The following is a 72,089-nucleotide window of genomic DNA, read 5'->3' on the forward strand; positions in this document are numbered from 1 at the left end:
GTGGATTGTTTAAAAAAGATGACAACTTTGGGGATCAAAATATAATAAAATGATGATGTGGCAGGGGTACTAAGAATAATGAAAATTTTAGGGGGTAAATTGATATGTTTCATGCAATTTCGGATAAAACCGGATCAAACGAAATCCGGATCGGATTCAGATCAGGTTTCATCCAGATTTGAATTCAGAAAAATGCAAAATCGGATCTGATTTCCGGTTTTGCACACCCCTAATCAAATTCTTCATGTTTTGGCTTTGGGAAATCGCTAAATTAATCATATCAATTTATTGTTTACGGGACAAAAATGTACATGCACTCTTAATGTTATACTTTAGAGATTCAAAGTGAGAACAGATGAGAAAGAAAATAACAATGGAACCAAAGAAGCCTTGAGAGGCAAGGCAAATTATGGAATCAATAATCATTTCAAAAGTGTATTCACTTTTCTTTTCTACTTGAAATGCTTTATCCTGTAACTCTGTCCTTTAATTGATTGTTCATTCATTAACCAACACAATATCTTTATTCCCATTTTCATGCATAAAGAAATTCTTAACTAGTAGTTATGGAAGAAAAGAACAACTTTTTAAGGATCGAATCAAGAAGCCTTGAGAGCAGAGGCAAAGGTTATTTTAAGAGAGCAGAAAATTTAATTATTTTATTCTCAAGCTACAACATCAAAAATGTTTAATAAATGATTGTAAAATAATTAGATTTATCAAAGAACTTGAAAAGCTGGTCTAGGTAGTTTTAAAATCAGATTATTTTTCAAAGTTTATTTTATACAGTTAGAAATTAGAATAACAAGTACACCTATACATAATTTTTCAAACCAAAATGAACTTAAATAAATCATTATAAATTAAAAAAAATATAAATTAACCATGGTTGTTGGCACCATCGATTGCCAATAATTTTTTTTTTTCAATTGCTTTATACTGTGACTCTTCTTTTTTATTATACAGCAAATTCCTTTCTTATGGTTTGCTATTTCTTTCTCTTATCATACACATTGAGAATTTCTTTATTCCCATTTTCATGCTTAAACAAATTCTTAACTCTTAGTAGTTATGGAAGAAAAGAATAACTTTTTAAAGAGGGAATCAAGGAGCCTTGAGAGCAGAGGCAAAGGATGGATGTATTCTAAGAGATGAATTACATAACATTCACTTCTCTCTCCTACATTCTATCCATCATTATTCATCCTCAATCTCTCATCAACCAGAGACACACAAAATCAAGAACATGGAAATTGTTACTTCAACTGCCGGTTCAATTGCCGAGAAATTTTTTAACTGCCTGTTCGATGCAACAGGCCGTCAGCTCGGTTACTTGTTTCACTACAACGAAAACATTGGAAAGTTGAAAAAGGAGGCTAAGAAACTCGAGGCTACTAGAGGCACCGTACAAGTGAAGATTGATGCTGCTGAAAGAAACAGAGAAATTATCTTACCTGATGTCAAAAACTGGATATCAGAAGTTGATAATGTCTCTGCATATGCTAAAAAGTTTCTGGAAGATGAAGTCAATGCGAACAAACCGTGCTTCAAAGGGTGGTGCATTGATCTCAGATCGCGCTATCGGTTCAGCAAGGCGGCAAAGCAGAAGGTAGTAGTGATCATTCTGCTCCAAGATGATGGAAAATTCCAAACTGTGTCTCAGCCTGCTCCTCCTCCTCCCAGCAATATATCTCCGACTGTGGGATTTTCTGGAATTTTCAAATCCAGAGAATCAATCAAGAATGAAATTATGGAGGCCTTGAAAGATGACAAGGTCAGCATAGTCGGAATATGTGGGATGGGGGGTGTGGGTAAAACCACATTGGTGAAAGAAATTGGCAAACATGCCGAAGAAGAAAAAATGTATGATTCAGTTGTTATGGTGGTTGTGTCCCAGACCCCGAGTATCGTGAATATTCAAAGAGAAATTACTTCCATGTTAGGTCTGACATCATTGTCGGATTATCCTGAATCAGTAAGAGCACGTTTGCTGTGGGAGAGAATTGAGAAGGAGAAACGAATCCTCATAATATTAGATGACGTGTGGGCAAGAATTCAATTGGAGGAGATTGGTATTCCTTTCGGGACGAACCATGGAGGTTGCAGGATTGTGCTCACCTCTCGAAATAGACATGTATGTGACCAAATGGATGCTCAAAAGATATTTATGGTTGAAACGTTATCAGAAGAAGAATCTTGGGTCCTTTTTAGGGAGAAAGCTGGAGCATGTGTTGACAGCAGTGATTTAAACCCACTTGCCAGAGATATAGCTGTTGAATGTTGTNAATTGGAGGAGATCGGTATTCCTTTCGGGAAGGACCATAGAGGTTGTAAGATTGTGCTTACCTCTCGAAGCAAAAATGTGTGCGACCAAATGGACTGTGACAAGACATCTATTGTTGGAACTTTGTCAAAACAGGAGTCTTGGGCGCTATTCAAGGAGCTTGTTGGGATGGATGTTGAAAATTCTATTATAAGCCCAATAGCAAGAGAGGTAGCAGCTGAATGTGATGGCCTGCCGATTGCAATTGTTACCATAGCAAGAGCGTTGAAGAACAAGGACAAGCATGTGTGGATCGACGTGGCACGACAACTCAAAACGTCTACCCCAACAGACATCCCAGGGTTGCAAGGAAGTGTGATTTCATCTTTGGAGTTGAGTATTAAATATCTAGAGAGTGAGGATGCAAAATCATTGTTCTTCTCCTGTAGCTTATTTCCAGAAGATTTCAAAATCCCAATTGAAGTTTTAGTGAGATATGGAGCTGGTTTGATGTGGTTCAAAAATGTTGAGACAATGGAGGATGTTAGACACAGAACACATGCTATTGTAAGTACCCTTAACTCTTCATTTCTCTTGATCCATGAAAAAGATGACTATGATGATGAAGAATATGTTAAAATGCATGACGTTGTACGTGATGTTGCACATATAATAGCACCTAAGTATAACCAAATATTCTTGGTGAAAGCTGGCATTGGTTTGGAAGAGTGGTCAGAAAGAGATACATTTGAAAGTCTCACATGTATCTCATTGGTGTCAAACAATATTAAAGCTGTACGTGATGGGATGGAATGCCCAAAGTTGCAGTCTTTACTATTGCAAAAGAATTTCAAATTGGTTCTCCCCAACAATTTCTTTCAAGGCATGAAAGATCTTAGAGTTCTAGACTTGAGTGAAACTCAACTATTGCCACTACCCGAGTCACTGTCTTTGCTTGCAAATCTTAGAACACTGTATCTAAATCATTGCGAATTGGGTGACTTATCTATCATTGGGCATCTAAGAAACCTAGAAATTCTTAGTCTTTGTCGTTCGAATATTAGGGAGATACCCATCTCTTTTAGCCAATTAATTCATCTGAGGCTATTAGATTTGAACAACTGTGGAGAGCTAGAGCGAATAGCATATGGCGTTATATCCGCTCTTTGTAAATTAGAGGAGCTATATGTTTTGGGAGGTGTTGAGTTTTGGGATTTTGAAGGAGATGAGGGAGATTCGAGAAGCAATGCCAAGCTTGCTGAGTTACAATACTTGTCTAGACTAACTAGCTTGCAAATTTTTGTCCCAAACCATGATCTTTTGCCTGATAATGACATGTTGTTCAAAACGTTATCAAGCTTTACAATAGTGATAGGTGGTCTAGATTTTTTCTCAGTGTGGGACTTTTTGGATATTACCATAAAATATTCAAGAAAAATTATGATCTCAGCTGGTGAGGTTATAATTTCACGATTGGTTGATTCTCTTAAGAATTTGATAATTGGAAAAACAGAGTTTCTATATATCTATGGTTTACAAGACGTCTTTCTTGATCTTGTAGATACAGGTCTCAATGAGTTGAAAAGTTTAAGAATAGAGGATCAGCAAGTGACATATCTCCTAAATACATTGGAAAGGGAATCGAACCTATCATTCCAAAACTTAAAGGAATTAGTAATCTGGAACCATCCCAATTTGGTTGCAATATGTGATGGTGAACCCCCAATCCAGTCCTTTAATAAGCTGAAATTTTTAGCTATGCGTAATTGTAGCAGCTTGCCAAACATTGTTTCAAGTCATTTGTTATATATTCGATTGTGAAGCGCTTAAGGTTGCAAATGGAGAAAAAATGCTGCTCTCGTCATTAAAGCTTATAGATTTGCAAGATCTACCAAAGATGACGCATTTATGGAAGGGTGACACTCGATTCATAAACCTCTGCAACTTGAAGACAATAAGTTTGTAAGGATGCCGAAACTTAATTAAACTTTTTTCACCAGCTTTATTGCACAATCTTGTTTGTCTGGAAAAAATGGAGATACAGTCTTGCGACAATTTAGAGGAGCTCTTCATCTTCGGGATGAAAGAAGAAGAGGAATATGAGGAAAATAGTATGGTACCACAGAGGATAGATCACACCACAACCTCCTCAAGTTTGGGAAACTTGACTGATATAGAAATAAGGGGTTGCTCTAAATTGAAAAACCTATTCACCCCGTTCATAGTCAAAAGCCTGGTGAAGCTTAAAAGGCTTAAAATAGTTAGATGCTCAACACTACATGAAATAATCACAAATGAGGAAGCATCAGCATCAGCAGCACAGAGGATTGTGTTTCCTAGTTTGTCCTCCTTGTACCTTGAAAGTCTAGATAACATTTCTTGTTTTAGCTCAAGTTCATATTCTATTGAATTCCCAACTTTGGAGTATCTTCAGATTTATAGATGTCGAAATATGAAGATCTTTAGTTATGGAGAACCAATGACACCAAAGCTCAACAAAGTCGTGATATATTATGAAGAACGATGGATGGGTGACCTTAACTCCACTGTGCAACAAATGTTCATAAAAAGGGTATGTGAATTGATTGCTCATAGTTAACAATTGAAAATATTTTCACTATTTGAAAAAAAAGAATGAAACTTTAAATGCAAAATATTATTTTTTTTATTTTACCACTGAATGATTGATGCATAATTTTGAAAACAGAGCATTGATCAGAAAATATGTTTTTAGACTATGTGAATCTGAATTGCCATTCAAAACTTCAAATTGTGTTTTAATCTTTGAAAATTATTTTGCATTAAGTTGGTCAAATACATAAATTTATCTAAAAATCTAATTTGTTTTGCAGGAGGAAAGAAGGCAAAGAAGGCAACGCTTAGTCAACAATGTAAATGGTATGAATCAATTGATTAATAAAAAAGAACTTATAATGATAAAAAAAAGGAAAATATTAGGTAAATGTCTCTTTTTGTTTAAAAAAAATTGATTGTTTGTGCTTATTATTTTGTTTGAATCACAAGAAGACAGTGATGATGATGATGATGATGATGATGATGATGATGATGATGATGATGATGATGACGACGACGACGATGACGAAGATGATGACGACGACGATGAAGAAGAAGAAGGAGAAGAAGAAGAGGGGGAGGAGGTAGGTAATTGATGATGGTATAAATCAACATTTGTCTCGTCATTATTCTATGTTGGGTTGTCTTAGTAAATATTTTATGTTGATGATGATGATGAAGCCTTAGTTTTCATATGCATAGATGCTTCCAAATTTGGAAAATTTCAGGGGAAAACAGAGCATTGATCAAAAAATAAATCTGAATTGCCATTGAAAACTTGAAATTGTGTTTTAATGCTTGAAAATGATTTGGTATCATAACACATAGTATCTTCTTAAATTATGTTTAGTTGCACAAATATTTAATAAGTTGAAACATCTTTAGTTGCTCAGATACATATATTATCTGAAAATCTGATTTGTTTTGCAGAAGGAAAGAAGAAGGCAACAGTTAGTCAACGATGTAAATGGTATGAATCATGTTTGACTAATTCAATAACTTTTCTAACTAAAATGATTTTTTAAGTAGAATATTAATCATTATATAAAATTTCATAGTAATTTGAGTTGATGTTTCAATAACCAAGTTACAGTTTTACATTGAAACAAAAAAGAGAAACAAGTTTCGCTTTCAAATAACATTAATTGTTTGTGCTTTTTATTTTGTTTGAATCACAAGTAGACAGAGATGACGACGACGACGACGACGAAGAAGAAGAAGAAGAAGAGGAGGTAGGTAATTAATGATGGTTTAAATTAAGATTTATATCTTGTCATTATTCTATTCTTTTATTTGATGGTTTAAATGTTAATGCATAATTTATAGGGACTATAAACAGATATTATTGAGGATGAGTTGTTGAGTTAAATATTTTATGTTCTCAAAACTACGGTGTTGGAATAAAAAACTATTCATGTATAAGAATGAATGCTTTCAATAACCTAAAATCATTGAGAAGAGAAATGTTTTAAATGGCTTCAATATAAAGAAATCAAATTAACCATAATTGCATGCAGGAAATGGAAAAGAATAAGAAGCAAGGTGCAGAGAAGCCAGAAGGATTACCTGAAAATACTTCAACTTAGACTTGATTCTGCAATACCTACTGGTATGAATCATATTTACCAACTGCAATATTCATCAAAATTTTGTATGATTAAAATGAAAATAACCTTTAAAAAAAGTTAATTTTTATTTATTATAATATTGTTTTGTAGAGGAAGGCTAACATTGAGAAAGTATAATGAGTAAAGCGCAAAAGGAGACGATGTTTAATTTCTTCATTTCTAAGCTATGCAAGAGCTTTGGGATGTTTATATAATAACTCAATTCTATTGTAGATAAATAAAGTAACTTTGATTGTTGTAAATAGTTATACTATTTGAACAATATTTGGATGTAAAATACTTTTTCTTTCTTCAACTGTTTGATTAATGATCATTTTATTATGATCCTCGCCATAATCACAACATATATAGTTTGCTTAGATTCATGTCAGAAAATTGTAATGGAAGATTCATGGGAAAACAGAGTATCGAATGGTTGAACAAAGAGATCAAATCCAAATGGGATTTTACCAGCTTTATACTTTATTGTGTAAATTTTATTAGATATGTCTCATCAATATCATAAACAGGTGGGGAATTTCAGTCTGGCAAGGTGGTAGCATAGGAGCTCTTACACAATTATTTGAATATGGCTAGTTCAGGGGCGACCATTACTAGAAAAGAAAATGATGAATGGAACTGACCCCTGATTGGATCAATTTTATTACATTTTTTAAGCATTTTTTATAGTACTATAAATACTTATAGTACATTGATTAATCTCAACCAGATTTAACTAAAACATTCTTCTTAACATTTGTTTGTGTGCTTTATTATTTTGCTAGAATCGCTATGTTAAAATAACATTTAGTTTTAAAATAAAATTTTAAATTAAGGTCTATACTGGTATATTAAATACATATTTTAGTTTAGAAATCATGGGGGTAAATTTAATATTAAAGACAAATTTATGGCGCAACTAGATATATCTTTGAAACCTAAAGGGTCAATAAGAAAATAGTAAGACTCGGGGGTCTTTAAATTTTCCCAACAAGCCCCTTACAAAAACTCCACTGTTTCTCAGTAATCAAACAGCTTCTCTTCTCCCTCTCGCTCTCCTTCTCAATCTTTCTTTTCCTCATTTGATCTACGATTTGTCAATTTCCGCCGTAATTCCTTGAAGATTCAACTAGAACAGCTAGAAATTTTCATCTGCAAGCGACAATCGAGGCGCTTGATATTTATTTCCCGAAAGAACTGAAGAAGAATTTCTGTAGAAGCCGCAGCAGAGGCAATGGAAGAAACCTCGAACAAAGAAGATGCTCCTGTCGCTTTTCTCGACCGCGCCTCTCGAGCAACAAGAGGAAATGCGAAACTACGGCGCTGTAACGGTAGTGTTACTGGAATCCGAGGCTTGGAAAATTTATTTTTTAAAAGATAAGTTACTGTACTGGAATGAGAAAGTTTGGGACGGTGGCTTCCCTACATTACTAGATGGTAAAGTTACCGGGAGAACGTAATGCAAGGACCATGATTTTTCAAATATTTTTATTTTTTTTATTTTTTATTTAAGATAAGAAATTGGTGCAGTTAGCATTCTTTATGTTCAGAGTTAGGATACAGTGGTAGCGTTACCGAATGAATTGTTTCATTTTTGTGGTAGTTGTTGGACTTGTAATGAAAGTATTACTATGTGATAAGAAATAAAATCTGATAATCTAAATGAAGGTACATTTACGCGTAGTTAAAACATTTAACATTGTCAATCTTGTCTTGTATAATGTATGTGATGAAAGCTGTGCTAGTATGCCTGCTGTGTAGTGTTAAAATTCACAAGTTATGATTGTATTGATGTAATAGTTGAGTGGGAATTGGAGAGACTACAATGAATGATTTTGCAGGATGACTAAGTTGCACGATGATGAAATTGAAGAGGATGAGCTGTTATGGAATCAAGATGCTCTTAAGAGGTATTGTTTTGATCAATGATTGTGAACCCCTTCAAATTGACTAGGTTCTTTTCACTGTTAACCGTGAGATAATTGTCAAGATTTTGATATACTAGAAAAGTGCTGTAATACTCATGGGAGTTAAAACATAGCATTCTCCCAGGCTAATAATTTTTTTTTTTTTTTTTTTAACTTTCTTTGTCAAATCCCAAAGTTAAATCAAATGAAAGCATTCGAGGCATTCTTTTATGAACAAATTTATTCTTTGTTCCTTTAATGGACATGCTCTATTGGGAGTTTGACACTGGCGTGTCCATATGACGTTGTTGCACGTCACAGGTAACTTTTCAATTTAAAAATTGCTAATGGTGTATAATATCTTTAATCAGGATGACGAGAGGAGGAGAAACAGTTTTGGTCGGGATGTTCTGTTTGTTCATATTTCACATCCTTTAGGGGAGGGAATTAATTCTTTCTGTAAGAAAGTGAAGGTGATACAAAGTTGCTTGAGGGTGAAGTTATCGGGAAAATTGACCCAAAATTCCGGTGTCTAATTTTGATCATCATTATTCTTTCTTATCTGTTGGCGTAGATTGATATTCTTCCATCTCTTCTCATTGTTTTGTGATTTTCTTGTCAGAAAATACTGAAGTGAACATGAATGGTTTGCAGGGCTTAAGAAATATGAGAGGTGGATCTGAGAAAAGTAAGCTAATTGGAGGTTGTTTTGTAGCTAATAAGATTGGCACTCCGAGGGAACAGAATAATAGCTGATATGAACACAAATGGATTGCAGGGAACAGAAACTGATGGATTGCAGGGAACAAAAACTGAAGTGAATGCAGATGGGGGTGAGGGAATAAGAACTGAAGTGAAATCTAATGTAGTGCAGGACGTAGAAACTGAAGTAATATCTAGAAAAAGGAATCGGAAAGGTGAGAAACAGAATCTAGGTGAAGCTGGTGCTGACCCGCACGAGGGTGTTGAGAAATTTGATGGTAGTGATCCTAGTGAACAGAATAAAGGGGATGATAGCAAAGCAGGTGCTACTGGGTTGCAGGGAACAATAACTGAAGTGAATGCAAACATGTTTGAGGGAACAAAACCTGAAGTGAATGCAAGTGTGTTGCAGGGAACACAAACTGAAGTGAATGCAGACGGGTTGCTGGGATTAAGAACTGAAGTAAATGTAAATGGAGTTCAGGACATAAAAACTGAAGTAGTATCTAGTAAAAGGAAACTGAAACCTAAGAAAAAGAAACTAGGTGAAGGTGGTGATGACTCCAAACAGGTTGTTGAGAAATTTGGGAGGAGTGCTCCTAGTGAACAGAATAAAGGGGATGGTAACCAAGCAGGTTCTACTGGGTTGCAGGGAACAATAACTGAAGGATGTACAAATGAATTGATTCTGCCTCGACTAACATTTTTGATAAAGTGGAGAGTTATGTCCCCATGCAACAGAGTGATAGTAATGGTGAACAACATGCAGGTGCAGATGAATCAAAAGCAGCAAGAAGAAATGAGTAAAGGAGACCAAAAGTGACTGTATCCCAGATACAAACTGAGAACCATACACTTCAGGAGCAGAGTGAAGGTCATGATCATCATGCAGGAAAGAAAGAAAAAGAAGTGAGGGCGTGTCCTAGTTAACATTGTTGAAAAACTGGATTGCCGTATTGTTAGTAAACAGAGTTATTGCTGGTGTGAAGGCTGCAAAAATGAGGAGAGAAGGAGATGATCATTTTTCAACATAACTGAATTCAGGTACTCTTGGACATTTTTGTTTTAGGAGCCAAATTTTGAACTCTTTGACGACATCATTTGTTCTTTGTAATTTTATTGTAACTTAAGAGTCCCAATTTTGAGCCTTTTTTAACTGGATTTCAGGAATACTTTTATTTTTCTTGTTCAATGTTGAGGTTTGCGCTCTTTATAACTTTAATTGAGATTGAGAAGAGAAAGTTATGATTTGTATAAGTTTTCATGAGCTTGTTTTCAGGTCTTCAAATTATTCATTTATACGAGGTTTTTTTAGTAAACCTTCATAGGTTTCATGATTTCATGAAAGTTCCCTACAGTATTGGAAATGCGACCCTACCCTCATTCCGTTAGAATCTCTACACTAGTGAGAAAAATATTAAGCCTGGGTTGAGAGCAAAGGCTGTTGGTACAAGTACACAACCATTTTTTTTTAGTTGTTGGAATTAGAGCAAAAAATCAGTCTGCAAAACCAGGCCCCTGCTTTCGTCTGTTTTCTATTCAGATATTTATATCCGTATTACGGGAATTTCACTGAAGTTTATGAAATTTTATCAAAATAATGTTCTTATTGAAAATGCAACGTCACTTTTGTAACATGAAACGATATTAATAATTCTTTACTTTGCATCATGGTTTTATGATCTCTTCCCTTACGATAAATAGTAATATTATGATCTTCTTTATCCCAAAATTACGAATGGTATAACCAGGGATACTTAGCAAAAGGTCCAATTAGAATTTGATGAAGAGGGGTTATTTTTAAGAGTTTAAGTGTATGTTTGGTAGCAGAAATTTTAATTATTTTATTCTCAAGCTACAACATAAAAAAATGTTTAATAAGTGATTGTAAAATAATTAATCATATCAAGTTATTGTTTCAGAGACAAGATATGGAACAATTATACTTCAGACTTTAGAGAAGAACTATGAAAGAAAAGAGAAATGAAACCAAAGAAGCCTTGAGAAGTAAGGCAAATTATGGAATGGATAATCATTTCAAAGTCTATTCACTTTTTCTACTTCAACTGCTTTCTCTTTTCTACTTGAATTGCTTTATCCTGTAACTCTTCTCTTTTATTATACAGCAAATTCTTTCTTCTTGTTGGCAATTTCTTTCTCTTATCATACACATTAAGAATAACTTTATTCCCATTTTCATGCTTGAAGAAATTCTTAACTCATAGTAGTCAAGAAAGAAAAGAACAACTTTTTTAATGATGGAATCAAGAAGCCTTGAGAGCAGGGGCAAAGCATGGAAGTATTCTAAGAGATGAATTACATACTATTCACTTCTCTTTCCTACATTCTATCCATCATTATTCATCCTTAATCTGTCTACAATCACAAACACACAAAATCAACATGGAAATTGTTTCTTCAATTGTCGGATCAATTGTAGAGAACATTTCCAGCCGCATGTTCGATGCAGGTGGCCGTTAGATTGGTTACCTGGTTAACTACAATGACAACATTGAAGCATTAAGGAAGCAAGCTCAGAAACTCAAGGCTACCAGAGGCACCATACAAGTGAGGATTGATGTTGCTGAAAGAAATAGAGAAATTATCTTACCTGATGTCAAATACTGGATATTAGAAGTTGATAATTCTCTACAGATGTTGAAAAGTTTTTGGAAGATGAAGTCAATGGAAACAAGAGGTGCTTCAAAGGGTGGTGCATCGATCTCAGATCGCGCTACTGGTTTAGCAAGGTGGCAAAGCAAAAGATATTAGCCATCTCTGAGCTCCAAGAAGGTGGCAATTTCCATACTCTTTCTCAGTCTGCTCCTCCTCCTCCTAGCATTATATCTCCGGCTGTGGGATTTTCTGGAATTTTCGAATCTAGAGAATCAATCAAGAATGAAATTATGGAGGCCTTAAAAGATGACAAGGTCAACATCTAAATTTTTATCAGCGTGGAGTTGGTAGACAATTTAGAAGGTATTCGAGGAAAAATTATGATCTCGCTAATGAGGTATGATTTCACGATTGGTGATTCCTTAAGAATTTGATAATTGGAAAAAACAGAGTTCTATATATCTGTGGTTAAAACATCTTTTTGATCTTGTAGAAGAGGGCTCAGTGAGTTGAAAAGTTTAAATAGAGGATCAGAAAATAAAATATCTCCTAAATACATTGGAAGGGATCAAACTTAATTCCAAAACTTAGGGAATAGTAATTTGGAACCATCCCAATTGGTTGAAATGTGATGGTGAACCCCAATCCAATCTTCATAAGCGAAATTTTGATGTTCGTAATGTGCAGCTTGCCAAACATTGTTCAAGTCATTGTTACAAGGTTTCAAAATTAGTAGCTTTGATGTATATGAATGTGAATCAGTGGTATATATATTCGATTGTGAAGAGCTTAAGGTTGCAAATGGAGAAAAAAAATGCTGCTCTCGTCATTAAGATTAAGATTTGCAAGATCTACCAAAGATGACGCATTTATGGAAGGGTGACACTATTCATAAACCTCTGCAACTTGAAGACAAAGTTTGTGGGATTCCAAACTTAATAAACTTTTTTCACAGCTTATTGCGCAATCTGTTTGTGGAAAAAATAGAGATAAAGTCGCGGCAATTTAGAGGAGCTCTTCATCTTCGAGATGAAAGAAGAAGAGGAATATGGGAAAAGAGTATAGTACACGGAGGATAGATCACACCACAACCTCCAAGTTTGGGAAACTTGATGATATAGAAATAGGGTTGCTCTAAATTGAAAACCTCTTCACCCGTTCATAGTCAAAAGCCTGGTGAAGCTTAGAAGGCTTAAAATAGTTGGATGCTCAACACTACATGAAATATCACAAATGGGAAGCAACAGTCAGATAGCACAGAGGATTGTGTTTCCTAGTTTGCTCCTTGTACCTGAAAGGTACATAACATTTTTGTTTTAGCTCAGGTTCATATTTATTGAATTCCCAGCTTTGGAGTATCTTCAGATTTAATGTCGAAATAGAAGATTTAGTTATGGAGAACCAATGACACCAAAGCTCAGCAAAGTCGTGATATATTATGAAGAACGATGGAGGGTGACCTAACTCCACATGTGCAACAAATGTTCATAAAAAGGGTATGTGAATTGATTGTTCATAGTTAACAATGAAAAATATTTTCACTATTGAAAAAAATGAAACTTTAAATGCAAAATATTATTTTTTTATTTTTAGCACCGAATGTTGATGCATAATTTTGAAAAAGAGCATTGATCAGAAAAATGTTTTTAGCTATGTGAATCTGAATTGCCATTCAAAACTTCAAATGTGTGTTTAATCTTTGAAAAATTTGTAAAGTTGGTCAAATACATAAATTTATCTAAAAATCTAATTTGTTTTGCAGGAGGAAAGAAGGCAAAAGAGGCAGATTAGTCAACAATCTAAAGGTATGAATCAATTGATTAATAAAAAAGAACTTACAATGATAAAAAAAAGGATAATATTAGGTAAATATCTCTTTTTGTTTAAAAAAAAAAAATTGATTGTTTGTGCTTATTATTTTGTTTGAATCACAATGACGATGCGACAACGATGATGATGATGATGACGATGACGACGATGACGATGACGACGACGACGACGACGCGATGAAGAAGAAGAAGAAGAAGAAGAGAGAGGAGGAGGTAGGTAATTGGATGGTATAAATAACATTATGTCTTGTCATTATTTATGTTGGGTTGTCTTAGTAAATTTTTATGTTGATGATGATGATGAAGCCCTGTTTTCATATGCATAGATGCTTCCAAATTTGGAATTTCGGGGAAAACAGAGCATTGACAGAAAATAAATCTGAATTGCCATTGAAAACTTGAAATTGTGTTTTAATGCTTGAAAATGATTTGGTATCATAACACATAGTATCTTCTTAAATTATGTTTAGTTGCACAAATATTTAATAAGTTGATATCTTAGTTGCTCAGATACATATATTATTGAAAAGATTGTTTGCAGAAGGAAAGAAGAGGCAACAGTTAGTCAACAATGTAAATGGTATGATCATGTTTGACTAATTCAATAACTTCTCTAACTAAAATGATTTTTTAAGTAGAATATATCATTATATAAAATTTCCTAGTAATTTGAGTTGAGTTTCAATAACCAAGTTACAGTTTTACATTGAAACAAAAAAGAGAAACAAGTTTCGCTTTCAAATATAATTAATTATTGTGCTATTATTTTGTTTGAATCACAAGAAGACACAACTGATGATGATGAGAAGAAGAAGAAAGAAGAAGAAGAAGAAGAAGAAAGAAGAAGCGAGCTGATGACAACGAGAAGAAGAAGAACAAGAGGTAGGTAATTAATGATGGTTTAAATTAAAATTAATGTCTTATTTGATGCTTTAAATATTAATGCATAATTTATGGGACTATAAACAGATATTATTGAGGATGGGTTGTTGAGTGTCTTAGTCAATATTTTATGCTCTCAAAACTAAAGGTATTAGAATAAAAAAGTATTCATATATAAGAATGAATGCTTTCAATAACCAAAAATCCTTGAGGAGAAATGTTTTAAAGGCTTAATATAAAGAAATCAAATTACCATAATTGGATGCAGGAAGGAAAAGAATAAGAAGCAAGGCGCAGAGAAGCAGAAGGATACCTGAAAATACTTCAACTTAGACTTGATTCTGCAATACTACTGGTATGAATCATATTTACCAACTGCAATATTCATCAAAATTTTGTATGATTAAAATGAAAATAACCTTAAAAAAGTTAATTTTATTTATTATAATATTGTTTGTAGAGGAATGCTAACATTGAGAAAGTATAACGAGTAAAGCGCAAAAGGAGACGATGTTTAATTTCTTCATTTCTAAGCTATGCAAGAGCTTTGGGAGTTTTATATAATACTCAATTCCATTGTAGATAAATAAAGTAGTTTGATGTGTGAATAATTATACTATTTATTTGAACAATATTTGGATGTAAAATACTTTTTTCTTCAACTGTTTGATTAATGTCATTTATTATGATCCTCGCCATAATCACAACATATATAGTTTGCTTAGATTCATGTCAGAAATTGTAATGGAAGATTTATGGGAAAACAGAGTATCGAATGGTTGAACAAAGTGATCAAATCCAAATGGGATTTTACCAGTTATACTTTATTGTGTAAATTTATTAGTATGTCTCATCAATATCATAAACAGGTGGGGAATTCAGTCTGGCAAGGTGGTAGCATAGGAGCTCTACACAATTATTTGAATATGGCTAGTTCAGGGGCGACCATTACTAGAAAAGAAAATGATGAATGGAAAATGACCCCTGATTGGATCAATTTTATTACATTTTTTAAGCATTTTTTATAGTACTATAAATACTTATAGTACATTGATTAATCTCAACCAGATTTAACTAAAACATTCTTCTTAACATTTGTTTGTGTGCTTATTATTTTGCTAGAATCGCTATGTTAAAATAACTTTGTTTTAAAATAAAATTTTAAATTAAGGTCTATACTGGTATATTAAATACATATTTTAGTTTAGAAATCATGGGGGTAAATTAATATTAAAGACAATTTATGGCGCAACTAGATATATCTTTGAAACCTAAAGGGCCAATAAGAGAATGGTAAGACCCGGGGGTCTTTAAATTTCCCAACAAGCCCCTTACAAAAGCTCACTGTTTCTCATCTGCAAGCGGCAATCGAGGCGCTTGATATTTATTTCCCGAAAGAACTGAAGAAGAAATTCTGTAGAACGCAGCGCGCAGCGGAGGCAATGGAAGAAACCTCGAACAAAGAAGATGCTGTCCTGTCGCTTTTCTCGACCGGCCTCTCGAGCAACAAGAGGAAAAGGTAAGTTTGATATATTTCTTCTTCGTTGTTATGTTTTGGTAATGCGAACTACGACGCTGTACGGTAGTGTTACCGGAATCCGAGGCTGGAAAAATTATTTTTTAAAAGATAAGTACTGTACTGGAAGAGAAAGTTTGGGACGGTGGCTTCCCTACATTGCTAGATGGTAAAGTTACCGGAGAACGTATGCAAGGACATGATTTTTCAAATATTTTTATTTTTTATTTTTTATTTAAGATAAGAAATTGGTGCGTTAGCACTTTATGTTCAGATTAGGATACAGTGGTAGCGTTACCGAATGAATTGTTTCATTTTTGTGGTTGTGTTGGACTGTAATGAAGTATACTATGCGATAAGAAATAAAATCTGATAATCTAAATGAAGGTACATTTACGCGTGTTTAAACTTTAACATTGTCAATCGTCTTGTGTAATGTATGTGATGAAAGCTTTGCTAGTAGCCTGCTGTGTAGTGTTAAAATTTACAAGTTATGATTGTATGATGTAATAGTTGAGTGGGAATTGGAGAGAATAAATGAATGATTTTGCAGGATGACTAAGTGGCACGATGATGAAATTGAAGAGGATGAGATGTTATAGAATCAGGATGCTCTTAAGAGGTATTGTTTTGCTCCATGATGTGAACCCTTCAAATTGACTAGGTTCTTTTCATGTTCCAGTGAGATAATTGTCAAGATTTTGATATACTAGAAAAGTGCTGTAATACTCATGGGAGTAAAAAATAGCATTCTCCCAGGATATAATTTTTTTTTTTTTTTAACTTTCTTTGTCAAATCCCAAAGTTAAATCAAATGAAAGCATTCGGGCATCTTTTACGAACAAATTTATTCTTTGTTCCTTTAATGGACATGCTCTATGGGAGTTGACTGGCGTGTCCATATGACGTTGTTGCACGTCACATGACTTTCAATAAAAATTGCTAATGGGTATAATATCTTAATCAGGATGACGGAGGAGAGAGAACAGTTTTGTTGGGTGTTCTATTGTCTATTTCACATCCTTAGGGAGGAATTAATTTCTGTAAGAAAGTGAGGTGATCAAGTTGTTGAGGTTAGGTTAGTGGAAAATTGACCAAATCCTGGTTGTCTATATTTTGATCTATCATTTTCTTTCTTATCTGTTGTGCGTAGATTGATATTCTTCCATCTCTTTCATTGTTTGTGTTTTTTCAGAAAATACTGAAGTGAACATGACTGGTTTGCAGGGCTTAAGAAATATGAGAGGTGGATCTGAGAAAAGGAAGCATTGGAGGTGTTTTGTAGCTAATAAGATTGGCACTCCGAGGGAACAGAATAATAGCTGATATGAACACAAAGGATTGCAGGGAACAGAAACTGATGGATTGCAGGGAACAAAAAACTGAAGTGAATGCAGAAGGGGGTGAGGGAAAGAACTGAAGTGAAATCTAAGTAGGGCAGGACGTAGAAACTGAAGTAATATCTAGAAAAAGGAATCGGAAAGGTGAGAAACAGATCTAGGTGAAGCTGGTGTGACCGCACGAGGGTGTTGAGAAATTTGATGGTGTGATCCTAGTGAACAGAATAAAGGGGATGATAGCAAGCAGGGGCTACTGGGTTGCAGGGAACAATAACTGAAGTGAATGCAAACATGTTTGAGGGAAAAAACCTGAAGTGAATGAAGTGTGTTGCGGGAACACAACTGAAGTGAATGCAGACGGGTTGCTGGGATTAAGAACTGAAGTAATGTAAATGGAGTTCAGCCATTTTCATGCTTAAAGAAATTCTTAACTCATAGTAGTTATGGAAAAAAAGAATTAACTTTTTAAGGATGGAATCAAGAAGCCTTGAGAGCAGAGGCAAAGGATGGATGTATTCTAAGAAATGAATTACATACCATTCACTTCTCTTTCCTACATTTTATCCATCATTATTCATCCCCAATCTCTCTACAATCAAAAATACACAAAATCAACAACATGGAAATTGTTTCTTCAATTGTCGGTTCAATTGCCGAGAACATTTCTAGCCGCCTGTTCGATGCAGGTGGCCGTCAGATTGGTTACCTACTTAACTCCAGTGACAACATTGAAGCATTAAGGAAGCAAGCTCAGAAACTCGAGGCTACTAGAGGCACCATACAAGTGAGGATTGATGCTGCTGAAAGAAACAGAGAAATTATCTTACCTGATGTCAAAAACTGGATATCGGAAGTTGATAATGTCTCTGTACAAGCTGAAAAATTTCTGGAAGATGAAGTCAATGCGAACAAGAGGTGCTTTAAAGGGTGGTGCATTGATCTCAGATCACGTTATCGGTTCAGCAAGGCTGCAAAGCAGAAGGTAGTGGTGATCATTCAGCTTCAAGATGATGGAAAATTCCAAACTGTGTCTCAGCCTGCTCCTCCTCCTCAGGGCATTATCTTTCCTGCTGTGGGATTTTCTGGAATTTTTGAATCTAGAGAATCAATCAAGAATGAAATTATGGAGGCCCTAAAAGATGACAAGGTCAGCATAGTGGGAATATGTGGGATGGGGAGTGTGGGTAAAACCACACTGGTGAAAAAAATTGCCAAACATGCCAAAGAAGAAAAAATGTATGATTTAGTTGTTATGGTGGTTGTGTCCCAGACCCCAAGTATCGTGAATATTCAAAAAGAAATTGCTTACAGGTTAGGTCTGACATCATTGTCAAACTCTCCTAAATCAGCAAGAGCAAGTTTGCTGTGGGAGAGAATTGAGAAGGAGAAACGAATCCTCATAATATTGGACGACCTGTGGGAAAGAATTCAATTGGAGGAGATCGGTATTCCTTTCGGGAAGGACCATGGAGGTTGTAAGATTGTGCTTACCTCTCGAAGCAAAAACGTGTGCGATCAAATGGACTGTGACAAGACATCTATTGTTGGAACTTTGTCAAAACAGGAGTCTTGGGCGCTATTCAAGGAGCTTGTTGGGATGGATGTTGAAAATTCTATTATAAGCCCAATAGCAAGAGAGGTAGCAGCTGAATGTGATGGCCTGCCGATTGCAATTGTTACCATAGCAAGAGCGTTGAAGAACAAAGACAAGCATGTGTGGATCGACGTGGCACGACAACTCAAAACGTCTACCCCAACAGACATCCCAGGGTTGCAAGGAAGTGTGATTTCATCTTTGGAGTTGAGCATCAAATATCTAGAGAATGAGGATGCGAAATCATTATTCTTCTTCTGTAGCTCATTTCCAGAGGATTTCAGAATTTCAATTGAAGTTTTAGTGAGATATGGAGCTGGTTTGAGGTGGTTAAAAAATGTTGACACAATGGACCATGTTAGACACAGAGGACATGCTATTGTAAGTTCCCTTATCTTTTCTTTTCTCTTGATTCATGAAAAAGATGACTATGATGATAAGGAGTATATTAAAATGCATGATGTTGTAGGTGATGTTGCACATATAATAGCACCTAAGTTCAACCAAATATTCTTGGTGAAAGCTGGCATTGGTTTGGAACAGTGGCCAGAAAGAGATACATTTGAAAGTCTCACATGTATCTCATTGATGTCAAATAATATTAAAGTTGTACCTAATGGGATTGAATGCCCAAAGTTGCAGTCTTTACTATTGCAAAAGAATCTCAAATTGGTTCTCCCTAACAATTTCTTTCAAGGCATGAAAGATCTTAGAGTTCTAGACTTGAGTGGAACTCTAATTCGATCACCACTACCCAGCTCACTTTCTTTGCTTGTAAATCTTAGAACACAGTATCTTAATGATTGTTATTTGGATGAGTTATCTATAATTGGGCATCTAAGAAACCTAGAAATTCTTAGCCTTTGTGGTTCTAAGATTTCGGAGATTCCCATCTCTTTTAGCCAATTAATTCATCTACGCCTATTAGATTTGAACAACTATATAGAGCTAACGCAAATAGCAGATGGCGTTATATCTGCTCTTTGTAAGTTAGAGGAGCTATATAATTTGAGACATCCTAGGTCTGCGGCTTTTGAAGATCAGTGGCATTGGACAAGAAGTGCCACCCTTACCGAGTTACAATACTTGTCTAGATTAACTAGCTTGAAAATTTTTATCCCAAACCAGGATCTTTTGCCTGACAATGACATGCCTTTCAAAAAGTTATCAAGCTTTACAATAATAATAGGTGCTGAAAACAATATGGAGGACTTTTTGCGGACTAAAAGATATTATTCAAGAAAAATTATGATCTCAGCTAATGAGGTTACGATTTTACGATTGGTTAATTGCCTTAATCATTTGGTAACTAGAAAAACAGAGTGTCTATTTATCTGTGGTTTACAAAACATCTTTCTTGACCTTGTAGATACAGGTCTCAATGAGTTGAAAAGTCTAACTGTGACTCATCAGGACGTAACATATCTCCTAAATATGTTGGAAAGGGAATCAAAGTTAACATTCCAAAACTTAGAGGAACTAGAAATCCGAGACCATCCCAACTTGGTTGAAATATGCCATGGTGAACCCCCAATCTAGTCCTTTGAAAAGCTCAAAATTTTAGTTGTGCATCAGTGCAACAAGTTGTTAAACATTGTTCCAAGTCATCTGTTACAAAGGTTTCAAAATCCAGAATCTTTTAAAGTACATAATTGTGAAGCAGTGGTATATATATTCGATTGTGAAGAGCTTAAGGTTGCAAATGGAGAAACAAAGTTGCTCTCGTCATTAAAGGATCTAGATTTGTATCATCTACCAGAGATGACACATATATGGAAGGGTGACACTCAATACATAGACCTCTGCAACTTGAATAGAATAAGTGTGCAAAGATGTCCAAAGTTAATTAAACTATTTTCTCCAGTGTTATTGCGAAGTCTTATTAGTTTGGAAGAAATAGAGATAATTTATTGCGAGAATTTAGAGGAGATCTTCATCTTTGGGATGAAAGAAGAAGAGGAATATGAGGAAAGGGGTATAGTACCATGGAGGAAAGATCACACCACAACCTCCCTAAGTTTGGGAAACTTGACTTCTATAGGAATAACGGACTGCTCTAAATTGAAAAACCTCTTCACCCCATCCATAGTCAAAAGCCTGGTGAACCTTAGACAACTTGAAATAGCTAGTTGCTCAACACTACATGAAATAATCACAAATGAGGAAGCATCAGCAGTACAGAGGATTGTGTTTCCTAGTTTGTCCTCCTTGTTGATTAGATGGCTAGATAACATTGCTTGTTTTAGCTCAGACCCATATTCTATTGAATTCCCAGTTTTGGAGACACTCAGGATATATAGATGTCCAAATATGAAGATCTTTGGTTATGGAGAACAACTGACACCAAAACTTAACAAAGTTTTGATTGATGGTTATGGTGAAGAAGAACGATGGATGGGTGACCTTAACTCCACAGTGCAACAATTGTGCCTAGAAGAGGTATGTGAATTGATTAATTGTTCATAGTTAACAATTGAAAATATTTTTACCATTTGAAAAAAATGAAACTTTAAATGCAATATATATATATATATATATATTTTTTCTTTTATTAGTAGATGATTGATGCATAATTTGGAAACAGAGCATTGATCAGAAAATTTGCACATCATAATACAAAATACATAATGTCTTCTTAAATTATGTTTAGTTGCAGAAATACTTAATAAGTTAAAACATTTTTTTTTGATTAATTCTGAATATAAGTTAAATTAAAGAAAAATATGTTTTTAGAGTATGTAAATCTGAATTGCCATTCAAAACTTGAAATTGTGTTTTAATGTTTGAAAATGATTTTGTATCACAATGTCTTCTTATATTATGTTTAGTTGCACAAATACTTAATAAGTTAAATCATGTTTAGTTGGTCAGATATATAAATTACCTAAAAATCTGATTTGTTTTGTAGGAGGAAAGAAGGAAACAGTTAGTCAACAATGTAGATGGTATGAATCATGTTTGAGTTGATTTTTCAATTAAAAGAAAAAAGGAAAATGTTTGGTAAATGTCTCTTTTTGTTTTAAAAAAATTAATTGTTTGTGCTTATTATTTTTTCTGAATCACAAGACGACGGAGATGATGATGATGATGATGATGATGATGATGATGATGATGAAGAAGAAGAAGAAGAAGAAGAAGAAGAAGATATAGAAGAAGAGGCAGCTAATCAATAGTATTTTTTTTTTTTTTTCAAATACTTATACTATTATGAACAAAAAAATTAGGTGTTTGTGCTCATTACTTTGTTCTAAAAGAATTAAATTAAATGATTAATTGTGAATATGAATTAAATTAAATTAAAGAAAATATCTTTGAAATTATGTTTTAGCCTTTGAAAATGATTTCTGTCTTCTTAAATTATGTTTAGTTAAATCACCATGTTTTGTTTTGCAGGAGGAAAGGTAGAAACGGTTCCTCAACAATGTAAATGGTATGAATAATGTTTGACTAATTCTATACCTGGGCAAGGGACCGGTCCCTTGCGGGCCCAGGCCTGGGCCCGTTTGGGACTGGTCCCTTGGGACTGGTCCCAAATGGGACCAGTCTCTCATGGGCCTGGGACCGGTCCCAGGCCCGTGAGAAAAATCAGACCGACATGCCTAGGCGTCCGGACTGACTGGTCCCAATGGGCCCAGGACCGGTCCTAGGACCGGTTCCATGGGGTTTGGCAAATTTTATTTTCCCCCTCATTTTTTTTTATATTTTGGGGCAAACGAAATTTTATAGGGGTTTGTAGTTATTTTTAGGGGTTGATTAGGATTTTCTCAAATTTAACTAGTAATATTATATAGGATTTAAAAATCACTTCACACCAAACCCTTAATAGTTACTTTTAAATTTTTGCAGACTAAATACGAGTCACTCAACCTTGTCATCTCTCCTGTCACCGCCCTTCTTTCACAATTAAGCTCAACTTCACAAATTTCATATTATTTTCTCGTTACAGCATTACCGAATTAGTCGTTCCGTGAGTCTTGCAATGACTGTCAAGACGGGCGACAAGGACCTCGTAAGCGCGACAGTGTGCACACACTGCTAGTCCCGAGAGAGAGCATGCGAGATACTTCGCCGGAGCGAGACATGGCTGCGCCGGTACGGCGGCCAGGGTCTGACTCGAGCGGAGCTAGGGCCCGTTGTGCAATCTGGTCGTGGAACCCGCGCGCCCGCCCCACCACCCATCTGCTGGACGAACCGGTCACGGCAGGGGAATCGTCGAACCTCTTCGGTCGTTCACAACATCAGCACCGACTCAGCCGGGATCTGTTGCCTGAGAAACGGTGATGACGCGAATGGGGGGAACGGGTCAAGGGTGAGAGGATCAATTTCGTCACCAGTCGCCAAGCAGGGCTGTGGTCCGGAAATCCAGTTCACACTAGAGAAGACTCGTGCGGCTCACGGGTGGGGGACGGGATCGAAAGTAAGTAGGTCATAGGGACCTTTGGACGTGTCGTAGTGTGGTTGTGTCATCAAGACTACACATGTGGTGTAATAGCCAAAACCCATCGTGTCAAGCCCTTTCACCTCTAGGGTCCAAGCGGTCATTACACATGTCGTGTGTGTCCATACGTCCACCGTGCGGAGGGACTGGTGTATCCTCTCAAGTGTGCGTAGACGGTGTTACAGAGGCTCGATGCGAGCTGGAATGCGCTAGCTACATGAGCGCCTGTCAACGTCGTTATATCCTGTTCCGCCACAGTACCCACCCGTAGGTTCAGCTCAAAACAAGAGGAGAGGAATAGGTCGGACTTGTGGCCCTAGGGAAGCCAGTAGAGTGCGTCGGGCTACAGCAATGCCCTAGCGCCGGAAGACAGTAACGGCCCCCGATGCGTGTGCCGCCTTGCCCGGCCATGGTGCCGCAACGTGCCATGGGGGCAATACTGCGGCCGGCAGAGAAACGAGAATACAGCCGCTACCCAGGGGGTAGAGGTGGTGTCATATAAAAGATCAGACAGGGCAAGTTCAAAGAAGCCTTTGTAAGGAGGGCATGCGTCCTACCAGTCATAAGCCGACCTCGTAAGGGTACGGACCGTGAACGACGATAATGTAACCGAGATCGATTAAACCCGAAGCCAGAAAGAAGGGAAGAGCGAACCAAGAGGCGCTTAGCAGTGTGCGGTCATACTGAAACAATTGTCACTGAAACATGGTATCAGGTGCTGGATGGATAGAACAAGTTTTAGCAATGAACGAAAATATCTAACACTAAATGAGAGTGGATAATAAATACCACGTAAGAAGTTGAGCAGCATAAAAAATTGTGAAGAAGATAAAAAAGGCACAAACCCCCCAATCATCATAATCGACAACTTCCCTGGGAGGTCTTCGGCGGTTGACGAAATCTGTAATTGTTGCGCGTGGCAAAGCTCCAACATCATAGTAGAGTTCCAACGGATAGGCATGTCTGTACTAACTTCAAAGGTCGAACCGTGGGTCCTCTTGCTACAATATTTGACGTACTCCTCCATCTTTTATTGCTACCGCCAACGATAAATCGAAGACTTACGCACCTCTCATCCTGAATGTATAGCATCTAAACTCTGCTTTAACTATCAAATTGATATGTGACAAGCACATCTCTGGTGAAAATTTGCCTTCACCAAGCGGATCCATTTCTTTTCAAATAAAGATATGTCGTGGTGTTAGCAGCTGCATATCAAGCGTTAGCGCTACAACTCTATCAGTTAATAAATATTCTTGCAAAACTTCAAGAATCGTAAAATAAATAGTTTGCACTATGTTTTTCATATAATGGTTTAAAACCTATCAATTTTGTTGTAAACCCCAATTATGATCTAAGAAATGTACTGTAACAGTTAAAAATCGGTTTTTGATCTACAAGCCCATATGTCGATGTAAGTGCAATAGATATATTCTTAAAATTTTGAAATTCGATTTTAAGTTTATTATTTTTTTGTTTAAAAGTTTTGTATATCTCTTCTACTTGTAGTTCTACTAAGGGGTATATGCTGGACAAAATGCAGTTTTAATAATCATTAACAAAAAAGGATTTTCAGAAAACAAATGGGAGATTCTGTAGCAACTATATATCTTGCTATTTCCCTCGTGCAACATGTGTATTGTATTGCCATGTTGGAGAGTTGAGAATTGTGGATTAAAATTAAGTTGAGTTTGAATTTGTCTACCTGATCCGCTTGAAGATGCATTATTGGGGATGCTTCTTCTCTACGTGTCGTCGCATCGTCGAAGTCCATTCTCAGCCCCAATAATGGTTCCACATAAATTACATATCCCACACGATTCTTCCCCCTCCCCATTTGTCTTTGGCCATTTTGATTTGTGAAGTATCGCCAGACACGGACAAGACCCTCTTTATGGTCGGGGGGTTGGGCTATGTCCGTGCCCGTTGACGCGCAGCTCACATGTGTTTGGCTACACCTCGTCCCGACCAAAGTAGTTGTGGAGTTACAGCTGCATCCTCTGGAGAAATGGTTGAAAATGGATTGAAGGCTTCAATTTCTTCGGTGGATGGAACGTAAAACTCATTTGGGGAAGACATTATAAATTATGATAAAATAATAATAATTAAATGAAAAGAAATTAAATAATAATATGAAATTATGATATATTGAAAATAGATAAAAAATTGAATAATATATAATTATAATATAAATTGAATGAGAATTGATTGAGATTTGGAGTAGAGAGACTGAGACTTGAGAGAATGAAAGAATGAGAGATTGGTGTGAAAAAATAAAAGGTTTTAGGGTTATTATAGTGTGGTTGTGGGGGGGAAAATGAAAAAAAAAAACTTATATTATATAAATAATAAATGTAACCGTTGGCACTTGGCAGTTACCGTTGGCTGCCAACGGTTATAAATTAAAATATAACCGTTGGCAGCCAACGGTTATTCTTTGTCTTTTTTTAATTAATTTTGTAAAATTTCATTTTAGTCCTTGAATTTATACTTATTTTAGGGGGTTTAATATAATTTTACAAAGGATTAAATTGATAAAAGAGAAAAAACTTTTGGGCCCAGGCCTGGGACCGGGCCTTGGAGGAGGGCCCGGGCCCTCCTCCTTAGGCGGACTGGTCCTCCCAAGGACCGGTCCTAGGACCGGTTTTTGGAGCTGGGCTTTTGGGCCCGGTCCCAAATGCCTAGCTCTAACTAATTCAATAACTTTTCTAACTAAAATTATTTTTCAAGTACAATATAAGTTATTTGGCATGAATCAATTGATTAACATTATATAAAGTTTCATGGTAATTTGAGTTGATGTTTCAATAACGAAATTACAGTTTTACATTGAAACAAAAAAGAGAGAAGTTTCACTTTCAAAAACTTATATTTATCATTCTGTTAAGATTTTATAGTTGTAATTGCATTTTCAAATGTTTCTTAGTTTTGAAATCTAAATTAACATTAGGTTGAATTCTACTTCGTCTCATTATAAACAATAAAAAAGAACTTATAATAATAATGATTAAAAAAAAGAAAAATATTAGGTAAATGTCTCTTTTTGTTTTTAAACAGAAATTAATTGTTTGTGCTTGTTATTTTATTTGAATCACAAGAAGACAGTGATGACGATTATCCATGACCATTATGGCAAAGAAGAAGAAGAAGAAGAATTAATGATGGTTTAAATTAACATTAATGTCTTGTCATTATTTTGTTATTTTATTTGACGGTTTAAATATTAGTATATAATTTATAGGGACTATAAAAGAGATTACTGAGGATGAGTTGTCTTAGTAAATATTTTATGTTATAAAGAACTAAAGGTTTTGGAATAAAAAACTATTCATATATAAGAATGAATGCTCACAATAACCTAAAATCCATGAGAAGAGTAAATAGCTTCAATATAAAGAAATCAAACCGTAATTGCAGGAAATGGAAAAGAATAAGAAGCAAGACGCAGAGAAGTCATCAGGACTACCTGAAAATATGGTATGAATAACGTTCACCAAAATTTATCCAAATTTTTAATCGTTACTGCCAATTTGAGTTAATTAGTTAATATTGTTTTGTAGAGGAAGGCTGACATTGAGAAAGTATAAGGAACAAAGTGCAAAAGGAGACGATGTTTAATTTCTTCATTTCTAAGCTATGCAAGGGCTTAGGGATGTCTATATAACAACTCAATTCAATTGTGGATAAATAACGGATTTTTGATTGTTGTAAATAATTATACTATTTGAACAATATTTTGATGCAAACTACTTTTTCTTTCTTCAATTGTTTGATTCATGATCGTTTTATTAGGATCCTTACCATAATCACAACATATATAGTTTGCTTAGATTCATGTCAGAAAATTGTGATGGAAGATTCATGGGAAAGCAGAGCATCGAATGGTAAAACAAAGAGATCAAATCCATTAGTCGGAAAAAGCAAACAAGCTGAACAGGAAATGAGATTTTCTTAAAAGGTATATCTACCAACTTTATATTTTTTGGTGTAATATTGGATTATTTAAGATTCTCATTGCAAGTTTTATTATTTATGTCTCATCGATATCATAAATAGGTGGGAATATCAGTCCGGCAAGGTGGCAGGTTGACGGTCAATTAGCATAGGAGCTCGACACAGTTATAGGCGAGTTTGGGCACCGAAATTTAATTCATAAACTACCTATTTAATTTATTTGAATATGGATGTTGCAGGGCCGACCATTACTAGAAAAGAAAATGATGAATGGAATCAGAAGAAAGTTGAATGCTTGATGTATGCAGGCGACCTACAATGTATAAGGTTATTTCCTAATCAGCCCTCAGTACTTTTAATTGTTTCAATTATTTAAAATATTATTATTCATAATTTTCCGGCTTTATTTTCAATGAGTACTTTTGTTAAATGTTATTCAGGTACGTCAAATATTGGAAGCAGATAACAAAGCATAGAATGTTCAAAACCTTGAGAACAGGTATGTAACACAAGTACATGTTTTAGCATTGATTAATTGCGATGTTAATTTGTTGGTAACATATTAATTAATATTATATATATGGTACAAAAGAATATCGTTGTATATAGTTTATCAGAATCTGTAATGTATCAAACACAATTCTCCTGTTCTTGGAGAGTCATCTTTAACATGAGAAGAGAATCATAAAAGAGCAGAAAACGTAATCTAACATTATTATTATTTAATTGTTTATTCTAATTTTAATGGCTTAAATTAGTGTTGAATTGGTGAAATTAAATCTTAGATTTGGTTAGATTTTGACTTTAAATCATGACAGATGAAGAATTGAGAGCTTTTGGCTACTTTAATTAATTTTTTTTCAATTGCAAACAGTTTATTTATCTTAATTCAATTACATATATATAAAATTGAGTTAATTAAAGTTTAGTGTGTATGAAATTATGTTTTGGTTTTTTTATATTTTTAAAAATATTGAAAATATTGAAAAAAGTGAAAAATAAATACGCATTCAATATGTTTATTTGAAAACGCAGAAATTTTTTTTTTTTGAATTATTTGATAAAAGTAAATTTAGTTTTAAAATAAAAATTTTAAGTTAAGGTCTATACCCTATACTGACTTATATATTAAATACATATTTTAGTTAAGAAACCATAGGGGTACACTTGATAGTAAAGACAAATTTAAGGGGAGAAATAAGTCACTGAAACCTAAAGGGTCAATATGAAAAGAGGAAGACTCGAGGGTCACTAATATTTTCCAGAGCAAACCCCTTTCAAAAACTCCACTGTTTCTCAGTAACCAAACAGCTTCTCTTGTCCCTCTCGCTTAGGGGTGAGCGGTTCTGGGTACCCTGCATTTTCTGGGGGAACCAGAACCGGAATCGCACAGTGCAGGTTCCCAAAAAAAGGAACCGGAATCGGAACCGCACAGTGCAGGTTCTTCAATTCAAGGAACCGGAACCTAAAATGCAGGTTCCGGTTCCTTTCCAGGGTACCCTATAAAAAATCAATTACCCCCCTATTAGTTTAAAAAATAACAAAAATACCTTATAAGTTTACAAATACCCTTACAAATTTCATTATTCATTCATTTGTGTCCAATGTAACTCATAACTGTAATTCTAAGACACTTGAATTCAATCATCATCACAATTCACATAAAATTCGTCAATCAAAACCAAAACACAAACAATTCTTACACAATTCACATAAAATAAATTATTATATTTATAAATTTACTAATTTATGTTATAATTGGTCAATTGGGTATTTATAATATACCAAATATAATTTAGTAAATTTAATATTAGAAACTAGTAATATATAATTAATAAGTGACATACTACAAGTAAATTATAAGTTATAATAATAAGTGATTATACTATAATGTAAATTGTACTGTTATATTAATAAGTAATATACTATTTATTATGTAATATTATAATTAATTAAATTGTTAATCTTTAATAAGTATTGTAATATTTTTATAATAGAATGTTATATTAATTAAATAATTACCATAAATTATAATATAATGGTATAATTAATAAAATTATAATAATTTGATTAAGTATGTGTAAATTAGTAAATTACTAATGTTTATATAAGTCATAATCAATAAGTAATCATATTATGTATGTTATATAATAGATGATCATACTATAATAGTATAATGTAATGTTATAATGAATTAAGTAATCATACTATAAATCTATAATTTAATATTAATTAATTAAATTTCAAATCATTTGATTAATATACTAAGTTTATAATGGAATATTATAATTGATTAAGTAATCATATAAATTATAAGGTAATGTTATAATTAATTAATTTTAATAGTTTAATTAAGTGATATATAATATAGTAAATTAGTAAATACTAATGTTTTAATGTAATGTTATAAATTCATAACTAATTATGTAATTATGTAATCATTTAACTATGTAATGTTATAATTAAGTAAGTGATCATAATATATAATGTAATATAATAATATTATATTTATTGGTAATTATTTAAATATAATGTAATGCTTAATTAATGTTTATAATGAATGTTTATAAGGTAATGTTATAATTAATTAAATTTATCATTAATTAAATATTGTGCTAATATTATGTAGTAAATGTGAATTACTAATGTTAAAAATAATATCATAACTCAAATCAATTAAGTAATATTTAATTATAATGTTTATTAATTATATGATCACTATAATAGTATAATGTAATATTATAATGAATTAAGTAATCATACAATGTTTATAATGTAATGTTATAAATTCATAACTAATTATGTAATTATGTAATCATTTAACTATGTAATGCTATAATTAAGTAAGTGATCATAATATATAATGTAATTAAATAATATTAATTTATTTGAGTAATATTAACTATAAGTAATGCTTAATTAATGTTTAAATGAAATGTTTATAAGGTAATGTTAAATTAATTAAATTTCTTATCATTTAATTAATATTGTGCTAATATTTATGTAGTAAATTAGTAATTACTAATGTTTAAAACATAATATCATAACTCATAATCAATTAAGTAATCATTTAATTATATAATGTATATAATTATATGATCATACTATAATAGTATAATGTAATGTTATAATGAATTAAGTAATCAATATAAATCTATAATTTAATATTATAATAATTAAATTTAATCATTTGATTAATATACTAATGTTTATAATGAATGTTATAATTGATAAATCATATTAAAATATATAAGGTAATGTTATAATAATTAAATTTTTAATCGTTTAATTAAGTAATGTAATATATGTAAATTACTAAATTACTAATATTATAACGTAATGTTATAAATTCATAACTAATTAAGTAATTTGTAATCATTTAACTAGTAATGCTAAATTAAGTATAGTGATCATAATATATAATGTAATATAATAATTATAATTTAATTGAATAATTATAACATAATGTAATGTTTAATTAATGTTTATAAGGTAATGTTATAATTAATTAAATTTCTTATCATTTAATTAAGTATTGTGCTAATGTTTATGAAGTAAAATTACTAATTACTAATTTAAAAAAATAAATCATAACTCATAATCAATTAAGTAATCATTTATTATGTAATGTTATAAATTATAGATCATACTATAATAGTATAATGTAATGTTATAATGAATTAAGTAATCATACTATAAATTATAATTTAATATTATAATTAATTAAATTTCAAATCATTTGATTAAATACTAATGTTTATAATGGAATGTTATAATTGATTAAGTAATCAATTATAAATATATAGGTAAGTTATAATTAATTAAATTTTAATCGTTTAATTAAGTAATGTAATAATATAGTAAATAGTAAATTACTAATGTTTATATATAATGTTATAAAATTCATAACTAATATATAATTATGTAATCATTTAATTATGTAATGCTATAATTAAGTAAGTGATCATAATATATAAGTAATATAATAATATTATAATTTATTTGAATAATTATTTAACTATAATGTATGCTTAATTAATGTTTATAAGGAATGGTATAAGGTAATGTTATAATTAATTAAATTCTTCTATATTAATTAATATTGTGCTAATATATGTAGTAAATTAGTAATTACTAAGTTTTAAAACATAATATCATAACTCATAATCAATTAAGTAATAATTTAATTATGTAATGTTATATTAATATATGATCATACTAAAAGTATATGTAATGTTATAAGAATTAAGTAATCATACTATAAAACATAATTTATATTATATTAATTAAATTCAAATATTTGATAAATTAAGTTTATAATGGAATGTTAATTGATTAAGTAATCATATTATAAATAATAGGTAATGTTATAATTAATTAAATTTTAAATACGTGTAATTAATGTAATATATAGTAAATTAGTAAATTACTAATGTTTATATGTAGTTATAAATCATAACTAATATGTAATTATATAATCTTTAACTATTTAATGCTATAATTAAGTAAGTGATCATAATATAAATGTATATATAATTTATAATTAATTGAGTAATTATTTAACTATAATGTAATGCTTAATTAATGTTATAATGAAATGTTTATAAGGTAATGTTATAATTAATTAAATTTCTTATCATTTAATTAAGTATATGCTAATGTTATGTAATAAATTGTAATTACTAATATTAAATAATGACATAATCAATTAAGTAATTATTTAATTATGTAATGATATAATTATTTATAATATACTATAATGTAATGTTATAGTGAATTAACTATTAAGTAATCATACTATAAATTTTTAATGTAAATTATAATTAATTAAATTTTTAATCATTTAATTAAATTTGTACTAATTTATAATAAAATGTTATAATTGATTAAGTAATTATACTATAAATCTATAACTAAATTAATAAATTTCAATTATAAGTCAATTAATTAACTATTTAATTATGTTATAACTTATAAGTCAATTAAAAGTAGTAATCAATTAAGTAAGCTATAATTATATACTAAAAATCAATTAAGTAGTTATAAAATTATAATAATTAAGTATCATTTAACATAATGTAATGTTATAATTGATTAAGTATGATATTAACTAGTAATTAAATTATAATATTATCAATTTATCATATATAATTAAATTACTAATTTATTATAGATATACTTAGAACTGATAATTGAAGTAAATAACATAATATATATTACTCAATCAAATATACTATTTTACAAAAATAATTCTTTTATAACATTAAAAATGTAAAACACTTTTAATTGGATCATAATTCCAACTATTCACTTAATTGATCAAAACTTTAATATTAATGTATTATAATTATTAAGCTTATATGGTGTAATATATATGTATAAGTATAATTGTATTGTATATTTATTAATAGGTTATTCTAAAATTTAAATTTTTTATTTTAAATTTTTTTATGTAAATAATAGAAACTCCCCATTATTACATTTCACAAATATTTCATTATAGTCCAGGTTCTAAAATAGGTTTTTAAACAGGTTCCAAAATAGGTTCCAAACAGATTCCAAAACAGATTCCAAATAGGTTCAAAACAGGTTCAAACAGGTTCTAAAATAGGTTCCAAACAGGTTCCAAACCGGGTACCCCCTACAAGTTCCAAACAGGGTACCCTTTTTACAGGTTCCGTTCCTCCACATGCAAGAACCGGAACCGGAACCGGAACCGGAACGCACAGTAGCAGTTCCAAAAAATTGGAACCGGAACCTACCCGTACAGTGCAGGTTCTGGGTAGGTTCTGGTTTCGGTTTCGGTTCTTATCCCCGGTTCGGTTTAACGCTACCCGTGCTCACCGTCTCGCTCTCCTTCTCGATCTTTCTTCTTCCTTAGTTGATCTACGGGTCGTCAGTTTCGCCGTAAGTCATTTAAGAGTCGGCTGGAAAACCTAGAAATTTTATCTGCAAGTGACAATCGAGGCGCTCGTATTTATTTCCCGAAAGAACTGAAAAAAGAATTTCTGTAGAAGCCGCAGCGGAGGCATGAAGAAACCTCGAGAAGAAGATGCTGGCTGTGTAGTGGTAAAATTCACAAGTTATGGTTGATGATGTGATATCTTGAGTGGGAATTGGAGAGATAAAATGAATGATTTTTCAGGATGACTAAGCTGCTCGATGATGAGATTCAAGAGGATGAGCTGTTTTGAAATCAAGATGCTCTTAAGGAGGTAGTAGATTATGCATTATTCAAAGCTTATCTTTGAATTTGAAATCTGCTCTTTTATTTTGTGGATAGAGAGTCTACCACTTAATCTTTAATATTAATAGTTTAATTGAGTGTTCCATTTGTATTTTCTTTGCATTCAGTTTTCTGTTGTGCTTTTGCAACTTTTTCATTGGTAGATCATGATGATCTGGTTCTGAAAATGAAGCAACAAAATGATATTTCTGCTAACAAGAGGACTACTTGTAATGATGTGGTTGGAGTGCTTCTCTAGAAGAAGCTTTCAAGTAAATTGTGTTTTTTTTTTTTTTTTTTTTTTTTTTTTTGGATAAAAGCAGCTAAAAGGAGATGTTTGGGAAAGCACTTACTGAGTGATTTTAACTCTTTAATTGCATTTCTAACAAAATAAGTGCAACAATTGTTTTTTCACGATGGATGGGCGGTTTTAACTCCAAAGTGCTACAAGTTTTACTATGACACACTAAAGTGCTACAAGTTTTACCATGACACACGATGTGTGTGTGTGTGTGTGTTTTTTTTTTTTTTTTAAGGAAGAGAATGATAATAATTATGTAGAGGGCTGATGAGTTTGATAGTGACTTTGATGAAGACGTGAGTGTGTTCTGTTATATTGAGACATTCATCTGTTTTTCGGTGTTGTGCTTTTCGCAGATTTTGTATTTTTTGTCCTACACTATTAGAGTATCTTTATTATCTGATTTGACTTACACTTGTTGGTGTTAGGAACCTGAATCTTTGACCTCTTAGTTGAAACTAAGGGCCTATACCACTCAGTTCAATTCATGGGCTTACATTAAGGTATTTGTATAGTTACATTATTGGGCCCTTGATTTCTTTAGTGTTTCTACAATTATGGTTCTGGTGCCACGTTTGTCTATCTACAATACCAGGAAGGGACTCTCTGTACACAATGTTACACAGTTTGTAATTTGTGATCCTATAAGTTGGCATGAATGTTTATCCAGTCTTTTATATTTTTTCTATCTTTAGCCAGTAAAAAGGAAAAAGGAAGGAGAGGAGAAGAGGATGACCCAAGAAGAGATGCTTCTGGAAGCAGCTCAGACAGGTTAGGTTATAGCAGCACATGGTATTTAATATCATCTCATGAATTTCTGGAATTATGGACCATTTCCTTATACGAGCTCAACTTTAATGGTGTGAACTGTAATTTTGTAGAGTTCATGAAATTGAGGAACTTAGAATGTAATTTAGTGGGAGAGGAGGAAGTTAAGAAAAGAGCACTAGTACACAAAGCTGTCTATGGTGGCCCACAGATACGATATTTGTCAAATGATGGTAAGCATTCTCTGATTTGTTATTGATCTGAGTTCTTCACTTTAAAAGTGATCTCCAACTATAGATTGTACACTGTTGTTAGTATTGAAAGTGTTTTATACTTATTTATAAATTTCTCGTACAGATTATTCATATCTAGAATTCAGTAAAGGCGCATCCTCTCAGTCAGAGATCTCAACCACGTCTGTTCCTTGTAAGTTCATCGTATCTAAGGTGGTTGCAAGCTAATATTTTTGGAAAAAAATGCTCGTAAGGCATCAACTGAAAATGTGTAACTGTCAACATCTCCTGCAGAGCTTGTAACTGCCAATGACTCAATTTTCTTCTAGTTATGCTTTTTAATCTCAATTATTCAATTATGTGGCCTTCTGAAGTTGCTATAAATATACAGGCCCCTGCATGAATTAATGATTCCCCTCCACAGGGTTGCAGCCTTCCTAGGATGGGCTGTAGTGATATAATCATTGCAGATTTTTAAGTGGATAGAAACTGCAATAGCATGTAAAGTACCAAATTATTATTTAAAAAGAAACTATCTTGTAAAATCTGGCTTTATAATGTTCATCTAATTTTCCAGGCTCTCTTCATGTGCACTGAATTGCTTCATCAAAAATTAAACGTCAAAAATCCCATTCTCCCCTAACTTTGTTTTTATTCATGGAAACCAAATGCATAGACTTCTGAAGTTCTACCGTTAAAGTTCCATCATCCATGATCAACACATTAGTTTGCAAAAGAAGAGCTTGGATTGGCTCACCTTAGTCACCTGAATTTTTTTATTTTCCAATATGGTTTTGTGAAATGTATTTACCTGTATTTTGTATTTCATAAGCCTGATGTTCTTTGGTGCAGTGATGATTTACTTGAACATTTAGTAAGTGCATGCTCTTGATTTTGTTCTTTGATATGTCTTTCCAGATCCAGGGAAGGCTGTCTGTGCAGTGACCGAATTGCCTGCTAGGTAAGAGTTATAATGGCATTTGTCTTAAAACCTTGCTGGCAACTTAGAAATGCATGCAAAATTTTTCGATGTGAGGATCTTTTTCGAGAGTACAATCAAATATTCGAGGAAAATTATGATCTCCACTAATGAGGTTATGATTTCATGATTGCTTGATTGTGTTAAGAATTTGGTAATTGGAAAAACAGAATATCTATATATCATTGGTTTGGAAAATATGTTTCGTGAACTTGTAGATAGTGGTCTCAATGAGTTGAAAGGTTTAATAATACGTGATCAGAATGTGATGTATCTCCTAAATACATTGGAAGGGGCATCAAACTTAACATTCAAAAACTTAGAGGAACTACAAATCTGGAACCTTGCCAACTTGGTTGAAATATGTCATGGTGAACCCTCAACCTAGTCCTTCAATAAGCTAAAATCGTTATTTGTGCTTAAGTGCAACAGGTTGTCAAACATTGTTCCAAGTCATTTGTTACATAAGTGTGGAAAGATGCCCAAAGTTAATTAAACTATTTTCACCAGCTTTATTGCAGAGTCTTATTTGTTTGGAAGAAATAAGGTTATGGGATTGCAAGAATTTAGAGGAGATCTTCATCTTCGGGACGAAAGAAGAAGAGGAATATGAGGAAAAGGGTATAGCACCATGGAGGAAAGATCACACCACAACCTCCCCAAGTTTGGGAAACTTGACTTCTATAGACATAATGAGTAGCTCTAAAGTGAAAAACCTCTTCAGCCCGTCCTTAGTCAATAGACTGGTGAAGCTTAGAAGCCTTTGCATAGTTGGATGCTCAACACTACATGAAATAATCACAAATGAGGAAACATCAGCAATACAGAGGATTGTATTTCCTAGTTTGTCGTCTTTGCGCCTTGGAGGTCTCGATAACATTGTTTATTTCAGCTCAGGCTCATATTCTATTGAATTCCCAGCTTTGGAGTCTCTTTGGATTTATGAATGTCCAAATATGAAGATCTTTGGTTATGGAGAACAATTGACACCAAAACTCAACAAAGTTATTATTGATTATCATGATAAAGAAGAACGGTGGAGGGGTAACCTTAACTCCACATTGCAACAGTTGTTCATATAACAGGTATGTGAATTGATTAGTTATACATAATAAACAATTGTAGATATTTTTACTATTTTAAAGAAAATGAAACATTAAATGCAAAATATATTATTTTTTCTTTTATCAGTGGATGATTGATGCATAATTTGGAAAACTTAAGGGGAAAACAGAGCATTGATCAAAAAATATGTTTTTAGACTATGTAAATCTGAATTGCCATTCAAAACTTGAAATTGTGTTTTAATGTTTGAAAATAATTTTGTATCATAATATCTTCTTATATTATGTTTAATTGCACAAATACTTAATAAGTTAAATCATGTTTAGTTGTCAGATACGTAAATTATCTAAAAATCTGATTTGTTTTGCAGGAGGAAAGAAGGAAACAGTTAGTCAACAATGTAGATGGTATGAATCATGTTTGAGTTTATTTTTCAATTAAAAAAAAAAAGGAAAATATTTGGTAAATGTCTCATTTTGTTTTAAAAAAATTAATTGTTTGTGCTTTTTATTTTTTCTGAATCACAAGAAGCCAGAGGTGATGATGATGATGATGATGATGATGATCCATAGTATTTTATTTGAATCACAAGAAGACAGTGATGATGATGATCCATGGTGATTATGATGAAGAAGAAGAAGAAGAAGAGGAGGAGGTAGGTAATTAATGATGGTTTAAATTAACATTAATGTCTTGTCATTATTTTATTATTTTATTTGATGGTTTAAAAAATGCATAATTTATAGGGACTATAAACAGAGATTACTGAGGATGAGTTGTCTTAGTAAATATTTTATGTTATCAAAAAGTAAAGGTTTTGGAATAAAAAACTATTCATATATAAGAATGAATGCTCACAATAACGTAAAATCCATGAGGAGTAAATAGCTTCAATATAAAGAAATCAAACCGTAATTACATGCAGGAAATGGAAAAGAATAAGAAGCAAGACGCAGAGAAGTCAGAAGGACTACCTGAAAATATGGTATGAATCACGTTCACCAAAATTTATCCAAATTTTTAATCGTCATTGCCAATTTCAGTTAATTAGTTAATATTGTTTTGTAGAGGAAGGCTAACATTGAGAAAGTATAAGGAGCAAAGCACAAAAGGAGATGATGTTTAACTTCTTCATTTCTAACACATGCAAGAGCTTAGGGATGTCTATATAACAACTTAATTCAATTGTAGATAAATAAATGAATTTTGATTGTTGTAAATAGTTATATTATTTGAACAATATTTGGATGTAAAATACTTTTTTCTTTCTTCAGTTGTTTGATTCATGATCATTTTATTAGGATCCTTACCATAATCACAATTTATATAGTTTGTTTAGATTCAATTTAGGAAATTGTAACAGAAAATTCAGGGAAACACAGAGCATTGAATGGTAGCACAAAGAGATTAAATCCATTGTTCGGAAAAAGCGGACAAGCTGAAGAGGAAATGGTTTCATATAGTTTCTTCTTCGTTGCTTATGTTGTGGTAATGTGAAACTACGACGCTGTAACGGTAGTGTTACCAGAAGCCGAGGCTTGGAAATTTTCATTATTTATTTTTTTTTTTTCAAAGAAGAAATTGGTGCAGTAGCATTCTTTATGTGCAAATTGAGGATACAGTGGTAGCGTTACCGAATGAATTGTTTCAATTTTTGGTAGTTGTTGGACTTGTAATGAAAGTATTACTATGTGATAAGAAATAAAATCTGATAATCTAAATGAAGGTACAGTTTCATTTCTTTGAACAAATAGTCTTATATCACTTTTAATGTGTAATATTTACGTGGAGTTTAAACATTTAACAGTGTCAATCATGCCCGGATTGTGCAATGTATGTGATGTTACATTTGATGAAAGCTGTGCCAGGATGCCTGCTACGTAGTGGTAAAATTCACAAGCTATGATTGTATTGATGTAATAATACCTGAGTGGGAATTGGAGAGACTAAAATGAATGATTTTGCAGGATGACTAAGTTGCATGATGATGAAATTGAAGAGGATGAGCTGTTTTGGAATCAGGATGCTCTTAAGGAGGTAGTGGATTATGCATTATTCAAAGCATTCTTATTCGAATTTGAAATCTGTTCTTTTATTTTGTGGATAAGAAAGTCTACCACTTAATCTTTCTTATGAATAGCTTAATTGATTGTCACCATTTGTATTTTCTTTGCATTCAGTTTTCTGTTGTGCTTTTGCAACTTTTTTCATTGGTAGATCATGATGATCTGGTTCTGAAAATTAAGCAACAAAAATGAAATTGCTGTTAACAAGTGGATTCCTTATAATGAACGTCGTTGGAGTGTGTTTGGAATGCTTCTCTAGAAGGAAAGAAGGGAACATTTCTTCAACAATCTAAATAGGAAAATAGTCGGAAGACAGTGGTGGTGGTGATGATGATGATGAAGAAGAAGAAGAGGTAGCTAATTAATGATGGTTTAAATTAACATTAACGTCTTGTCAATTTGTCATTATTCTATTCTTTTATTTGATGGTTTAAATATTAATGCATAATTTATAGGGACTATAAACAGGATAAGTTGTTTAGTTGTCTTAGTAAATATTTTATGTTATGAAAACTAAAGGTGTTGGAATCAAAAGCTATTCATACAAGAATTTTCAGTAGATGTTAGCATTTTTTTTTTTTTTTTTCAAATTCGAACCCATTTTAATTGATCAAAGTGAAAAATAAACATTTTGTACAATCAATTGTATTTGAAGCAATTTTGATTAACAGATGGGAAACTTAGCAAATTTTTTCTTTGATTGAATTTTTATTTGTTTATATTTTCCTATGGATGAATGCTTACAGTAACCTAAAATCCATGAGAAGAGAAATGTTGTAAATAGCTTCAATAAAAAGAAATCAAACCGTAATTGAATGCAGGAACTGGAAAAGAATAAGAAGCAAAACGCAGAGAAGCCAGAAGGTTTACGTGAAAGTACATCAACTGAGACTCAATTTTGCAATAGATACTGGTATGGATATAACCGTTAATATAGTATGCTAAACAAAACTAACCCTAAAAAAGTTAATTTTCAATTAAACATTAATATAATGTTGGTAATTAGTTTACTTTCTAGTAAATTAATAACCTTAAAAAGTTAATTTTCAATTATTATTGATAATTGGAGTTTGTTTATGCTTTGTAGAAGAAGCGCTAAAGGGGAGTTGTGTTGAATTTGATAAAAACACAATGATGAAGGTGTATGGAAGGAAAGGTAAGGGAGTTGGCAGCAGATTAAAAAGGAGGTGATAGGAAGATTCTTATTGTAGAAAGGTGTTAAGGAGTATATTTGGGCTGGGACAGATGGCATATATTGGTTGGTCAGGAAGGGAAATTCGGTTATTGTGTGAAAATGAAATGAGAATTAAGGAAAAGGATAAAGAGAGAACTGTTTTATCGAAGAGGAAATTGGGAAAATAGGGAGCAGCTAGCCCTCGAAGCTTAGCATTTAGGTAAATGGAGGAGTTAGCCCTCGAAGTTCAGCAGGCTGTGTTCATTTTGTTTTGTTTGGTTTTATCCAATCTTGTTAATGTTTGCTGAGCTAAAGTTGTTCTTGACTTAGTATAGACCGGTTTTATATATATATATATTGCGGATGCTTTTTGGGTTTTTTTATTGGCGACTGTTACTGTTTTGGTTGTGTGTTTGAGATACTGGACTGGGTATCTGTCAAATTTCTTCATTTCTAAGCTATTCAAGAGCTTGGGATGTTTATATAAGAACTCAATTCAATTGTAGATGTATAAAGAGTTTGAGCGTTGTAAACATCTGTACTATAAAAATTTTTCTTTCTTCAGTGGTATGAAGCATGATCATTCTATTAGGATCCTTACCATAATCACAACATAGTTTGTTTAGATTTATATCAAAAAAATTGTAATGGAAAATTCAGGGGAACACACAGAGCAAGGAATTGTAGCACAAAGAAATCAAATGCATTTTTCAGAAAAGCAGACAAGCTGAAGAGGTTTGTGATAACATTTCCAATTTATATTGTCTGTTGAATTTTGATTCATTAAAATTTTCCAAGAAATAGCATGTATGTTTATACTAGCAATATACTTTTTGCTACAATATCGGATTATTAACCATACACAGATCCAAAGTTAGTAACCATGCACCCATCTTTCCTTCTTTTTCTCTTAGTGACAGACAACTTTTTGACATTCCTTACAAATTTAAGAGTTTTGAGTGTTGAAACTATTTATTGGAAGAAATTTGCAGGTAAAATTGTGATGGAATCTCAGTTTTCTGTAATTTACAAAAAGGATCCTTCACCTCCATGTTCACAAAATGGGATGCCTTTCTTTAAGGTTAAATTCCTATAATTGTAATGGAATTTCAGGGGAAAACAGAGCATGAAAATTGAAATGGTCAAACAGAGTAAACTGCAGAGTCATCAAATTTGGGATCTTTATATGGAAAGTGTAGAGATCAGAACCATTCAAGTGTTATTGGATTATTTGTAGATATAATTTTCCAAAATTTCTACGAATCCATAACGATAACATTTATGGACCTTGCCCAGCTAAAATGATCTTGGGCTGTAACCTTACCCTTCCCGGTAAGGAAGAAGAATTAGCATATGATGAGATGAACATACACATCACGAGGAATCATTAATCTCTATTCCGTTTGTAGATGAAATGTGAAAAAGAGGAAATTGGCGTAAGTTATCCCAAGGCTTAGGTAGGCCATTAGCTTTTACCAACTTTTGTCTTTTTATTGATTAAAAAATAATTATGCTTTTGATAAAGCGTCGTCTTTTCTACTTTTAGACCAAGAAAATAATTCACAGATCCAAAGGTCAGACAACTTTTAGAGATTCCTTATAGATAAACCCGAAGAAAATGAGTTTATTTACTAAATCTTGTAATTAATTATGAAATAAAAATGCCACAAATTGATGTTATATTAGTTTATGATATTACAATCACCTATAAATGATGCATAACTTTTAAACCACATCTAGATTTATTCATACAATTTTGTTTATAAAATTCGATGTGATATAATTGTAGGAATTCTAACATGAATTCCTTTCAATTCTAATAATTAATCACAAGATTTGCATATTGATCATAGAATATTGAATTCAAAATTTAAGGATTAAAAGAACATGATTCTGCTAAGGCTTTTAAATTCCTTGAATTCCCTGCAAGTAGTGACCGGTTTTCTTTTCTAGAAATCTTCCAGAATGACGACTTCTAAATGGGGTTCATTGTACAATCATGTTTTGAAAATGGGACCTAGCCAATTTATATCAATTTGTTGGACCCTCCCATTAAAGGTTCAATAAACTCTAAAACGAATTAGAGGCTCAAGCTTACACTTGTCATCAACCTAGATTATTAAAAATGAAGTTTATTGGGCAAATTCTAGAAGAGTAATGCTACACTCATAACCTCTTTTTACAACCTCGATGTAATAATTCGTCATTGATTAGCTCACAAAATAGGTCCTGGTTTGACATATGGGTCCTGGTTTGACATATGATGAGAACCAGTATTATTGGATTATTTATAAATATCATTTTCTAAATGTATCAAATTGGCATATGATGAACACACACACATCACGAGGAATCATTAATCTCTTATCCGAAGCCCTAGGCCTTATAGCTTTTACCAACTTCGTGTTTTTATTTGGGGTAGTTGGAATCCAAAGATATTTGGTCTCACAAATTCAACAAAACCCTCTTGCTATCCACATGCATTAACAATCCACCCAACCCGACCCCACCCCCCATCCGCTCCTTCTCATGTCTCCTCCTATGATTTCAAAGACACAAATAGCTAGCTGGCCCTCGGTACTAGTTACTAAATGACATTATTAACTATGCACCCATCTTTCCTTCTTTTTCTCTTAGTGGCAGACAACTTTTAGACATTCCTTAGACCATCTCCAACCCATTGCATCAAATTGGTGTAAAATACTATTCAATCTCCAACCCACAACACCAAATATTACACAAAAAAGAATATTCTTTAGAATATTATTTAGAATATTCTTTTTTTTCTTTTATTGTAATAATCAACAATTAATATATTTCACTCATTATTTTTGTATATATTAATTAAATAATGGGAATGATATTTTTATTAAATAATAATTATTTTGAAAATTATACTAATTTAATAAAATTAAGCATTTATTTAATCAAATAAACATTACATTTAATATAGAAAAACATTACATCTAATATAAAATGATACAAAAAAAAAAAAAAAAAAGAACAACAACACCACAAAGGTAAAATTCCATATTGATAGTAATTTAATTTTCTGAATTAGTATGTTCTTCCCACAAATGATCAATTAATGCATTTTGAAGAGCATGGTGAGCCTCTGCATCCTTGATTTGTTTATGTCGAGCAAGAAAATTTCGAAATCGGACATTCTCATCTACGACAATTTCAACTTCGGGAGTTGGCGCTTCCATCTGATTCTTAATCGATGCATCAACATTACGTTCATCCTCAATTATCATGTTGTGCATAATAATACAAGCAGTCATTATATCATGTAATACATTTTTATCCCAAAAACATGTCAGTCCTGCCACAATTGCAAATCGCGGTTGGAGAACTCCAAACGCACGTTCCACATCTTTTTTACATCCTTCCTGTTTCATTGCAAATAATTTTTTTTTGGGACCACGTGGATCGTGAATAGTTTGTACGAGAGTAGACCACTTTGGGTATATACCATCAGCTAAATAATAACCTATATTATAATCTTTTCCTTGAATGCTATAATGAGCGAGAGGAGCAATACCTTGAGTTAGGTTGGCAAACAAATGAGATGCCTCCAACACATTAATGTCATTATTGGAACCTGGCAAACCAAAAAATGCATGCCATATCCAAAGATCATAATCAGCTACAGCCTCGAGAATAATAGTTGGGGATCCACTACGACCAGCATATTATCCTGCTCAAGCTGTTGGACAGTTTTTCCACTTCCAGTGCATACAATCTAAACTACCCAACATTCCTCAAAAACCACGTTGTAAACAATAGTTCAGTATTTAATAATCAATGCATTGATTTTGAGGAATCGAGAACTAAATTAAGGTTGGTAGAATTCATGTTTATAATTCTTAAAAATATTATAATTAGTCATAAAATTAGAATGTAATTTTCAATAAGTTTTGTTGAATATTTTTCAGGTACTTAAAATATTGGAAGGAGATATAGCTGCTCATCATATGGCTTATAATTTAGCCGGTCAAACACTCCTAATTACCCAAAAATTATATAAACATATATGGTGAAGACACTCCAATTATTCATGTTATAACATTTTGTATTTAGTTTTTGTTTAGAAAATTTGAGTAATTATTAATCGATTAAGTGCATTTTATTCACTGTAATCTATATATGGAATCTGTAAATTTCCAAGTTTTTTATTTATAAGTAAGGAAAATTTGAATTCAGATCGGAAAAATCAGATAATTGTAATGGAAATACAGGGGAAACCAGTGCATAGAATGCTCAAACAGTCATAAAATTTGTAATCTATATATGGAAAGTGCAAAGATCAGAACCATTCAAGTGTTATCAACAAATTAAAAGGAAGAATTCAATTTTCATTTAAAAATAATAATAATAATAATAATAATAATTATGGGATTATGCTTTTGATAATGCGCCCATCTTTTCTACGTCTAGACCAAGAAAATAATTCACGGATGTGTTGTTATTAATCATGCACCCATCTTTTCTTCTTTTTCTTTAAGTGGCAGACAACTTTTGTCAAAAGTAAACAATAATGTTATCTTTTTGGAGTGGAGTGCACAGATAGAAGACGACTTATAAAGGGAGTCGTTCATGATTACTCTTAATAGTCACTGAAACCTTGTGTTTTCTTTGTCATTTCTCTCGTTGATTTTCTCTTAAAACACCATGGATTCAATTGTTGGGAGCATTACCGGGAGCATTACCGACCGCTTGTTCGGCGCAGCAGGCCGTCACCTCGGTTACTTGTTTCACTACAACGACAACATTGGGACGTTGGAAAAGCAAGCTAAGAAACTTGCAGGTATCAGAGAGAGGGTACAGGGACAAGTTGAAGCTGCTGAAAGGAATCTTGAAATTATTGAAACTGATGTGCAGAACTGGAAGGCAGCAGTTGACAAAATCTCTGCAGCAGCTACCAATTTAGAAAATGAAGTCAATGCAAACAAGAGGTGTCTCAACGGGTGGTGTATTAATCCCAGATCGCGTTACAGATTCAGTAAGGAGGCGAATAAGAAGAATCTTGCGATTTCTCAGCTCCTAGAAGATGGGAAATTTGAGAAGGTATCCCGTCCTGCTCCTCCTCCAGGAATTATTTATCCGTTTGAGGTATTTTCTGGAGCTTTCGAATCCAGAAAATCAATTATGAAGCAAATCTTGGAGGCCTTGGGAGATGACAACGTCAGTATCGTTGGAGTGTGTGGGATGGGCGGTGTGGGTAAGACCACATTAGTGAAAGAAATCGGCAAACAAGCAAAAGAAGATAAGCGATATGATGTTGTGGTGATGACAACTGTGTCTCAAACCGTAAATATCATGAAGATTCAAGGGGAAATTGCTGACATGCTGGGTTTCAAAAATTTGCCAGGCTCTAGCGAGATAGCAAGAGCAAGTTCCCTTTGGGAAAGAATAAAGAAGGAAGGAAGGATGCTTGTAATATTAGACGATGTTTGGGGAAGAATTGAGCTGGATAAGATTGGAATTCCTTTTGGAATTGACCATAGAGGTTGCAAGATTGTGATCACCTCTCGAAGCGGACATGTATGTGACGGAATGAATGCTCAACCGGTATTTACGGTTGGAACGTTATCAAAAGAAGAATCTTGGGCCCTTTTTAGGGAAAAAGCTGGAGCATGTGTTGACAACAGTGATTTAAACCCAATTGCCAGAGAGATAGCCGCTAAATGTGGTGGTTTGCCGATTGCAGTTGTTACCATAGCAAGAGCTTTGAAGAATAAAAACAAGCATGTCTGGACTGACGTGGCACGACAACTCAAAACGTCTACCCCAACAGACATCCCAGGGTTGAAAGGAAGCGTGATTTCCTCTTTGGAGTTGAGCATCAAATATCTAGAGAGTGACGATGCAAAATCACTGTTCTTCTTTTGTAGCTTATTTCCAGAGGATTTCAGAATCTCAATTGAAGTTTTAGCGAGATATGGAGCTGGTTTGAGGTGGTTCAAAAATGTTGAGACAATGGAGGATGTTAGACACAGAGCACATGCTATTGTAAGTACTCTTATCTCTTCTTTTCTCTTGATTGATGAAGAAAGTGACTACGATGATGAAGAGTATGTTAAAATGCATGATGTTGTACGTCAGGTTGCACATATAATAGCACCTAAGTACAACCAAATATTCTTGGTTAAAGCTGGCATTAGATTGGAAGAGTGGCCAGAAAGAGAAACACTTGAAAGTCTCACATGTATCTCATTGATGTCAAATAATATTAAAGCTGTACCTAATGGGATTGAATGCCCAAAGTTGCAGTCTTTACTATTGCAAGGGAATCGTGAATTGGTTCTCCCTAACAATTTCTTTCAAGGCATGAAAGATCTTAGAGTTCTATACTTGAGTGAAACTCATATATATCAATCGCCAGTACCCAGCTCAATTTCTTTGCTTGTAAATCTTAGAACATTATATCTTAATGATTGTTATTTGGGTGACTTATCTATAATTGGGCATCTAAGAAACCTAGAAAGTCTTAGCATTTGTAGTTTATTTTTTAGGGAGATACCTATCTCTTTTAAACAATTAATTCAGCTGAGGCTATTAGATTTAACCTACTGTCGACGGCTAAAGCGAATAGCATATGGTGTTTTATCGGCTCTTTGTAAGTTAGAGGAGATATATTTCCCAAGTTTTAATATTTGGGATTTTGAGAGAGATGAGGGGGATGAGGGGGATTGGAGAAGCAAAGCCACCCTTGCTGAGTTACAAAACTTGTCTAGACTAACTTGCTTGAAAATTTTTTTCCCAGACCAGGATCTTTTGCCTGATAATGACATGCTTTTCAAAAAGTTATCAAGCTTTACAATAATAATAGGTTATGCAAGTGATTGGAAGGACTTTTTGTCGGCTAAAAGATATTATTCAAGGAAAATTATGATCTCAGCTAATGATGTTACGATTTTACGATTGTCTGATTGCCTTAAGAATTTGGTAACTAGAAAAACAGAGTGTCTATTTATCTGTGGTTTACCAAACATCTTTCTTGACCTTGTAGATAGAGGTCTCAATGAGTTGAAAAGTCTAACTGTGACTGATCGGAACGTAACATATCTCCTAAATATGTTGGAAAGGGAATCAAAGTTAACATTCCAAAACTTAGAGGAACTAGAAATCCGACACCATCCCAACTTGGTTGAAATATGTCATGGTGAACCCCCAATCCAGTCCTTCGAGAAGCTCAAAAGTTTAATTGTGCTTCGGTGCAACAAGTTGTTAAACATTGTTCCAAGTTATTTGCTACCGAGGTTTCAAAATCTAGAATCTTTGGGTGTATTTGGGTGTAAATCAGTGGTATATATATTTGATTGTGAAGAGCTTAAGGTTGCAAATGGAGAAACAAAGTTGCTCTCGTCATTAAAGGATCTAGAGTTGGAAGATCTACCAGAGGTGACGCATATATGGAAGGGTGACACTCAATACATAAACCTCTGTAACTTGAATAGAATAAGTGTGGAAAGATGCCCAAAGTTAATTAAACTTTTCTCACCAGCTTTATTGCATAGTCTTATTGGTTTGGAAAAAATGAAGATAGAATATTGTGACAATTTAGTGGAGATCTTCATCTCGGGGACGAAAGAAGAAGAGGAATATGAAGAAAAGGGTATAGTACCATGGAGGAAAGATCACACCACAACCTCCCCAAGTTTGGGAAACTTGACTTCTATAGAAATAACAGATTGCTTTAAATTGAAAAACCTCTTCAACCCGTCCATAGTCAAAAGCTTGGTGAAGCTTAGAAGTCTTGAAATAGATGGATGCTCAACACTACATGAAATAATCACAAATGAGGAAGCATCAGCAGTACAGAGGATTGTGTTTCCTAGTTTGTCCTCCTTGTTGCTTGGAAGGCTAGCTAATATTGCTTGTTTTAGCTCAGGCCCGTATTCCATTGAATTCTCAGTTTTGGAGACACTGGAGATATATAGATGTCCAAATATGAAGATCTTTGGTTATGAAGAACAACTGACACCAAAACTCAACAAAGTTAGGGCAAATTATGAAGCACGATGGATGGGTAACCTTAACTCCACAGTGCAACAATTGTTCAAAGAAGAGGTATGTGAATTGATTAATTGTTCATACTTAACAATTGAAAATATTTTTACCATTTGAAAAAAATGAAACTTTAAATGCAAAATATATATATTTTTTCTTTTATTAGTAGATGATTAATGCATAATTTGGAAACATAGCATTGATCAGAAAAATTGCGCATCATAATACAAAATACATAATGTCTTCTTAAATTATGTTTAGCTGTAGAAATACTTAATAGTTAAAACATTTTTTTTTTTTGATTAATTCTGAATATAAGTTAAATTAAAGAAAAATATGCTTCTAGAGTATGTAAATCTGAATTGCCATTCAAAACTTGAAATTGCGTTTTAATGTTTGAAAATGATTTGGTATCATAATAGATAGTCTTCTTAAATTATGTTTTAGTTGTAGAAATACTTAATAAGTTAAATCATGTTTAGTTGCTCAGACTCAGATACATAAATTATCCAAAACTCTGATTTGTTTTGCAGGAGGAAAGAAGGCAAGAGGAGGAAAGAAGGCAACAGTTAGTCAACAATGTAGAAGGTATGAATCATGTTTGAGTAATTCAATAACTTTTCTAACTAATATGAATTTTCAAGTAGAATATAAATATAATTTAAGATTTTATAGTTGTAATTGCATCTTCAAATTTTCCTTTGTTTTGAAATCTAAATTAACATTAGGTTGAATTCTTAAAAACAATACTTCTATTTTGTCTCATAATAAAAATAAAAAAATAAAAAAAGAACTTATAATAATAATAATAAAAAAAGGTAATTGTCTCTTTTTGTTTAAAAAATAATAATTGTTTGTGCTTATTATTTTGTTAATTACGATGGTATAAATTAACACTAATGTCTTATTGTTCTATTTTTTTATTTGATGGTTTAAATATTAATGCATGATTTGTAAACAGAGATTATTGAGGATGAGTTGTTGAGTTGTCTTAGTGAATATTTTATGTTATCAAAACTAAAGGTGTTGGAATCAAAAACCATTCATATATAATTAGCATTTCAGTAGATGTTAGCATTTTTTGTACAGTCAATTGTATCAGCAAATCTTCTCTCTGATAAAATTTTCATTTGTTTATATTCTCCTATGTGCATACTCTTTGAAAATTATTTGGATGTAAAAAAAAATGCTTTTTCCTTTTTTAGTTGTTTGATTGATGATCGTTTTGTACAGTGTGTTTAGATTCATGTCTGAAAATTGTAACAGAAAATTCAGGGGAAATACAAAGCATGGAATGGTAGAACGAAGAGATCCAATCCATTGTTCGGAAAAAGTAGACAAGCTGAAAAGGAAACGGGATTTTCTTGAAATTCGGAAAAAGTAGACAAGCTGAAAAGGAAACGGGATTTTCTTGAAAGGTATATACATACCAACTTTATACTTTTTGGTCTAATACTAGATTATTTAATCTTCTGATTGCAAATTTTATTATTTATTTCTCATCAATATCATAAATAGGTGGGGAATTTTAGTCTGGCAAGGTGACAGGCCAACGGTCAGTTAGCATAGGAGCTCAACGCAATTATAGGCGAATTTGGATACTGAAATCCCGACGGGTACGTAACACAAGCAGATTTTTTAGCATTTTTTAAACTTCTATAAATACTTAAGAGTACATTGATTAATCTGATTAATTTTGCAGGTTGAAGAGCGAATAACTCATTTCTAAATATCTGATTAGTTTTGCAGGCAGGATGGCAAGGAATAAATGGAGACGTTTAAGGTATTCATCATGTTTTAATTTTTTGTGCTTAGTTAACAAAACATAGGGGTAGCGACAAACTTATAGTATCTTTAAAACCTAAAGGGTGAATATGAAATTAGTTAGACTACGGGGTCTTTAGTATTTTCCCGAACAAACCCCTTACAAGAACTCCACTGTTTCTCAGTAACCAAACAGCTTCCCTTTTCCCTCTCGCTCTCCTTTCTCGATCTTTCTTCTTCCTCATTTGATCTACGATTCCTCAGTTTCCGCCGTCATTCGTTGAAGATTCGACTAGAACACCTAGAAATTTTCATCTGCTAGGGACAATGGAGGCGCTTAATAGTTATTTCCCGAAAGAACTGAAAAAGAATTTCTGTAGAAGCCGCAGCGGAGGCAGTGGAAGAAACCTCTAACAAAGAAGATGCTCCTGTCGCTTTTCTCGACCGCGCCTCTCGAGCAACAAGAGGAAAAAGGTAAGTTTCATATCATTTCTTCTTCGCTGTTTATGTTATGTTAATGCGAAGCTACGACGCTGTAACGGTAGTGTTACCGGAATCGGAGGGTTGGAAATTTTATTTTTTAAAAGATAAGTTACTGTACTGGAATGAGACAGTTTGGGCAGTGGCTTCCCCTACATTGCTAGTGGTAAAGTTACCGGGAGAAAATAATGCCAGGACCATGATTTTTCATTAATTTTTTTTTTTTTTTAAAGATTAGAAATTGGTGCAGTTAGCATTCTTTACGTGCAGATTGAGGATACAGTGGTAGCGTTACCGAATGAATTGTTTCATTTTTGTGGTAGTTGTTGGACTTGTAATGAAGTTATTACTATGTGTTAAGAAATAAAATCTGATAATCTAAATGAAGGTACAGTTTCATTTCTTCGAACAAATAGTCTTATATCACTTTTAATTTGTAACATTTACGCGTAGTTTAAACATTTAACATTGTCAATCATGTCCCGGATTTTGTAATGTATGTGATGTTACATGTGATGAAAGCTGTGCCAGTACTATGTAGTAGTAAAATTCACAAGCTATGATTGTATTGATGTAATAGTTGAGTGGGAATTGGAAAGCCTAAAATGAATGATTTTGCAGGATGACTAAGTTGCACGATGATGAAATTGAAGAGGATGAGCTGTTATGGAATCAGGATGCTCTTAATAGGTAGTATATTATGCATTATTCAAAGCATTCTCATTCGAATTTGAAATCTGTTCTTTTATTTTGTGGATAAAAAAGTCACCACTCAATCTTTCTTATGAATAGTTTAATTGAGTGTCACCATTTGTATTTTCTTTGCATTTATTTTTCTGTTGTGCTTTTGCAACTTTTTTCATTGGCAGATCATGATGATCTGGTTCTGAAAATCAAGCAACAAAAATGATATTGCTGTTAACAAGTGGATTGCTTATATTGAATGTGGTTGGAGTGTGTTTGGGAGTGCTTCTCTAGAAGAAGCTTTCAAGTAAATTTGTTTTTTGATAAAATTCTTTAATTGTTTTGGGATTTCTTCTTCTACTTTTTCTAAATTTTTTATTAGAAAATCTGTGCTCTGTTTTTCTTTTTTTGTCCCTCATTTTTTTCTGTAATATTGTGTACTTGTATTTTGAAAAACTTGTAGCAGGCACATGCACTTAAAATGGCTCTGGAAGCAAAGAACTTACCTGTCAATGTCTATGTTGGAATGAGGTACTGGTACGCGTTCACAGAAGAGGCAGGGCAGCAGGTAGGTTTTAAATTTTTCACTTTAGTAACATGGGATACTTTTTGGCTCACGTTGAACTGCCATGGGGTCTATGAGGTCTTTTCCTTTTCTTTTGTTAAATGTGGTCTTGTTGACAGATTAAGAGAGACAGAATTACAAGGCTCGTTGTGTTGCCGTTTTATCCACAGTTCTCTATCTCTACAACTGGGTCAAGCATCCGTGTTCTCGAGAGAATATTTAGGTGCTGCTTTTTTTTCTCTTTTCAGTATATTCTCTAATTTCTTGTCTGTAGTAAATCAATTTTGTATATCATAAACATTTTTGAATGAGAATAATATGTCAGGGAAGATGCATATCTATAAAGGATGCCTGTTTCCATCATACGGTGCTGGTATCAACAAGAAGGTTACACTAAGTCTATGGCTGACTTGATTCAGAAAGAGTTGGAGAAATTCTCAAACCCTGAGGAGGTGCATTTAATTAGAGTCTCTTCTTCTATATGGTTCTTTTGAAGCATAAAATCAGTATATATATTAAAATTTGACTTGCCTGGGTTATGTTCATTTGACGAGATTAGCTCTCTACAACTTGTCTTTGACTCCTATATGTGGAGCTGCAGGTAATGATATTCTTCAGTGCCCACGGGATACCAGTCAGTTATGTTGAGAATGCCAGTGCAAAGATCAGACGGGGGAGTGCATCTACCTAATCATGCAGAACCTGAAGAACAGAGGAGTTGGCAATGATCGTACTCTAGCATACCAGGTTTGACTGTGAAACCCAATTTCATAAATTTTAACTTCCATCTTTCTTGTCTTCCCTTAATTATGAGGACTGTCTGGAGCTGCTGTCTACCAACTTTCTCCATCACCGATTTTTGTTTACCCCTTATCATTAGGTTGGGCACTATAATGTTTGGTTGGTTAAATTGTTGGAATTTTCATTTCTTTCCCCTTCTTTTCTTTTGTAGAGTCGAGTTGGGCCAGTACAATGGCTGAGGCCCTACACTGATGAAGTTCTTGTTGAGCTAGGACAGAGATAGAGGTGGAACATATGGGCCGGGTTAGGCGGGCCAACCCTAACCCGGCCCGCAAAAAAGAGGGCTCAAACCGGCCCGCCTTCATGGCGGGCCGGGTTGAGCCCAACCCGCCAGCCACCCCCGGGCGGGCCGGGTTACACTAAGGTAACCCGCGGCCCGCCGGGTTGCTATTTTGGCCTCTTTCAAAGAGGCCCGCAACCCGGCGGGTTGNAGTGTGAGTTATAGGAAGACTCGATCCATCGCCAATCATAATGTCATCTGAACCATTGTAAGGTGTGTGGAGAGAGAGATTGCTCAGGTCAGCAGTGACATGATGAGAAGCACCACTGTCCAGTAGCCATTGCGGAGTGGTAGGAGTAGTGTTGGCTACAAAATGAGCTCGAGGTTGCCATGGTGTCGTAGTGTTGTTCACTGATGCAACAGGAGTTGTATTGGGTTGATTTGGCACCAAGCGAAAAGAGGGACATCTCTTGGCAGTGTGCCCCTGTAGTCCACATATCTGGCAATAACCAAGATAAGGTTGAGAGGGAGGTCGTTGGCTGCGAGACGAGTTTTGTCCAGCGTTAGGAAACGCGGGGGAGTGATTGTTGGTATTGGGTGAAGGACGCCAACCTGTACTGTTGTTACCAGAGTGTGTTGATGGACGCCAATTGTTGTTGGTGTTACCATAGTTGAAAGAGGGACGCCAACCTGTAGTGTTACGATTTGCAGGATTTGCTGAGGCTGGGAAATGAGAGGGTTTAGATTTTGTACCTTGAAGAGACGCTTCAAAATTTAGAAGCTTTTCGTGGAGCTCATCAAACGTGATCATGGTATCGCGGGCTTGAACTGCAAATATAAGCTCTTTATAGTCATCCCCAAGACCATCAAGAATTCTGTCTGTGAGGTCATCTTCATCCATTGGTGCCCTAAGAATAGCAAGTTCATCAGCCCGACACTTCACCAATTGAAGAAACTCTGTAACAGTTTGAGACCCCTTGGTTAGAATTTTAATATGATTCTTTACCTGCTTGATGCGCCCTCGAGATGGCTTGGCATATGTGTTTGCTAGGATCAACCAAGCTTCTGCTGATGTTTCGGCTTTAGCAATGAATGGGATAAGTGTGGGAGAAAGAGATCCAACTAAAGCATTAAGAATCAGTTGGTCTTGTCTAATCCAAGTAGTGCGAGTAGGATTTGATACAGTGGTGTCGTTTTGAGTGATAGTGGAGGGTGGACAAGGTTTGGATCCATCTATATATCCTAAGAGGTCATAGCCGACAAAGAGAATGTGGAATTGAAGTTTCCAGGAAATGTAATTGGTTGTGGTGAGTTTGAGTGGGGCTTGGGCAGCGACATTGATGGAGATGAGAGATGTGTTTAGTTCATTTGTGTTTTGAATAACGGGTGGAGAGTTGGAATTTTCGGTTGTTGTCATGGTACTAGTGGCTGGAGAATAGAACAGCAGCAATTAAATGCTCTAGTACCATATAATAAATGAGAGAAACAAAGGAACAGAGGAGAGGAAATATGCCACACGGCTTCTCATTAAGGTAGCAAATATATAAATACACATATTGTATGTCTCATCAATATCATAAACGGGTGGGAAATTTCAGTCCAACTTGGTGGCAGGCCCGACGTCAGTTTAACATAGGAACTCGACACAGTTATAGGCAAATTTGGGTATCGAATCCCCTCGACTAATGCCTTCAATTTGAGATACTTACACAATTATTTGTTTGTTGAACATAAGATATTAAATTGAATATTAAGAAAAAAAATATTTGGTTGATACTTTCAAATTATACTACTCTTTGTGCACAAGTTAGGTAAAAATTTATTCGTAAACTACCTATTTAATTTATTGATAGGAGAGTGAGGGGCGACCATTACTATAAAAGAAAATGATGAATGAAATGGACTCCAGATTGGCTCAATTGATTACATTCAGAAGGAAGTTGAATGCTTGATGTATGGAGGGCAGCTTATATAATAAATGAGAAGAAACAAAGGAACAAAGGAGAGAATATGCACACGGCTTCTCATTAAGGTAGCAAATATATAAATACACAAGATTGTAACAGATTGGAACTTATCACTGAAGATAAGTGTACATCGTAACTTAAAATACAAATTCAAGATTGTAACAGATTGAAAACTTATCACTAAGATAAGTGTACATCTGCAACTTAAAATACAAATTCAAAAATTAAACAACAGTAACAATTATGAGAGGAAGCGGAAGACTTCTAATATGCCCCCTCAAGATTGGGGTCGTGTGACGAGACCAATCTTGGATTTAAGTGAAAGAAACCGAGACCTGGGAAGAGGTTTGTAAGGGCATCAGCAAGCTGATATCACTTGAACATGAGAAACAGTAAGGTGCCATTGTGAACTTGCTCACGAATAAAATGAAAATCAATGGCAACATGTTTATCCTGAGGTGGAAAACTGGATTTGAACACAAGCTGGTTGCCCCGATATTGTCGCAATAAATCACAGGTGATTGAAGATGAACAACACCAAGTTCTGTCAAGAGAGAACTTATCAATTAAGCTGCAGCTGTGGTAGCTACTGACCATATTCACCTCGTAGAGGATCTAGCAAAGTTCTGCTTCTTGGAGCTCCATGAGATAGAATTACGACCAATATAAACAACATAGGCACTAGTAGATGTGAAATCATCCTGTTGCCACCAGTCAGAATCGGAAAAGGCATGTAGAGAGAGCGGGTCTGCATAGCAAAGGCATGTAAGAGAGTGGTGAATCATGGTAAAGTTGAATGCCATCACTAGAGGAACCACACAGATAACGCAGGAGACGTTTCACAAGAATCCAAGTTTTGAGGTTGGCTGATGCATGTATTGAGAAGCTTGTTAACAGCAAAGGCAATGTCTGGCGTGTGATCAGTAAGTATTGTAAGCTGCCAACAATTGTCTATACTCTGTGGGATCCTTGAGAGGAGAACTGAGTGCAATGTAATTGGAGGACTGGTAGGTAATGGAGTATGTAATAGTTTAGCATCATCATTTTTGTACGAGTAAGAAGATCAACAATGTAACGTTTTTGAGAGAGCAGATACCATGATTATTGGAATAACTTCCCACCAAGAAAAATTGATAAGTGGTCCCAGATCTTTAGAGAAAATTGGTGAGAAAGCAGTTGCATAAACTTGTGAACCATAGCATCATCATTACCGGTAAGAATAATGTATCCACATAAACCAGAAGATAGAGAGGTTACCCACTAGTGTTTAGAACAAAAAGAGATTTATCGGCATGAGAATTGTGAAACCCGCGAACAACAAGAAATTTGCAAGCTCATGGTACCATGCGCGGGAGCTTGTTTTAAGCAAAATTGCTTTCCCAAGCTTGCAAACATGAGTTGGATTATCTAAATCACAAAGCTTAGAGTGGGGATATATAAACATCGCAGAGAGATGACCTTGCAAAAAGGCATTGTTACATCCAGTTGTCGTAGAGACCAACCACGACTCACAGCAAGGCTAAGAAACTAAACGGACTGTAGTAGGCTTCACCACAGGACTAAAAGTGTCAGGTAGTCAATTCCTGGGCGTTTGATGAAAGCCTTCGCAACCAAGCGTGCTTTGTGCCTGTCATAGAACCATCCAAGGGATGTTTAGTTGAAAAATCACTTACATCACAACTTATTGTGACTAGAATCTGATGGGACAGCTACCATGTCCCATTTTGAACAAGAGCATCTATTCTCAACATGGCCTGAGCCATTTTGGATCTTTGAGGCTTGGGTCATAGTGGTTGGTTCTACATCACAAGGGTGAAGAGTTGTGTGGAGAGGATTAGCTTCTCGATTGGCTTTCAAATGTGTTTTTGGCTCTAGTTGTCATTGAATGTATGGGTGGTGGTCGTGAAGTGTGTTATGCCAGGATAATGTGTTTGGTGAGGGTGTCGGATGAAAGCATAGAGGTGGTTGGTTGGATAGGAGATCATGTGGTATGTGTGGGGTTGTGCGGGTAGGAGGGAGCAAAGCATCACATGAGGGCTGTCCTTGAGGTTGAAACTGTAGATGGTGTGGTTGAATGTCCCGGTGGAAGCTGGTTGGTTTAGAACTGTGATGATGGGAATCACGTGGAGACGGTGTCAGGTAGTGGACGGACAAATTGCATGGATAAAGTAGAGAGGGGAGATACAGACTCAACAAATTTGACATGACAGAGCATAAATTCTAGATGTGGGAGGATGATAGCACAGATAAGCACTGAGTAGAAGAATGCCTAGAAAAATACAGGCTTCGAACGAGACTCAAGTTTTGTGAGTGAATGAGGACGTAACCATGGTAGTACAAAAACCAAAAATCTAAGTTTAGAGAGTTTGGGGGAGAGCCAAAAATGTTTCCTACGGAGATGATAGATTTAGTGTGGGAGTGGGCAATACGATTTATTAGGTAAACAGCAGCGGCAAAGGCATGAGTCCAAAACGTTGAAGGAAGTGATGCATGAGAGAGGAGAGTGAGACCTGTTCGACAATGTGACGATGACGTCTTCAGAGTACCCATGTGTTCAGGAGTGGTGTGGTGGAGTAGTAAGGTGATGATCCATTGGTGCAAGAAAAGGTTAAGAGCCAAGTATTCACCACCATTATCGGAGGTAAAGTGTATGAATTTTATTTTGAAAGTGTGTTTCCACAATGGCTTAAACTTTGATAAACACGTCTTTAACTTCAGATTTCGTGAGGGATAAAACCAAAGTATTAGTGAAGTAACAACAAATATGACATAATATTTAAAACCATCATGGGAGATAACAGGGAAGTCCACACATCCGAGAAAAATAATTCAAGTGGTTGAGAGGAGATAACAGTAGATGTAGAGAAAGGTAATTTATGGCTTTATTGCAGTGACAATGCATTACACAAAAAAATCAGAGATTTGAGAGGAAGACATTCTAACTGAATGCGAAACAAATGTTTTAGAATGGGAAATGCAGGATGGCTATCTATGATGCCACTCAGATGAGAGAAGTTTTGACACTAGAAAGGCTACTAATGGTAGATGTTGGGGAAGAGGGAACCGGCAATTCAGACACCCCATCCTTTCTGTGACCTTCAAAGGATTGCCCCGTGCGAAGTTCCTTCACTTGAAAGCGGATGGTAGATTCAAAAGAGACATTGTTGATGTACAAAATTGAGAAATGGAAATTAGATTCTTTTTCATGCTAGGGACACACAAAACATTGTCTAATTTAATGATGGTGTATGAGTGATAACAAGATGTAGAACTCCGTCAGGTACATGACCAGTTACTAAAATAGCAAATTTGTGTGTTGATATTAGCACTAAATTTGTAATCTACAGAGGTAAATTAATTATAGTCTTTACGCCGCAGCTTTGTGAGTGAACACATAGAAACTCTTGAAGAGATTGACATGGAGTACAGGGAGTTGGCTCTTGAATCTGGCATTCAAAATTGGAGACATGTACCTGCCCTGAACTGAACCTCTTCCTTCATCACGGATCTGGCAGATGCAGTACTAGAAGCCTTACCTGCAGCAACTGCCATATCTTCCTCAAGAAATCTCTGATGAAGACGACAATGACTTCATTAGATATGCTATCAAAATGTTCTTCGGTTCTATCTTAGCATTCGTTTTGCTGTTGTCACCAAAAATAATTCTTGCATTCAAGAATAATCTCCTTTAAAGGCGATTAAGAGTACAACATCTAATGGAGCTGTTTCAAATATTGAACACATGTATGCCAGCATAACAAGGACATGTGACACTGGTGGTATTATGCTAGAATAATAATGACATATCTTGAGACCGGCATAACGAGGAGCTACGTCAGTGAAGCCCCAAGATGCTGAACATATAGGAACTATAAATTTGTTGCCAGATATAATGTTGGTGGATTAGTCGAAAGTGTATACTGAGAAGATTGAAGTTCAGTATTGAAGCTTGAAGATCTGAACAGAGTTATTGGGTTTATTGTCTATTGAAGTTCTTCTGCTGGTGTTGTATGTTGTTTACTGCTGCTGCTTATACAAGGAGCTGTTGCTGCCTAGTCTAAGGATTACTTGACTCTTGTGATTTGCTGCTACTGGGTTCGTAAGCAAGCTGAAACTGTAAGCACAGTTTAGCTTGAGGGCGGCTGTTAAGGAATGTTGCATTCAGCATCTGTTTTATGTTTGCAACTCAAAACTCTGCCGCTTTACTCTTGAAGACGCTGCTTGAATTAAGCCAAAAACGACATCATTTTGATTTCTTTGAGTTTGTCATAAAAACAGTTATTGTTCATTGACTGTGGTTGATTGATTCTGTTGACGTTAATAAAAATTCTTGCTCAATTCTGCTCTCAGAACTCTCTCTCAATCCCTAAAAAAGTTGTAGGGAGTGAATATTTGAAATCACAAATGAAATGAATTAAACTTTTAAGAGGGAACTCATTGACTAAGTATATAACTAAAATAATGGTTCACTGAAAAGGTATTTTGAAAATCAATTTGATACTCAAAGTTTGAAAACCATGTACTGTATTATGCCGTAACCACCTGGATTGAAAAAAAAAAAATTTGATGGTTCCGAAGTCCTTTTTATCCTCGTGAGTGAGATTCTTATATTTGGGTACTGAAATATACTTGATGGTAGTGTGTTTGGGCTGTTATTTTCTTATTATTTTTTTAACACTAGTCGCCAGTCTCCATGAGTGCCAAACTGTCGATAGCAATTTACAAACCGCAGCCTGTTTGCACTGCAGAATTTGCCAATTAGAGAACTGAAAAACTAACAATATGGTTGTACATTCATGGTAAATTATTAAGACAATAGAAGGCGTGGAATTGTATTTATATATGTTGATGCATGATGTATTTACGTATGGTGGCAGTACTGAATCATTGCTTTACAACAAGAGAACCACAAGGAAGAAAGAAAGAAAAGTCGTTATTTTGTGTTATATCTATTTTTTAGTGGTCTTGTGCTCTTCGACAAGTTCACAACATTAATATTAGAAAATTTGTGGCATATGATATTCCAAGCAGATGGTTTAAGAGGATTTGATTCCCTGACTTGGTTGAAACCAAGGTCTTAACCAGTTAGTCCAAAAATGGGGAGTTGCAAGTTATCTATTTATCAATCCTCCCTTAAGATTTTTATTGTTGTTTTATCTGAAGTTCAAATTGTGTCTCTTCTGCTAACTGTCCATCGGCCTGCCACCTTGCCAAACCGAAATCTCCCACCTGTTTGTGGTAGTGATGACTGATGACACATAATAATCAATGTTGGTATATATATTCAGGGTATTTCTTGGAAAAATTAAATGGATCAAAATTCAAGAGACAATACTTTATTGAAGAAACTATTTATTTGAAGAAATTTGCTCATGTAGAACTGTGATGGAATCTCAGTTTCTGTAATTGACATAATGATCTCCTTATCAGGATCCTTCACCATGTTCACAAAATGGGACGCCTTTTTATCAGGATCTTTCTTCCGTTGTTTGATTCATGATAGTTTTATTAGGATCCTTACCATAATCACAACATATATAGTTTGCTTAGATTCATGTCAGAAAATTGTAATGGAAGATTCATGGGAAAACATAGCATGGAATGGTAGAACAAAGAGATGGAATGCAATATTCGGAAAAAGCAGACAAGCTGAAGGGGAAATGAGATTTTCATAAAAAGGTATATATACCAACTTTATACTTTTTGGTGCAATATTGGATTATTTGAGATTCTCATTGCAAATTTTATTATTTATGTCTCATCAATATCATAAACGGGTGGGAAATTTCAGTCCAACTTGGTGGCAGGCCGACCGTCAGTTAACATAGGAACTCGACACAGTTATAGGCAAATTTGGGTATCGAAATCCCCTCAGACTAATGCCTTTCAATTTGAGATACTTACACAATTATTTGTTTGTTGAACATAAGATATTAAATTGAATATTAAGAAAAAAAATATTTGGTTGATACTTTTCAAATTATACTACTCTTTGTGCACAAGTTAGGTAAAAAATTTAATTCGTAAACTACCTATTTAATTTATTTGAATATGGAGAGTGCAGGGGCGACCATTNTGCCGGTTATAATGTTGGTGGATTAGTCCAAAGTGTATATTGAGGAGATTGAAGTTCAGTATTGAAGCTTGAAGATCTGAACAGAGTTATTGGGTTTATTGTCTATTGAAGTTCTGCTGTTGTTGTTGTATGTTGTTTACTGCTGCTGCTTATTCAAGGAGCTGTTGCTGCCTAGTCTAAGGATTACTTGACCCTTGTGATATTCTGCTACTGGGTTCGTAAGCAAGCTGAAACTGTAAGCACAGTTTAGGAATGTTGCATTCAGCTTCTGTTTTATGTTTGCAACTCAAAACGCTGCCGCTTTACTCTTGAAGATGCTGCTTGAATTAAGCCAAAAACGACATCATTTTGATTTCTTTGAGTTTGTCATAAAAACAGTTATCGTTCATTGACTGTGGTTGATTGATTCTGTTGACATTAATAAAAATTCTTGCTCAATTCTTCTCTCAAAACTCTCTCTCAATCCCTATAGTTCACACTATATATTTACCGACCTAAAAAATATTGGAGTGAATATTTGAAATCACAAACGAAAATGAATTAAACTTTTAAGAGGGAACTCATAGACTAAGTATATACCTAAAATGATAGTTCACTGAAGGTCTTTTTAAAATCAATTTGATACTCAAAGTTTGAAAACCATGCACTGTATTTTGCCCCAACCACCTGGATTGAAAACAAAAAAAAAATTAGAGAACTGAAAAACTAACAATATGGTTGTACATTCATGGCAAATTATTAAGACAATAGAAGGTGTGGAATTGTATTTATATATGTTGATGCATGATGTATTTACCTATGGTGGCAGTACTGAATCATTGCTTTACAAAAGAGAACCACGAGGAAGAAGAGAGAAGAGTCGTTATTTTGTGTTATATCTATTTTTTCGTGCTCTTCGACAAGTTCACAACATTAATATTGGAAAATTTGTGGCATATGATAGTCCAAGCAGATGGTTTAAGAGGATTTGATTCCCTGACTTGGTTGAAACCAAGGTCTTAACCAGTTAGTCCAAAAATGGGGAGTTGCAAGTTATCCATTTATCAATCCTCCCTTAAGATTTTTATTGTTGTTTTATCTGAAGTTCAAATTGCGTCTCTTATGCTAACTGTCCATCGGCCTGCCACCTTGCCAAACCGAAATCTCCCACCTGTTTGTGATTGTGATGAGTGATGACACATAATAATCAATGTTGGTATATATATTCAGGGTATTTCTTGGAAAAATTAAATGGTTCAAAATTCAAAAGACAATACTTTATTGAAGAAACTATTTATTTGAAGAAATTTGCATGTAGAACTGTGATGGAATCTCAGTTTCTGTAATTGATATAATGATCTTTTTATCAGGATCCTTCACCATGTTCACAAAATGGGACGCCTTTTTATCAGGATCTTTCTTCCGTTGTTTGATTCATGATAGTTTTATTAGGATCCTTACCATAATCACAACATATATAGTTTGCTTAGATTCATGTCAGAAAATTGTAATGGAAGATTCATGGGAAAACATAGCATGGAATGGTAGAACAAAGAGATCGAATGCAATATTCAGAAAAAGCAAACAGGCTGAAGGGGAAATGAGATTTTCTTAAAAAGGTATATATAATAACTTTATACTTGTTGGTGCAATATTGGATTATTTAAGATTTCTCATTGCAAATTTTATTATTTATGTCTCATCAATATCATAAACCGGTGGGAAATTTCAGTCCAACTTGGTGGCAGGCCGACCGTCAGTTAACATAGGAACTCGACACAGTTATTGGCAAATTTGGGTATCGAAATCCCCTCAGACTAATGCCTTTCAATTTGAGATACTTACACAATTATTTGTTTGTTGAACATAAGATATTAAATTGAATATTAAGAAAAAAAAATATTTGGTTGATACTTTTCAAATTATACTACTCTTTGTGCACAAGTTAGGTAAAAAATTTAATTCGTAAACTACCTGTTTAATTTATTTGAATATGGAGAGTGCAGGGGCGACCATTACTATAAAAGAAAAATGATGAATGAAATGGACTCCAGATTGGATCAATTTTATTACATTCAGAAGGAAGTTGAATGCTTGATGTATGGAGGCAGCTTATGAATTTCTCCTATGCCACAACAAAGACCTACCATGTCTAAGGTTATTTCCTAATTAGCCCTAAATACTTTTATTTCAATTATTTAAAATATTATTATATATAATTTTCCTGTTTTATTTTGAATGAGTACTTTTTTAAAATATTGTTAAGGTACCTCAAATATTGGAAGCAGATATAGTCGGTGATCGTTAATTTGGCTCACAATTATCAGAAATTTGCAATGGAAAATTCAGCGGATAACCGAGCATGGACTGTTCAAAACCTCAAACCTCAAGAAGTACGTTACACAAGCACATTTTTAAGCATTTTTTACATTACTATAAATATTTATAGTACATGGATTAATCTGATTAATTTTGCAGGTTGAAGGGTGAATAACTCACCTCTAAAAATCTTATTAGTTTTGCTTTTGAGGCTAGATGGCAAGAGTTAACGGAGAGTTTAAGGGTATGAATCACGTTTAATAATTCATTCTCACGTAGATTTAACATTCTTCTTAAATATGTTAATTTGTTTGTAACATATTAAATCACTACAACATTATGCATTTCTAGCCATGGCTTTAATTGTAGCTAAATATATGAATTTACGTAACTAAATGGTTTAGCTACAAATGCAATGTTTTGTAGCTTATCGTAGCTAGAAGTGGCATAACTAAAAGTTAGTCATATAACTTTTTGCTAACGTAACTAACCGTTTATATTTTTTGCTATAGATGAGATTAATATGTAACTAAAAATTTAAATGTTTTTACCATAACAATAATAAGCTTGTAGCAAAAGCTTTACCTTTATAGCCATGAAAAATAGTTTGTATAACTATGTTTGCATTTTAGCTACACAAATATAAATTTATAATGAAAACTTGAAAATTTTTGCTACAAAAATAATATTCATGGCAAATATATTAACTTTTAGCTATGGACATAGTGTGTCAATAGGTAAATATTGAAATTACTTGCTATGAATACTTTTAATTTGTAGCTAAATATTATAATTATTTGCAATGGAACAAATTATTTATATCAAAAATTTGTAATTTATTGCTTCAATTAAAATTAATTGTAACAAATATTGCTATAATTAACAAATTTAATAATAATTACAAATTTATATCTATATTTTTCTATTACATAGATAATATGATGTCATAAGAAAAATTCTAATATAAAAGATAAAACATTAATACATTTATTTTCAACTAAATAATTGTCTACTCATAAAATCCTTCATTCTAGTAATTTAAAATGTTATCAACTATTTTTTTTTGTTTTTTTACAAAATATGAATGCTTCAATGTCATAGCAACTTTTTCTGACCATTTAAGAATTTCCACCAACCGGCAATATCAAATTTAAAAAAAAAATAAAAATAAGATTAATCATATATAATAATTGCATANTTAAGCCCATCCCCTCCAATTCAAAAAGACCTTATTAGATGAAGAGTCAGAGCCACCTCAAGTTCTATCGGTTATTTATAAAGTTTCAAATATAATACTAAATATATATACATTTAAGTGAAATTTTGATGAAGTATTTTTACTATGAAAATTAATTAATATTTTTATTTTTATTTAATAAACAAAACATATTTATTTTCGATTTTTGCTTCAGGCCCCAAATATAATTGAGACAGCCCCGCATGATTGGATCATAATTGTTACGGTTGGATTTGTTAAACATATTAATTATGGCATATAAGGCTTATTTATTTATTTATTTATTTTCCTTTAACCACAAATAGGACAATGTAAAAATGTGTTTTCAGTAAACAAAATTGATCATAGTGTTATAAAGCTGCAGATATATATAAGAACTTTCTAGGTCCAGGACTACAGCTATTGGTTTACAATTAAAATTTGCATATGCAAATATTAATAACTTCATATTTTCATATAACTTGCTGCAGTAATATGGGTGAAGAGTCTAAGAATTTAGTGAGTTAGTAATCATAATTTATAAACCTACAGCAATTTATATACAAATAAAATTTTTCGTTCGTTATCTTAGTATTGGAAACGGGCATGCATCTATCAGGGCTTCATCCAACCTAAAACCACGAATTCATCAGCCATAACAATGGTGTATATCAATGCATGTTTTACCCTTACATGTGTTGACCATTTTCATCTATAACTTGATTTGATGCATTTTTTTCCACCTAAAACTGAAAATCGGTCGCAAAAATTTCTTTTTGGAATCTAAAACTCAAAAAGTGTTCTAAGTTTCCTCCAATAACTCACAACAATCTTTAAATGATATTAATGACATCAATGCTGTAAAAATTATACTCTTTCGTTCTATTATTTGGCATTGGGGATGGTATTAGAACAAATAAATACATGCATAACATGATCTTAGAATGAGATTATATTTTACATGTCATCCTAACATGAGGTAAATAACACGCTTATTTAACTTTTTTCTTAATTTTTTCGACTTCAAAATTTTTTAGACTTCAAAGGAATTTTACTAGGGATGGCAATGTGAGTAAAATTATTTTACATTCCATGAATCTGTTGTTTTATACTCTTTTTATTATTATTATTAATTACTTTGGAATTGTATCTTCATTATTTTGTTGTGTTTATATTTTTTTTTTATATAATTCTTAAACTTATATTATACAACGAGATTATTGTTAGTCTCACACCGATTAAACACGTTTAAGCCTACTAATTTATAAGAGGGGTTTGTCTTCCCATTTAAAAAGGTCTTATTAAGTGGGAAAGTCAGACTCACTTCAAGTTATCTCATGATATTTGAGCTAGGCCCAATTGAGCTGAGTATTTGACCAACGGGTGATGAGTTAGAGCCATCAACAGGCATGACCCAACATATAGGCTTACTCAAGCCCATCCCCTCCAATTCAAAAAGACATTATTAGATGAAAAGTCAGACCCATCTCAAATTCTATCAGTTATTTATAAAGTTTCAAATATAATACTAAATGTATATACATTTAAGTGAAATTTCGATGAAGTATTTTTACTATGAAAATTAATTAATAATTTTATTTTTATTTAATAAACAAAACATATTTATTTTCGATTTTTGCTTCAGGCCTCAAATATACTTGAGACAGCCCTGCCTGATTGGATCATAACTGTTACGGTTGGATTTGTTAAACATATTAATTATGGCATATAAGGCTTATTTATTTTCCTTTAACCACAAATAGGACTAAAGTGAAAACGAATCAAACTTAGAAAATAAATTATGGTTGGATTGTGTTTCAAATTAATTTTTATGGGATGTGTTTGGAGATATAAGAAATTGTGAATTTAGGTTAGCACTACATATGTTTTATCGACAGCCGTTCATAAATTAAATTCAAAGTCATGAGCTATATATCTTCCAAATAGAATAAAAATTTCGAGAATTCATGAGAAAAATATTGAATGCAAGACAATACGATTTTGAAATAAACAAATACAAAATAATTTTGAAAACCATGAAATTTGCAGTATAATAAATCTATTTATAACTATTTATTAAAGAAGGTAAATCAATAATATTGATTATTCTCAATTAAACAATAATTTTCTCTACAAATAATAAGTAAATAATTTTACAATCTAAATTCCTAAATTGAACTCTTAGTAAAAATACGAAATAAACTTAAAATTTAAAATAAAAAAGGATTTTTAATAAGTGATTTCATAATAGTAATGTTGACTTGTAACCATTCAAATATAATAAGGTGGTTGATGATGTAAAGTTTTAATTTTGTGTATTATGGTGCGAAAATGAAAGAGATGAGGAAGAGGGTGTAGATGAATGAAAATTGAAATATATGTAGTTGTTTTGTGAATATTGTTAATTTGGGATTATAAAGAATTTGTCAATTTCCTTCTACTATAGATTTTAACATGGTTTTAAAACCCAGCCCGGTTGAACTGGGAACTGATAATCAAGCCAGGTTAGTTTGACTAAAAAATTTGAATTTACAATTGACCTAGTTTGAACTGCGGTTGGACTGATTTTTTGCTACAAACCGTCAGTCCAACCAGTTCGACCAAACGGTTGAATCGTTTTTTTATTATTTTATTATTTTTTCTATGTCATGTTGATGTTAGAATGATGTCATCACGCTGATATCAGTGTGATGATATCATGGTTTGATTTGGCAATTATACTAGCTCGACCCGCCAATCTGGTGACCCAGTGATTTGAAGAGGTCATCCCCTAAGTTGGGTTTTAAAACCTTGGATTTTAAAGGGTAAAAAGATATTTAAATACTCAAAGCTGGTCATAAATAGGGCTGCAAACGAATCAAACAATTCGCGAACAACCTGATGTTCATTCGATAACTGTTCGACTTATTCGCCAACAGTTCGATGTTCGTTCGATAATATATTCAATCGAGTTCGAACATGGGTTGTTCGTTTGATTATGTTTGTGAACATTATACGTTCGACTGATCCATCCATTCGCGAACAATCTGTTCGATTGTTCGTTCGTTTATGTTCGAAATACATGGTATGCATTATTATAATTTATATTTTTTTTCTTTTTTATATTATATTTGGTTTAGTTTGGATGAATTTTTTTTAATGGTAATCAATAATAAAATATTATGATACTTTTATTTTTCTTATATATATAATATGTTTGGATTTTTTTTTTCCAAACATCATCAATAATTAAATATATAAGTATATAGCATTTTAATTAAAAAGTAATAAATTATTATGATACATAGCATGACAAATTTAATAACATAATAGATTGTATAATCAAGTGATATATAATATAGTAAATCCAATAACATAATTGCTTCATATTTTTCCAAATGTAATCAATAATTAAATATTATAAGATAGCATTTCAATTAATAATTGATAAATATAGTACGGTAAATTGATGAACATAACGTATTGTATAATTAAGTTATGTATAACACTATAGCATAACAAATTTAATAATATAATAGTTTGGTTAAATATAGTATGATAAATTGATGAACATAACATATTGTATAATTAAGTGATATATAGCATGATAAATTTAATAATATAATAGCTTAATTAAATATAATATGACAAATTTATAAACATAACATATTGTATAACCAAGTGATATATAGCATGATAAATTTAATAACATAATAGTTTAATTAAACTTAAATTAATCACACATTTGTATTGATCATTTATTACAATAAACCCTCGTACCACTATGAATTTATAGGTGTTGATACAAAACATATATGTAGACAGTTATTCAAACGAGTTGGTGTATATTTTTTATTCGAACGAGTTATTCGAATAGGTATTTACAAGTTATCGAACGAGTTATTCGAATAAGTATTTACGAGTTAGTTGAACGAACCCGAACTGACCTTCTGTTAATTGAATAAACATGAACAATCATCCTGTGTTTGTTTGAGTTTGAATACGAAATCAAACAATTGAACATGCTTATTGAATGAGTTTCGAACAAAACTGTTTATTCGTGTTCGGTTCAATTGCAGGCGTAGTCATAAGGGGGAATTCTTGTAGATGAAGACTAATGATGGGTGAAATGATGACCTTTTTCTTAAACCAGGGGTTTGATGATCAAACATTGATCTAGATTTCGGCCTTTACTTGATAATATTTTTATATTTTGATGTCCCATCAGTAAACTAACATTTTGGACTCCGTTTGGTTCACATTTTTACGTTTTTGGGAAAAGTTTTTTTAAAAAAGTTAAAAAAAAAAAAGTTGGATTAGGCAGGTATTACGATGTAGATTTACAAATTAATAAAATACCTCATATGTTTGTTTGTTTACAAAACACCCCTATAATAAAACATTAAAAGTTAACAAAAACACCCATAACTCACCCTCAAATACGGATAGCCGACCACCACCGCCGGAGGGTGGCCGGAGTCGCTGTATTGGCGCATGACAGGCTGGAACTTTTTGGTCATGCGCCACTATAGCCTTTTCCAACTAGATCCACAGTGGATTTGGCCAGCAAAAGCCAGATCTACGGCTAGATCTGGCCATTGATGGCCAGATCTAGCCGTATTTGCTCGTCAACGACGGCTAACAAACGGTCGTTATTGATGGTCAACGACGACTGTTTGTTGGCCATCGTTACCGACTGGTTACGACCAAAGGCTAGATCTTTGGCCTTAGATCTAGCTTTTTTCGGCCAGATCCACGTGGATGTGGCTGGAAAAGGCTAGATCAATGTACTACCCGCCAGCTTCAGTCGGTAGTGCGCTATCCTATTAGATTCTGATCATTTTTCGACAGTGGTGGTTAGAATCTGGTAAATGTGGATTGTTAGGGTGTTTTTATAATTTTTAAAAAAATATTTAAGGGTATTTAATTAAATTAATAAATTTAAAGGGTTTAAAAAAAGTTGAATAATATTAAATAATATTATAAGTTTTTGGGTATTTTATTGTTTAATTTTTTTAGGAATACTAAAAATAGTATTTCCAAAAACCAACCAAAATGGAGCCTTGATGTTTTCAAATATAATTTCTTACTTCGCCAATTTAGTAGGGCCAGATTTTGTTTGTGAGTAAAGGTTGGTGCAACGTGTTAAATACGAAACAAAAGAATCAATGTCAAGCTTTTCTTTTAGGGGCCTCACTCGTCATTGAGCGTCACCGGTAGGTTAGATTAATATTAGCCCTGTGCTGTCATGTTAATGCTTTAATGTGGTCGATGTGATGGTCCTGGTGGAAAGTTTTAGGTAGGTGGGGACCGGTTCAATAAACAATATAAAAGAATGGAACTGCCTTAGAAGAGGGCCCTACGAGATAACTTTGCATTTATTCTTTGAAAGTTTCCACTTTGTCGTTATCTTTAATTTCTCATTTTTCTCGCATTTTATGAAGAGAAATTGCTATTAATTACTGTTTTTTTTTTAATATTTATAATATTTTAAATAGCAAAGATCACCTTCAATAATATTTTTTTATTGTGAAGTGTATCTTTCATATAAATAAAGAATAGTATTTTCATTAATTTTTAACTATAAAAACATAATTCTTGTTCAACTCTAATACTCCTTAAATTTAATGATGATACTCTTTATTTTTAAGAAAAAAATTTAATAAAAGAGATAATTAATAAATAAAATACATAAGAACTTGTAGTTTATTAATTAAAATTAGAATAGAAAGTGAAATTTGACTCTCTAAATGTGGAGAGCAAAACTCACTCTCTAATTTATATTTTAAAGATAAAGAGTATGTTGAACTCTTATTTTATAGATAGACTCTTTATAATAAAGAGTTTGTGTCATATAAAGAATCCTTTGAAGATGCTTTTACAAACCAAATCTAAGATCATTTTCAATGGTGTTAATTATTTTAAAGAGTGTCTTTCATATAGATAAAGAGTATTTTTATTAATTTTTAAATATAAAAAACATAATTTTTATTTAAATCTAGTAGACTTTTTAAATTTAATGAAGATGCTCTTTATTTTTAAGAAAGAGTCTTAATGAGAGAGAGAATTAATAAATAAAATGCATAGAAACTTGTAGTTTATTAATAAAAATTAAGATAGATAGTGAAATTTGACTCTTTAAATGTGAAGGGTCAAACTCATTCTCTAATTTATATTTTAAAGATAAAAAGTATATTTGATTCTTGTTTTCATGGATAGACTCTTTGTAATAAAGAGTTTGGGTCATATAAAAAATCTTTTGGAGGTGCTCTAAGGGATGAAAATTTTGATGAATCTCATTACATTCAAAATTTTGTAATGATAACCACCACTGACGGTCAATTAGGACTTTGGGTCTATTATTCAAGAAATTCTTAGTTTAATCCATCTGAGTTACTAATAGGGGTGAATATTAAGGGGATTGACTCGATTGTCAATTTTAAGCTCTAAAAGATTAGTTGAGATACGCGTAAACTGATTCGACCACTATCGATTGCCCAAAAAAAAAAAAAATGTAATAATAATACTGGGTTTTTTTGTAATATTACTTTTTTTTATGTAACTTTTTTTTATTTTACATTGTGTATTATAAAGCCAATAACCAATATATACTATGGGTCATAATTGTTATACTACACCCTCTATTGGTATATCATTAATGATTAGATTATTTTGTGTCTTACATTATAATATAAGATATATTTTTGCGATCTATAACATTATTAAAAAGAATATAGTTACCTTCCTACACAAATTTTGGTACCTAAAAGATAAAAAATTTCCTTGAAATGAGAATTTTGGATATTGGTAATTATTACATGTAACATTATTATTATTATTTTTTCCATTAATCAACATGCTTTTACACAAAGTTAAAATAAACGTGATTATATACTTGATTTCCTTGAAATCTAATAATCACGCAATTTCATGTTACCTTGCTTTTATTTATATATTCTTACGAGGAAATGCCACAACTTAGGTGTATATTTGTTGGAGCTTATAAATTTCATAGAATTAAACAAGTATTCTTTTTAATAGGTTATATTATTAATTTAATATAATTGTGGATGACTCCTAATCTAGATTTAATTATTAAAAATAATTATTTTATTATTTTTGGTTAAATAATATTATAAAAATATAACTAATCTATTAGCGGAAATATTCATTTAACAAGTATTTAAATAATTAATTGTAAAAAAATGCTTATGTTTTGCAACCTCTTATATTAAACTACATTTTAGGTAAAAAAAATGAATTGTTAATAGTTCTTGTTATTTGTTTGTGGTTATGTTTGTAATTTTCTTTTCAATAATAAACTAAAGTATTTGGTAAATATATGATAGTGGTAACTTCGTAATATTCGGAGTGGTCTCCAGTATATGATCAATAACATCACATCAGATGAAGTGATAACTTCTCGTAGTGGTCCTATGTATATTAGTAAACATATTTGCTTAATATTCATAGTGAACTCAAATTATGTATGAAAATAAAATAACGTCAATAACATCATATCCGTTTTTTTTTTTTTTTTTTTTTTTTGATCCAGAGTTTTCGGCCAAACATCATATCAGGTGGGGTGACAATTTCTTACAGTGGTCCCAAGTATATATTATAGAATAAAAAATATTGTAGCGGTCCAAGATTCTATATGAAATAACATTAATAACACCATATAGTCGTATTCACCAAGACAAATGGTGATCCATTATCGTTTTCAAACTTTTTAGGTAGTAAATTGTGTGGAACTTGGGATCATTTCACCATTTCATATTGAGCAAACAACATGTTTCAATCCAAAGTTTAACGAAATTTCAAGTTCATACTTGGTTGTATTTATTCCAAATTTTCACCTTTAAATTAACACTATTAGTTAATTTTGACTTTTGATTTGTACTATTATCATACTGTCCTTAATTTTTTATTTCACCCCACCCAGTCATCACCACCCACCAAACCTACTTGACCATCGTTTAAGCCCAA

General features: G+C 33.1%; 4 protein-coding genes across 4 annotated transcripts; all 4 read left to right on the forward strand.

The window, feature by feature from the left end:
* The first annotated feature begins 9,108 nt into the window (after positions 1 to 9,108).
* Positions 9,109 to 9,876, forward strand: LOC116135127. Its single transcript, XM_031420832.1, has one exon. It carries the CDS (start codon positions 9,109 to 9,111, stop codon positions 9,874 to 9,876), a length of 768 nt encoding a protein of 255 aa, XP_031276692.1.
* A 7,979-nt stretch (positions 9,877 to 17,855) lies between these two features.
* LOC116135128 (disease resistance protein SUMM2-like) lies at positions 17,856 to 36,811 on the forward strand. The gene is made up of 11 exons (XM_031420833.1): positions 17,856 to 20,352; positions 20,464 to 21,269; positions 26,686 to 26,745; positions 27,061 to 27,152; positions 27,663 to 27,721; positions 33,613 to 33,689; positions 34,445 to 34,520; positions 34,631 to 34,750; positions 34,875 to 34,943; positions 35,669 to 35,711; positions 36,277 to 36,811. Exons 1-11 carry the CDS (start codon positions 17,856 to 17,858, stop codon positions 36,809 to 36,811), a joined length of 4,434 nt encoding a protein of 1,477 aa, XP_031276693.1.
* A 7,897-nt stretch (positions 36,812 to 44,708) lies between these two features.
* On the forward strand, positions 44,709 to 52,572 carry LOC116135129 (disease resistance protein At4g27190-like). Its single transcript, XM_031420834.1, has 12 exons — positions 44,709 to 48,110; positions 48,584 to 48,638; positions 49,284 to 49,468; positions 49,569 to 49,666; positions 49,753 to 49,833; positions 50,079 to 50,288; positions 50,916 to 50,984; positions 51,445 to 51,546; positions 51,663 to 51,766; positions 51,869 to 51,995; positions 52,145 to 52,290; positions 52,496 to 52,572. Exons 1-3 carry the CDS (start codon positions 44,709 to 44,711, stop codon positions 49,349 to 49,351), a joined length of 3,525 nt encoding a protein of 1,174 aa, XP_031276694.1. The 3' UTR covers positions 49,352 to 49,468; positions 49,569 to 49,666; positions 49,753 to 49,833; positions 50,079 to 50,288; positions 50,916 to 50,984; positions 51,445 to 51,546; positions 51,663 to 51,766; positions 51,869 to 51,995; positions 52,145 to 52,290; positions 52,496 to 52,572.
* LOC116135130 (ferrochelatase-1, chloroplastic/mitochondrial-like) lies at positions 51,460 to 52,234 on the forward strand. Its single transcript, XM_031420835.1, has 4 exons — positions 51,460 to 51,546; positions 51,663 to 51,766; positions 51,890 to 51,995; positions 52,145 to 52,234. The coding sequence occupies exons 1-4, from the start codon at positions 51,460 to 51,462 to the stop codon at positions 52,232 to 52,234; spliced, it is 387 nt and encodes a 128-aa protein (XP_031276695.1).
* Positions 52,573 to 72,089: the final 19,517 nt, after the last annotated feature.

Source organism: Pistacia vera, unplaced genomic scaffold (assembly GCF_008641045.1).
Source record: "Pistacia vera cultivar Batoury unplaced genomic scaffold, PisVer_v2 Contig294, whole genome shotgun sequence".
NCBI classification, from domain to species: Eukaryota; Viridiplantae; Streptophyta; class Magnoliopsida; order Sapindales; family Anacardiaceae; genus Pistacia; species Pistacia vera.

What these genes read in the sequence shown, in the direction of transcription:
- LOC116135127 (XM_031420832.1), top strand. Translation starts at nt 9,109, where the DNA reads ATGAACACAAATGGATTGCAGGGAACAGAAACTGATGGATTGCAGGGA.
- LOC116135130 (XM_031420835.1), top strand. Translation starts at nt 51,460, where the DNA reads ATGGCTCTGGAAGCAAAGAACTTACCTGTCAATGTCTATGTTGGAATG. An exon ending in CAGAAGAGGCAGGGCAGCAG is followed by an intron (nt 51,547 to 51,662) that starts GTAGGTTTTAAA and finishes TCTTGTTGACAG; the next exon opens with ATTAAGAGAGACAGAATTAC. An exon ending in AATTCTCAAACCCTGAGGAG is followed by an intron (nt 51,996 to 52,144) that starts GTGCATTTAATT and finishes GTGGAGCTGCAG; the next exon opens with GTAATGATATTCTTCAGTGC.
- LOC116135129 (XM_031420834.1), top strand. Translation starts at nt 44,709, where the DNA reads ATGGATTCAATTGTTGGGAGCATTACCGGGAGCATTACCGACCGCTTG. An exon ending in AACAATTGTTCAAAGAAGAG is followed by an intron (nt 48,111 to 48,583) that starts GTATGTGAATTG and finishes TTTGTTTTGCAG; the next exon opens with GAGGAAAGAAGGCAAGAGGA. An exon ending in GTTAGTCAACAATGTAGAAG is followed by an intron (nt 48,639 to 49,283) that starts GTATGAATCATG and finishes CGTTTTGTACAG; the next exon opens with TGTGTTTAGATTCATGTCTG.
- LOC116135128 (XM_031420833.1), top strand. Translation starts at nt 17,856, where the DNA reads ATGGAAATTGTTTCTTCAATTGTCGGTTCAATTGCCGAGAACATTTCT. An exon ending in CTCAACCACGTCTGTTCCTT is followed by an intron (nt 34,944 to 35,668) that starts GTAAGTTCATCG and finishes ATGTCTTTCCAG; the next exon opens with ATCCAGGGAAGGCTGTCTGT. An exon ending in GTGACCGAATTGCCTGCTAG is followed by an intron (nt 35,712 to 36,276) that starts GTAAGAGTTATA and finishes GGAAGAAATAAG; the next exon opens with GTTATGGGATTGCAAGAATT.